Here is a 72,089-nt window from a genome sequence, read left to right as displayed (position 1 = left end):
TGACAATGCTGGTACATTCGTGCTGCTGTTGGAGTGCATGTCAAGTTACAGTGCTACGGTATATCATAGCTTCACCTCCACATGGTGAAGTGCGAGGAGTCTTCGATGGTACTTGGTTCGTTTGAGGAAGCTTTAGCATGTTGTTCCTTGCTTTCATGTTGGAAGTATTGACATGCTCACTTGTTCGCGAAGGTGCATGTTCGTCGCATTCGTTTGCTTCACATGCTTCGTTTGTTCGTCCGTTGGTGAACCTGTCCATCTAAATGTGCTCCCTTCGTTCATCATGTTCATCATCTTGACATGTATGTTGGTGTACCTATACCAGCAATCACTCATGACGAAACAACATCAAATCCAAAACCTCCTAGTCTACCATGACACATGATCATTCGAATGCAGGTGACCGGGAGAGGTAGCAGGGCTGTGATGCAGGATGATGGCTCCGGGCAACCGCTGATGAAAACTACGCAAATGTCACTGAGAGATGGAGACAGAAAATCTGAGTCGAAAATGATTGTTTGTAAGGTCTGGCTCGACTGGGAGGAAAAATTGGGCAAATTTTGGGAGGTACAGTCTGGGCTACAGGAGGGCAAGGTAGGCATGCTCTGTGCACGTTCTGGAATGAATAGTTAGTGGAGGCTGGACAGCCAGATTTGCGCAATTGTCCAGAGGAACGGGTCGGGCTGCATGGAGGGTCAGCAGGCAGGGATTGTGTAGTTTTTCTGGGGAACTGCCCGAGAGACTGGCAGCCAGAACTACGCAATTCCCAAAGGGAACTGCCAGTTGGCTGTTAGGTCATTGGCAGCCAAAACTATGCAATTCCCAAAGGGAACTACCAGTTGGCTCCTAGGGTCAATGGCAGCCAAAACTGTGCAATTCCCAGAGGGAACTAGCAGTTGGCTACTCAGTAACTGGTAGAAGAAACTGCACTATTCCTGGAGGGAACATGCATTCTGCTGCTAGGAGCTGCTAGTTGGGAGGCCGACCTGCTGATCATCTCTGCGCAATTTCGGAGCTGAGCTGACTGATGGGTAGCGGAAGGCCTACTCATGAGCACTACGCAATTTCTGAGATGAACGGTTGGTCGACTGTCCGAATGACTGACTGGGAACATTGCACAATTTTCTGAAGGAGGCAAGGATGGGCACTTGGTGTCTGTCTGGCCTGTCTGCACAATTTCCTCAATCAGTTGAGAAGGTGAGGTTCGTGGCCTTTACACAAATTTTTAGGGGAGTCAGTCCAGGGGTGACTGTTAGGTCCGACTATCCGAGTGACCGACATGAGAGTTGATTGGATTTATTGCGGGCAGCCCAACTTGAAAGGACCAGCTTGCTGCTTCTGCGTTGTTCTGGTTGACAGTCGATCAATTCGAAAGCAGGGTGATGGTCTGGTTGTCAGTGAGGAGTCTGGTCATCACAACTTCAACAAAATCACTAAATGTGTGAACAGTCGAAAGGTGCATAGGTGATCATACGAACACACACTCACATGACTGGACAATGAAATGACCAAACCATCCAGACACACATGTTCAACATGACTGACTGACGGTGCAAGCGACAAGCGCAACACTCGTGATTGATCGTTCATTAATCGAGACAATGCTTGCGCAACAACGAATATGACTCCATGTGTGAGTGCGACAGATGATATCATGGCGAACATAACAAACACATACGAAGCAAAGACTTCGAGCATAACTACAACATGGTCACAAGCATGACTTGGACATCAGCATGCAGAGACTTGAATGCAATGAACAAGCAAGGTGGATGTAAAGACTCACACGAGCTCACAGAGTGAACCTGAGTGTGTGCAGTCATCAAATGAACTCTTCAAGGGAGGCTCTGAAATTGGTGCAGGCCAAAATTTTGGAGGGTGGTTGTAGCTACTACAACACTTGGCGACACACTGGTAGAACTCCAGTTTCTCTGTTTCAGTTCATTGCCAGCACAAGGCCTTGGTCTTTCGGGGAGTATTGAATCGCTTTGCAGATGACTTCAATTTCCCCACTTACCCCATGGACATACATGGTCCACCCTTTTCCAACTCAGTCAAACACAATCAAAAGTTCAGCTTAGATCTCAGTGTTTTGAATCCGAAAAGGGTAGTTTAGCTCACGAGTTGAAGATTTTCAGAGTATAATTTTTCATCTCTGGTGTTTCTCCGCTGCTAGCAGGCCTAGACAGTACCCCAGCAGAGTCACGTAGGAACACACACATTTCTCCACTGCCAGCGAGCCTGGTTAGTACCCCGATGGAGTTGCATGCTTCACCTCTCTGTGTAGGAAGCCTTTCTCTTCTTTCGCCTTTGTATTTTTCAAGAGAACTGTGCATAGGCACTCATTTATTTATTTTGGGGTGGAAGAGGGATCCCAACTTATTGAGAGCAAAAGAGGTTTTTCCTTCAGAAAATCATGTGAGACCTCTGACATAGGTTTGCTCATTTAGATTTTTCCCCTTCTCTATTTCTACTAGTTGGATGTGTAGAAATTTTGAATAATATGACACATATTCACAGAGATTATCCTGATTATACACTTATAAGCGGAACATGCATAATACATAACCTCCTCTACGTTGATCATCAATTTACAGAAGCAGAAACATTCACAGGTGCACATAGAAGCATCAATCACACATATCAACACAGTATTTTCCCGAGGAAAATACTGTGTTGATATGTGTGATTGATGCTTCTATGTGCACCTGTGAATGTTTCTGCTTCTGTAAATTGATGATCAACGTAGAGGAGGTTATGTATTATGCATGTTCCGCTTATAAGTGTATAATCAGGATAATCTCTGTGAATACGTGTCATATTATTCAAAATTTCTACATGGTATCGGAGCTAGATGATTTGTAGAAAAAATTTCTACATGGTATAAGAGCCCTTTGATTTGTAGGAAAATTTCTACAGGATATCAAAGCGAGGATTGATCATCAGATCTACTATTCAGAAAGTGTTTACAATTTATTTCTTCAGGCAGAGTCTGTAATCGGTCCAGGTAGCCTCTAGATTCATCCTTCTTTTGGAAGGTGAGATATCCGGTGAGTGCCCATACATTCGATCTCTGTACAGGAAATACTTTGTTCTCACGAATTCTAGATCAGAAGCGGTTGAGTTTTTGAGCTAGTGGAATTCAAATTTAATTCCAAAGCAAGAGATAAAACTCAGAAACATTAAGTGTGAGAATGGAGACAGTATGCCCCAGTATCTCACTAAGTTCACCCAATGCCGGGATGAGCTGGGAAGTGTGGGGGTGACTGTCGGATGAGGATGGTGAGTCTAGCACTCCTTAACCTTCCTAAGAGTTGGCATAGCTACCAGGACTCAGTGAATGGAAGGGAGAAACTGCCGAATTGGGAACGACTATGGTCGGATTTGATGCAAGAGGAGATTAGATGGAGCACCAGAGACAGTTCTTCATCCATGCAAGATGAGGAGAACTATGCCTTAGCAAGTGAGGCGAAGAAGGGGAAGGGGAAGGTTTCTCTTTCCGAATCCAGTTCTTCCAGTGATGGGAAGAAGGTTGACAAGTCGAAGGTGCGATGCTTTCGTTTTCATGAGGAGGGTTCACGAGTCAAGAACCTGTATGCTCTTGAGGTTCAAGATGCGTGCAAAGCCTTGAGTAGTGAGGAAATTGGTGGAGACTTGGTGGTTGAGAGGGAAGGTATATTACCTTTCAACATGCAGAGCCAGAAGAAGTCTCAGGCGATTGTGGAGGAGCCATGATTGGTGCAGTAGCTTCAGGAGGTTGTGGAGTAGCCACAACAAGGGAAGCTGAGAGGAGATCGAGTAGAGGCATCTACTCATCCAAAGACCTCCAGTAGGGGGAAACTTCGAGCTAGGTGGGCTGAGGGATCTCATGCAGCCATACCTCCAGGTAGGAGGTGGGGTGATGTGGATTGATCGTCCCAAGGAGGAGGGGAAGGATCCTTGAGGTACCCAACCTCTTGGATGAGACCTTGCTACGGGAGCCCCAAATTTGTAGTAGCAGGAACTGACTGATTGGGTAGAGACAGATGCGGATGGAGCGGCAGAGAGAGTGACAGTGCAGGGAATCCGAGGACAGCGCATAGCTAGCAAGTTGCAGCAATGCGAGAGGCACAAGTGTTTTGCATAGTGCTAGGTGGCACAGAGAGGTGTGCAATGGTGCAAGATGCATGGAGATGTTGCAGTAGCGCAGATGTCAGAGAGGGAGCACATGTCAGCAGCAGGTAGAGCTTCAACATCAGAGGGTGTTTCTAGCCCAACAGGGAGGTCAGTTGGGAGGTGCAGTGCGGATGCAATGCTAGGAGATAGAACTAGCAGCAGCATAGATGTAGTCAGAGATCAAAGTGACAGAGGCTAGAGCAGTCAGATACTGAAGAGCACAAAGATGTAGAGTTTTCAGTCGACCGAGGCAGACTTTGATGACAGAGCAAGTGGACCGGCTAGATGTGTTGCATGGAGAACATTCTAGAGTTACAGGATCGGGTTTGAGAGGAAGCCTTTCTTGTTGAGAGGGAGTGTTGAAAAGTGTGCAAAAAGAAATGCTTGTTGAGAATGCAACAAGATGATGGAGCTTAGTGAAAAGAGTCGCCTTCACTAAGTGGGCCCGCAGGCAAATTATGGCGCAGGTTCTATTTTTTATCCCAGCAGGGGTGATCACAGTATGGGTGATCATAGTATGGGTGATCACAGTATGGGTGATCATAGTATGGGTGATCACATTATGAGTGATCACAGTATGAGTGATCAAAGTCTATTTTTAGACTGGCTGTCAAAAATAGAAAAGTCAAATATTATTGTCTCATAATAATATTTAGACTATAAACTTTGTCTTATTCTCTTGGAGCACTTCAGGATGAGCTACGGATGTGGTACATGCAGATCCCAGAAGGAAATACGTGGTTACCTATGGGATGACTAATATTTGCATGCAGGACTTCAATTAGAACTCAAGTGAGTTGAGTTTAGTGGACTGGAGGTGCAGTTGATGGAGTTGTGTTCAGTTTAGCTTTGTTAAACTGGTTGTATTTAGTCTAACTGATAGTAGACTAGAGATGAGTTGGGTGAATTAATTATTAATTAATTCACAAGTTATTAACTCATAATGCAACTATATAATACATCAGTTAACTCAGTTGCATGTCAGTGCATGTTCAGTTCAGCAGGGACAGGTGTTAGAGGATCAGATTGCTATCAGTTGTGACTATAGTTGTGCATGATGATTTGTACAATCAGAGGGATTGAGTATGCCAATGAATTGGCCAATACCAAGAATTGTAGCCTGTACTCACGTCCAACACAGTGTGAGTGATTCTTTGTAGGTGAAATACAATTTTGGTAAACCATTCTCATCAAATTCTTGAGTAGGTATTGAGCTGTGGAGGCAGGCAAGCAGCGAGGGAGATTTGGAGATCAGATCTGAGCTGTATTGTGTGTAGCATGTGGAGATAGTACTTAGTACTTGTGAGGAGTATTGTACTATGTATTGTTACATGATTCAATCACTATAATATACAGATAGTTGGGGTTTTTAGCGAGATGCTTTCCCCAGGAAAATACTGTGTTGATATGTGTGATTGATGCTTCTATGTGCACCTATGAATGTTTCTGCTTCTGTAAGTTGATGATCAACGTAGAGGAGGTTATGTATTATGCATGTTCCACTTATAAGTGTATAATCAAGATAATCTCTGTGAATATGTGTCATATTATTCAAAATTTCTACAGGATGAGATTAAACACATAGAGCAGAAGGCTGAGTACAAGCATGGAGCCTCCCAATGTGGACATAGGTTCATGGTTGTACCAAAGCTTCCCTTACAGACAGTTCATATTTTCTGCCAGGACTTCATCGGTCGAAGGTTGTAACCAAGCACAAAGAAAATAGACACAAGACTGGCCAAGTGTTGCAGTGTCACGAGTCTCTTCAAATTTCAGCCACATACTCTATTCAAAACCAAAATCTAGTAGTTGGTAGCACTTATTTCTGGAAACAAAAATAGTAACATATCAAACAAACAAAATGAACGTGAACTAAAATAGTAAGTAGAGTCAAACAAAGTGAAAGAAAAGATAATAAGAAAAACAAACCAAATGAAAAAACAAGTAGAAAGTAGACTATGTACATGGCACGGGCGCGACCCGACCTACTGAAACTAATGTTTGAGGACTTGGCCATTGACAGGAAGATTATCAATCTTCCCATCAAGTGACTGCAAATGATACGTGTGTGAGCCAAGTTTCTGGTGGACCTGTGCCGGTCCACCAGGCTCCACTACCGGAACTTGGTGGCATTCCAGAAAACCTTCAAGTGAAGACAACACCATTGTTTCAGGTACTGTGTGTAACATGGGCTTGGATGATGACACGGGGTAGTTTTTTTTATTCTGGGAAGGATTCAAGTTTCTGAAGTCCATGCATAAGCGAATTTTCCCATATTTCTTACATGCAGGATTTACATTAGAAAATCAAGTATGATGAAGAACTTTGCAAGTAATCCAAACACTTAAACTGTTAGTCAATCTTTTCGGTGAAAGGAGTGCAAACAACATATATGTGTTACCTATTCCTTGATGCAATATCTTGTCTCCTCCTTTACCTGGAATCTCATGTTGGATTGCTCACGTGTAGTGATCATCTACTCATGCAGACCCATCCTGGTATTGTTCGATCAAGAGGTCGATGATTTGTTGTTGCTATAGTGTGTAGCTTGTACCGAGATTGGCCATCTTCGAATCGTGGTGGGTTCCCAGGTTGCTTTGTTCATTCATGGTGTTGGTCCTTTGTGTATTCAATATGAGTGCTTCATACTCAGCATCATTTTTTGTGCCTTCGAACTTCAGAAAGCTCGATATCATGCATTGTCCATTATTTTGGATGATTGAGATACACTTGATCTTTGGGCCATCGTGTGTCCCCGACTTGTCAAGGCTCATAGCCCACAACTCATTTGTACATGGACCGTTTGGCATACTAGAATTGTTGCTACTACTGTTGTTGCTACTACCACTACTATCGGAAAAACAAATTGTACAAGTTTCATTTCATTAGTTGGGCGAGGAAGGAGTCCCAACTACTTTTCTGAGGAGGTTGGAGCTGGCCATTCAAGATAACACTCCAATGTCTTTTCCAGGAGGCAGTTGCAAAACATGAGTTCTGCGAAGGCCAACGGTTCGTTCTCACCATTAAGGGGAGTGACATTGTGTTTCATATACCTCTCGGATAACACTCAGATTTGGTTGCATCTGACCTTGTATGGAAGCCACATGTGAGACCAGTCTGTAGCAAAATATCCATCTAACTTTCTTGACCGGTCTCTCCTGAGTAGCAAGCCATATGCTTCTGGTATATCCATAACAACTATATTGATGCATTGGTGAAATCGACTGTCATGAGATAATCAAATGATCACATCTCAAAGTTCACCAATGGTTGGTACTGATGTTATGTCAAATTGGATGATTCTCGCGGATGTTTCGCTCCATCGTGCATTGATCTTCTTAGCAATGGAGAGCGACATGACGTTGGCTACCGCGCCAGAATCAACCAAGCAGTTGTGAACATTGTAGTTGAAAGATTCGAATGAAAGTGGGAATGGGGGGCAATCTGAGTTTTCTTCCATACGGAGTGTATTGAGCACAGTAGATAGTGATTTGGGAGGTGTGCTTTCTCCCTTGCTGGTGGAGGTCGCGTCGTCTATTGTTGTTTCTCCTAATGTGCGTAGCAGGATATCTCGCTAACTATGGACTTTGGCTAACTCGAACAAGCTAATGTTCGCTCGAGTTTTCTTCATGTCATAAACTATGTTGTAATCCAAAGGTGGTAGACTTATCGAGGTGTCAAGGGTGGAACGGATGTTCGTGTTGTTCGACGGAGTGTTCTGCAACTTTCTACTCATGGATGTATTCTTGTCCACCTTTGTCTTCTCGGACTTGCTTTGTATTTGTTGCTTGGAGGTAGCTGGTGGATCAAACTTCTTTATCAGTTGTCTCACTTTCTCTTACATTTCCCAAAGTGTAGGGGGAGCCCCTTTACTTCTAATATTGTAACGATCATTTTGTTTTTGGGGCTACTTCTCGATGTTCATCTTCGAGATTACTTGCGAGCACTGATATGTGTTCACCACGTGCCTAGAACTTGGTGCTTCATCAGGTGAAACCTCTTCGTTATCATTAGTGTCTTTCGGCTGCTCCTGTATGTCGCCATCCACATCAAGTGTATGACTGTAGACAGAGGTAACAACTTGCTTCCAATCTGAGCAAGACTTCCTAGGATGAAACTCTTCGTGGAAGGAATAGAAATTAGGATCAATTCACTGATCAAGTTGGAACACAAGATTCTACGCAAATTTGGAACTAAAATGGTTGTTGCTTGATAATCTGATTGATGAGCTGCTTGCCTATCTCTTTCTGGGCAGATGAATGCTCACGAATGTGTCCGTCTTCCTTTGCTTGAGTTCGGACATTTCGGTAGTCAAGTTCTTGACAGGGAAAGTGAGGGTCTCAATATCAATCGTTTCCTTGTCTCTACCCTTGCTCGTTGTTGCTTAGGGCTTTCTGCTCGCATCCTTGGAGTCTTTTGTCATTTCTTCATCCTTGATGACTCCAATGGAGCACAAGTCTTTCTCAATAGCAATAGCCTCTTCGTATCATTCTAAAAGTGTTGGCTTCGCAGCTCGCTTGAAAAACTACGCAATGGTGGTTGGCAGTGCAGACGTGTAATAATCGACAGTGATGGAGTCATGAGGTTGGTGTCTGCTGCAAACTTGTTCAAAATACACATAAACCTCTGATTGAAGTCTTCCACTTTCTCTTTTCCCTCCATATTGAGGCTTCCAATTCTTTGAGTAGCATGGCTGGGGTCTTGTCATCAACAAACTTTTCAAGGAACATACGTTTGAAAGAACCCTAGTTCTATATGGAATTGGGTGGAAGGATGTGATATCAAGCAGTTGCGCGGCCGTCCAAGGTATATGGAAACAATCTACATGCTATGTCATCAAAACGTACCTCAAGGGTCTGTAGTTGTAGGTAGAAGTTGTCTAAGTGGTCTTGTGCCTTCACCATGTTGTCAGGGTTAAACTTGATGTTCATTCTCTCTACTCACGTCAACATATTGTATAAAATAGCCGGGAGAGCCAATGGTCCCTAAGTCATCCATTCAAGATTTGGGTCAGCCATCTCTTCGTCTTCTTCCTCTCCTTCGAAATTTGATGGTTCCGGATTTGAGTTTGTTGGTTCGTCTCTACCTCCACCTCCTATAACAAAGTTTGATCCCAAGACCACAAGAGTGCCTTGTTCGTCTTCAAAGAAGATTGGAGGTTCCTCTCCGTCTTCAATAGCTTCTTCCAAACCTTCAAGAGTAGCAAGGACTCCTTCTTCCACCTATGATAGAACAACTCCTATGGGAGTGGCTTTTGGCTTCTTAGATCTGTGTGAAAGATAATGTATGACTGGGATCAATCCGACTGCTTTCGTGAATTGGCAAATGATGGGACGGACGAAGCAAAGGTGTTAATATGAAATATCGTGTTCAATTCTGGGAGGTGAGGAGTAACCAACTACAGAGTCGTGAGAGAGGGGTTACAAGTTACTGCCTTGAAAAGATGGTTGATGAGTGAGTGTGAGGGAATTTCAGCCATGTACAACTGGTTGCCCTCCTTCTAGCACCAGAAATGTCGATAGTGCTAGACCCACCAACATTCAAGGGATCACCCCAGTATGAAGTCCCAACTAGACCTCACATCATTTGATGTGGGAGTCCCATCTGGTATGATGGCTCGGTTGCCATTGGGATTTGCCTCAACTCTTGCTTGTCAACACAAGAGAGTGGTTTTCTTTGTCTTCGAGAAGTGAGGTTCGCGTGCCTAGTGAGTGCAAGTGTACTTGTGCCAATGTTTCTTTCACTATGACGGGAAGAAGGTGAAGGTGAGTTCCAGGTTGAAAGGGAGTAGTCCAAACTCGGCTAGGAACACACAACACAAAAGGACATACACAGCTTCTGGCGGAGCAGTCCACTCAAATGTTGCAGTCACAACATACAAGGTAAGATAACACATACAACACTCATGGAACAGTCCAAACGAGTGCAACGGTTGTTACACCAAGGTTCAGGTGAAAGGTCTCTCTAATGTCAAGTAGAGCAGTCGACATGGATGGGGCAACATTAACAACATATACAACACATTTCCATTACTAGATTATGCATTACAACAAATGAATCAGTTCAAATGTAGAACATAGGTTAAAGAAACATGCATTACAAGTGTTAAAGATAAGTCTTACAACAAATACAATACATGTGTGAAAACATGTTGCCTTGTTAACATGATTCTGAATTAAGCGAAAGTTCCAAGACACATCATTACACCATAAATCACTAACCCTGTAAGCGGGGCATTGGAGTCACTACTTGTTGGCATTATGATGCATGTGTTGTACTTGATGGCAACCCACTTGTAGCAGAACAACTCACCAATATATAACTAGATGAATCTACAGAAGAAATATCAAATGTGACAGAATACATGACAGCTCAAAGAAAGCAGTTCAGATGTAATGTACAATGACAACTCATTAAGAAGACAATTCTCAGTATGGCAAGATAACTTTGCCATCAAGTCCAAAGGGGGAGATTGTTGGCATTATGATACAGGTGTTGTCCTTGATGGCAACTTACTAAGATGACAGATCATAGTTCAAGCTCACAGAAGAAGAAAAAGAGATATACGCAGGTTACCCTTGATAAAGCCACGTATACATGCGGGTTATCAGACCAAATGGTGCGTATATGTATACACGCACTTTCATGCAAGGGAAAGCACGCACATTGGGTTTTGGTCCACGGTATTTAGTACATGGTATTTGGACCTATGGTTTTGGACCATGGTATCTCGTCCGATGTGTTGAACCCAGGTATTGGGTCCATGGTATTGATTCTCTATTGTTTTGGACCATGGTATTAAGTAAGGCCTAAGACTATAAAAGGAGGAGAAGATCATTAGGCAAAGGCACTTAGAAAGTCTTGAATATCTGATGAGGTATGAGATCCAGTATGCAGGTTATGGTTTCATGATGCTTTGCTTGATCTGAACTAAGGAGGAATCTCAACAGTTGATGAAGAACAAGATCTAAGGATAGATTGGGATCAAATGGTTTGGAATGAATCATCTCTATATGGTTTGATCATGCTTGTTCTAGATCTGTATATTGACGCATGTAATGTTCTGATCTGGGTATAACTTAAGTTTGAAATAGCTGCAAATCATGAATGAATATTTACAGATGTATACGCTTGTTGACTTTGATAAAAGTGCGTACATACACAGGTTAGATACATCTAAGTAGTGTATACAATATGAACTATGATGTTTGAAGTCACAGGTGGTTCTGGTTGTTGATGCAAAGTCTGAGTTCTGGTGACTGTTTACTGGTGTCAGTATTCTGCATATTCAGATTGGTTGATTATGTTTAGCTTCAGTTTTGATGGATGAGATCTATAATGGATCAAGATCATAATGGCTTATCTTTATGTGATTTGATGGACTATATCTGGTTGCTAACATACATATTATCCTTGTATATGTAATTGTCTGGGTATGTCTGAAGTCAGGAAGTGTAGCAAAGTTATAAGTAAGTAATTGTTGACATGTACGCTGGTTTAGTTTGGTGAAGTTGCGTATACATGCTGGTTCGGCTCTTCCAAGTAGCGTATTCATGATTTCTGATGATACAGTTGTTTCTAAATATTGTTGCAGAGTTCTATGTTCTACTTTGTGTTCTAGTGATTGTAGTTTGTTGATAGGGTTTCAGTGATTCAGTATTGGGTGGTTCAGAGATTGATGATGCTAGTGTTGATTGATTGTGTGTTTCAATGATATTGATGGGTCCAGTATGAAAATTGGATGAAACGTGGCCTTCAGATTATGATGTTGTGTTCCATGAGTATCTAGTCTAAAAATTTATGAAACGTGGTACTTGGATAAAGAAAGAGAAGGTTGTAGCCTTCTGTAGGTCAGCACCTACGTACTAGTGCATCAGCTAGTACAAGAGCTAAGGGGGTGGTATCTCCCTTCCAGCAGCAGCTGGAAAATGAGTGAAGGATGGAGCATTCAGTAGGTCGGCACCTACATACTAGTAAAAGGATTGGCTAGTACAAGAGCTAAGGGGGTTGCAGCTCCCTTCCAGGAGAATCTAGAGAACGAGAGAAGGTTGTAGCCTTCTGTAGGTAGAAGCCTATGTACTGGTATAAGACTGCACTAGTACAAAAATATTGTAAAAAGAAGTTTCTTGTTAAAAGAAGATAGAGACGACTTGTAGCAGGTGGTTTTCACCCACATTGGGTTTCCACCTTACATCATGGTGTTCATGTGTGCTTCTTGTATGTGATGATTTGTTCTGTTTACTGCACCTGTTTACTGTTCATATGGTTAATAAAAGTTTTGATACACTAAATAAAGATCAATATTTAATGGATTAACTGAATCATAAGTTTACTGGATATACGCTAGTTGCATTAGACACAGTTGCGTGTACACGCAGGTTCCCTTCACTGAAGTAGCGTATATGAATCTGAGTATGGAAATGAAAAAGTGTTTGATTTGATAATATTGATTCACACCCCCCCAGTATTATTTCCAACAATTGGTATCAGAGCACAGGTCCTTTGGTAGAAGCTTGATTGCTTGAAGGAAAACCGTAGAACAATGGGAAAGAAGCTTAAGAAGAAAGCTCCTAAGAAGAAGAAGACATCTCAGAAGAACTATGATAGTGGGAGAATCGATTGGGGAATATGTGGAAGAAGCACTTCAGATTCAGAACCACTTCAGAATGAAGATGAACAAGCAAAAGAACTATCAGGTATGAATTTGTTATCCTCTGGTGATACATTTATCCATCAATTTGAAGATGATGAAAGTGATAGTGAAACAACTGAATTTTCTCTTATGTGTGAGAAAGAAAGATATCAAATAGAGGCATAATTTAAAAGGCTTATAGACAAAATTAGAGATCAACAAGATCTATTGCACAAAAGGGAATGTATCTCCAAATAAGAAGTTACCAAACTAAAAGCTCAACTAGAGAAGGAAACAAGGTAAGGAAGTTATTCAAGGAAAAGGAAGATCAATGTCAAAAGTTGTAGGATGAAGTGACATCATTAAGGAATGAAGTAAATGAAAGGAGCACAACAATCAAGAAACTCAGAGAAAGATCCAGTTACTATGAAAGTCTTGAAGCTATGATCCTCTCGCTAAAAGAAGATCTTGAAGAATCAAATAAGCAGAATAAAGAACTACTCCAAGATCTTGAAAAACAAGAAACCGAAGTTCTTGAATTAAGACATCAATTGAAAGAAGGAAGAAAAGTTGAAGAAAACATGAAGAAGCGGTGTCATGAAAAGGAAGAGCAACATCAGTTTGAGGTAAATATTCTAAAAGACAACTTAGAAGAAAAGGATAAGCTCTTACAATTTTAAGATAGTACTAAGATCTTGGATGATATTCTTAGTAGTCAAAGGTCTCCTGCTATCAAAACTAGTCTTGGTTTTCATGAATCTGTTGAAGGTGAATCTAGTTCACAAAATAATACAAGAAACTCTAATGCACAATCTGAAATACTCAACAAGGAGATGAGAGGTCAATACCATCAACAACCATGATCCGGATTTAAACAGGAACGCAACAAATTACAAAGATAACCATATACACAAAGATGCAGCGGAAATAATACTTCATTTCATTAATGGAAAATACTGAAATATGCTTACAACCAGAAATGGAAATAAACCAGCTAGGGCGATGGTAGCTTATCTCTGAGAAGAGATGTGATGGCTACATGCCTCTGAAATGTGTTACAATGAGGCTTGAAGGCCTATTTATTGTTGAGAAACAATGGAAAAACCCTTAACATTCCAAAACCTAACCCTAGGAGATGAAATGCCAAACTGTGGGCCCCGTTTGGGGTAAATTGGTACATCAACTTCCCAGGGTCGTAACTTTGGCATATGATCTCCGTTTGACGCATACAATAGCTCGTTAGAAAGATCTATCCGAGTACTACCATTGTTGGAACGAGCAACATTGGTCCATTCCATGATTCCCCCGGATTCCCCAAAAAACGTCGTTTAGGGCCTCAAAACGGCTCCGGAAGTTCAGGACCCGAAAAACTGCTAAAAATAGTAAGTTGTGCTACAATTAAGGAAACTGAAAATGCTGAGAAGGACAATGGTGGGGATCCAGGTGGACTTGGCAGGTGGCCACCAATATCCACCTGGATCATTCCTCCCCCCTTAGGAAGCAATGGTCCCCATTGCGTTGAGCTCCTCCATGAGATGAGGAAACTTTTGCTGAACTTGTTCCCTGGTGAGCCACTTGCCCTACTGAAGGAGTTGGCCTGCTTTGACAACTCGATACAGTTGGATATTCTGTTGGCGAGTGTTCTTGATCTGTGTGTCCATGATCCGATCAGTTGCAGCTTGTTCCATGCAATCTGGATTTAATTCTGTGGGTTTGAGCTGTTCTGCAATGTCGGATGTGTCTAACAATGGTGGAAAGTATGGCCGAAGGCGGTCCACATTGAACACTGGGTGCAGGCCAAGGAATGGGGGAATGCTGAGCTCAAATTCATTGTCTCCCATAGCCTTACTAATGGTGTAAGTACCATATCGGAGTGGTCTCAATTTCCGATGGGCTCTAGTAAGGCGTTCCTTTTGCAAATGCAACCAGACTTTGTCGCCCACCTGAAACTTGTGTGGCACCCGATGTTGATCATGTCGCTGCTTGTACTTGGCATTTGATTTCTCAAGAATGTCATGGACCTGCTGGCGAATATGTTGGATGCGCTCAATGAAGCTGGTGGCCTTATCTGTTTCGGACTGGACATGAGCTAAATTCATGTGAGTAGCTGCAAGTGGCATGGCCACATCAATGGGGCATAGTGGCTGGAATCCCAAACCCACCTGAAAAGGGCTATGGCCAGTGGAGCTGTGAAGAGCTCAGTTGTAGCTGTGCTGAACATAGGGGAGGCTCTCATCCCATGTGCGTGGATGCTTTGAGTTATACATGCGCAGAATGTGCACAATCATCCTATTGACAACCTCTGTCTGGCCATCAGTTTGAGGATGGAAGGCTGTGGACTTCGTGAGTTTGGTGTCCAGCATTGACCAGAGACTGGACCAAAATGTGCTGAGAAACCGACTGTCCCGATCTGAGATGATAGACTGTGGGATCCCAAAGTGCACCCACACTCGTTCAAAGAAGAGTTTAGCAGTGGCTTCTGCTGTGATATTCTTCTTGCAGGCCACCATAATGGCCATCTTCGAGAACCTGTCGACGACCACAAAAACACAGTCATTTCCATGCTTAGTGGAAGGAAGGCCTGACATGTAATCCATGGAGATGGATTCCCAAGGTCAACTAGGGGTAGGCAACGGGGTATAGAGGCCGTGCTTCTTAATGGTCGGTTTGGCAATGGCACAGGCAGTACATGATCTGATGTACTTCCCAACATCCTGTCGAAGATTTGGCCAATAGAAATAATTTTGCAGTACTGCCACTGTTTTCTCGACCCCGAAATGCCCAGCAGCCCGACTGTAGTGTGCTTCCCAAATCATCTTGGAATGCTCGCTTGAAGGAACACAAAGGTGACCGAGGTGGCATAATAGGGCATCCTGGAGGTGAAAATCTGCAACATGCCAACCATCCAAGAGTGTCTGGTATGTGTGGCCGAATTCTGGGTCGCTTTTGTAGAGAAGTGGCCAATCAGAAGTCTCGTGCCCACAAGAGTTGAGCACGGTGGTTAACGCCATGATCGGTGGTCGACTGAGGCAATCTGCAACATTATTGGTGCTGCCCTTCTTATACTTGATATTCAAGTGGAACTGTTGCAGGTATGTAGACCACTTCTGATGGCGATCATTCTGCAATTTCCCTTGGGTCTGTATGAACTGCAAGGGTCGGTGGTCTATGTGGATGACTGTTTCCTTCCCCAAAATGTAATGCTTCCATTGTCGGCAGGCCTGTACAATGGAATACATCTCTTTATCATAAGTGGGGTACTTCCGGACTGTGTCTGAAAGTGTTTCACTGTGATATGCCACTGGATGTCCATGTTGAGTAAGGACTGCCCCAATAGCATAGTCAGAGGCATCTGTCTCGACCTCAAATGGTTGTTGTAAATCTGGTAACGCGAGCACTGGTGCCATGTAGAGGCGATCCTTCAACTCCATGAATGCCTTCTGTTGAGATTTAGACCAAAAGAATTTTGCTTTCGCCCCTCCCTTGGTGACTTGACTCAAGGGCCAAGAAATATGAGAAAACCCCAACATAAACCTGCGGTAGAAGTTGGCAAGACCTAGAAAGCTGCGGAGCTCTGTTAGAGTGGTTGGAGAGGGCCAATCCTGAATGACTTGGATCTTGGCTGGATCGACATGCACCCCCTGTTCATCAATGATGTATCCCAGATACTGAACCTGGGTCATGCCAAAAGTGCATTTCTCCAAATTGGCACATAGCTTGTGTTGCCGCAGTGTTTGGAGAACCTGTCGGATGTGGTGGAGGTGCTCTTCCCAACTCTGGCTGAAGATCAGAATGTCATCCAAGTATACTACTACAAAGGAGTTGGTGAATGGCCTCAAGATGTCATCCATTAGCCTCATAAAGGTTGCAGGAGCATTCGTCAATCCGAAAGGCATGACCAACCATTCGAAGAGGCCCTCCTTGGATTTGAAGGTAGTCTTCCACACATCAGAGGGTTCGATTGGTACCTGGTGATATCCTGACTTCAGATCGATCTTGCTGAAATATTTCGTCCCCTTTAGTTGGTCTAGGAGGTCATCAATCCGCGGGATCGGGTACCTATTATGGACAGTGATCTTGTTCAGCGCCCGATAGTCAATACAGAGTCTCCACGTCCCATCCTTCTTCTGTACCAACACGATCGGGCTCCCACAGGGCGATGAACTCGGACGGATGTGACCTTTCTGCAGGAGCTCCTGAATCTGCCTCTTGATTTCATTGTTCTCTAGAACGGAGCGCCGATAAATTGGTCCATTGGGTAGCGGCGCACCTGGGGTCAGATCGATGGAGTGCTTGACTTGACAGTGCAGAGGAACCCCTGCCGGGGAGGTGAAGATGTCCTCGTACTCCTCCACAATCTTTTCCATCTGTAGTTGTCGTGCAGAGGGACCCCGTCTGGAGGCCGCGGCCACTGTCTTCTTCTTTCCTTGAGGGCGTATCATCAGGAAAACAAATTTCCTGGTTTTGGAAATGATCTTACTGCATTGTTTTGCAGTAATCAAAGAGATGGCGGCAGGTGGTGCTACCTCTGGTATCCTGAACAACTTATTTCCCAATGTAATAATAACAGCACGGGGCCTTGATTCATACACAGCATGTCGCTTCCACAAGTATGGTTGTCCTAGTAATACATCACAAACTTCAAGGGGAGCAATGTCACACAATACCTCATCCGTGAAGGGCTTGATGTTGTATGGAAGGCGACACTGCTAGCTCACGCGAAGATCTCGTCCTTGGTGAAGCCACCCAATGGTGTATGGTTGTGGATGTGCTGTGGTCGGTAAGCCCAACCGCTTCACGACCTCTACCGAAATGAGGTTCTTTTGACTCCCGCTATCAACAATGAAATGTATCGGGGAGCCCTTTACCCACATCTGGGAGTGGAAGAGACGCTCCTCCTCCTCTGGATCTTCGGGTTCATTTTTCTGGATCTTTGCGGTAGCAACAGTGGCGCTGGGATCCGCATCAATGATCTGCTTCCCTTTTTCATACCCCTTATCGGGTTCTGACTCAGAGTCGGAACATGCATCTGATTCTGAAACCTTTAGCTCAGCCACCAGTGACTGCTTGGCCCGACACTCACTAGTGTTGTGAGTGGAGCTCTTATGGAACTCGCACCATTTTCCAGTGTCCTTTCTCGGCTTCGCGGCGCTGTTCTTTGCTTGCAGCTTCGGCTGGTTGTCTTGGGTTGTCCCGCCTTGGCTTTGTCCTTTGTTCTGTGGTTTAGGGGCACCTTTCCCCTGCTTTGGATTCGCAGATCCAAAGTCTCGCTTCTTTTGTTTAAACTTCTGCTCGACCTTGACGGCATATCGGTATGCTGCGCCGAGCGAGGGGATGTTTAGGAATTGTATTTCTTCCTGGATGTACTTGTGCAGACAGCCACGGTATTTGAGTATCAAATGTTGCTCTGAATCCTTGATACCCAACTTTGTGCGAAGGGTATGGAAAAGATTGGTGAACTCCGGCACGTCTTGGTCCCTTCCCTGCCGCAGCGTGGTCCACTTTATGTATTCATCCTCGTAGCTTCCAACAGGGTAGTACTGCTCCTTGATGGCATCCCGGAACGAATCCCAGGTGGGTGCGGCTGAAAATAGTGAGCCAGTACTTTCATCCTTTTGCTCGCAGTAGGTTTCCCACCAGTCCTTGACGTGGGGGGCTGCTTTGAGAAGAGCAAAAACAATCTTTTCCCGACTCGAAAATTCATGAACAGAAAAATAACCCTCTAGCAGATTTAACCATTTATCTACGGCATCTGCGTCTATCTGACCCTCGAATATGGGGATTTCAAAATTAACTTGTACCTTAAAGGGTGTGGCGTTTCCAGAGTAGCTGCTGGAAGCCGATGCGTCGCTTCTGGGTAGCCGCTGAAGGATCTGGGCAAAGCTGTCCATCATCGCGTTCCGTTGTCGCTCGAGGGCTTCTTCGAGCAAGATTTTGATGGGATCTCCTACCCCCTCGTCTTTCTTCTCGTCTGCCATGGGAGGCCGTCGGGATTTGCGAGGCTGGTCTTGCAAAGGTTCAACCAGTTCAAGCCCTAACTCCTTATATCCCGACCTTGTTGGGGACATGCAAAGAAAAACAAAGAAAAAGCAGACCGCTCTGATACCACTGATCCGGATTTAAACAGGAATGCAACAAATTACAGAGATAACCATATACACAAAGATGCAGCGGAAATAATACTTCATTTCATTAATGGAAAATACTGAAATATGCTTACAACCAGAAATGGAAATAAACCAGCTAGGGCGATGGTAGCTTTTCTCTGAGAAGAGATGTGATGGCTACATGCCTCTGAACTGTGTTATAATGAGGCTTGAAGGCCTATTTATTGTTGAGAAACAATGGAAAAACCCTTAACGTTCCAAAACCTAACCCTAGGAGATGAAATGCCAAACTGTGGGCCCCGTTTGGGGTAAATTGGTACATCAACTTCCCGGGGTCGTAACTTTGGCATATGATCTCCGTTTGACGCATACAATAGCTCGTTAGAAAGATCTATCCGAGTAATACCATTGTTGGAACGGGCAACATCGGTCCATTCTATGGACCCATGTTGCCCCCGGATTCCCCAAAAAACGTCGTTTAGGGCCTCAAAACGGCTCCGGAAGTTCAGGACCCGAAAAACTGCTAAAAATAGTAAGTTGTGCTACAATTAAGGAAACTGAAAATGCTGAGAAGGACAATGGTGGGGGTCCAGGTGGACTTGGCAGGTGGCCACCAATATCCACCTGGATCAAACCAAGGAAAAAAATTCTTCAAAGAAAATATTTTACTCCTCCGATGAAGAATGTTGAATGTTATGTATGTCATAATCTTGGACATGTTGCGGCCAGATGCAGAAGTAGAATGGTTCAAGACCATCACACAGAAATATCATCACATTCCAGGTACTTTAAGGGATATTGTTTTTCTTGCAATATGTTTGGTCACAAAGCTATTGATTGCTACAAAAGGAATATGAAACATGTAATATGTTATGCATGTAACAAGCTGGGACATATAGCAAAGGAATGCAGGAACAAAGTATGGGCACCATACCAAAAGGAGAAAACATCATCACACTTGAAGATATGGAAGAAGAAGGAAGTATAGTCAGAAAGATGTGGCACAGCACAATGTACAGACATAACAGACTCAGAGGAAGCTGAAAGTGTAAAACTTCAGTGTTCTCAATCTCATACGCAAGTTTCATAAAGAGAAGTCGCGTATATACGTGAGTTAGACAGTGCACAGTCGCGTATATGTCAGTTTGAGAAAAGCAGTGGGACAGGCTTAGGAAAAGGGTCTGATATGATTCAGTCCATTATTTGCTTTGTTTGATAATGGTTACAATCTGCTGATGATGTGTGGAAATTTCTTGATACTTGTAAGATGTTTAGAAGTGTTTTGATTCTAACTTGATGATGATGATGCCTTGATACTTTTTACTGATATATGCATGATCAGATCTAACAGTAAACAAGATGGTACAGGTTCAGGGGGAGCATATAGTTTTAATAATGCATTGTTGGCATTATGGTTAGTAGTCCTTGGTGATGATGCTTATATGGCTTGCTATGATATGGTTATGAGTTGTCCATGATAAAATCTGATATGATCCTTGGGGTTACATAGTTGGTGTTCAGATCGGATTTGTGGTTGATTCTCTGATGATGCATATATGGTGCTTACATGGTGATCTTCATAAGGATAAGGAGAAGTACAAAGCTTGAATACACAATTTCATTAATTGATGCTGAGTCACTCATATGCTGCTATCGACATATAATACAGTTAAGATGCAGGATTCCTATAGTTCTTGGTGCTCACATGGATGAGGATTGTGGTTGTTGATGATATCAATAAGTCTTGACAAAAGATCTTGAGCTCAAGATACATAGTACTATATATAGTATGCTGGATACATGGATGATTACTCAAAGTTGCATTGTTGGAGACATGATGATGATGAGTTGTTACCTATATTATGATAGGTTGATACTTACATATGTTTATTGATGCAGATGTTCCCAAGTGATGATACATGGATGATATATAAGATCATGCAAATTTTGATGTTGATGAGATGGCTATGGTGTTTTTCACATATGAAATAATGTGAATGATTTTGTATTTCATATGCAGAATTCATTCATGGAAGGCTATGACAATATTCAAAAGGATGAGTTGATATCTATATGCAAACATACCTTGTTACAAGTTGATAACTTCTACACTAATGGACATATACAGGTTGTTGGTCTGGATGATGTTGATGGAGCAGATCATACAGTGTGTATGATAGTTGTTGATGTCTATCATGGTCTTGTTTGGATATTTGGTCTCTATTATAAATTTCATCTATATCATTCAATGTAAAGGTCATAACAAGACTCATGATGTAATAGTTTGTCTCTATCTATTGTAGTCATTTAACGAATCCCTTTTGGTCATATGATGTAATTTGTACCCCCACTATGCATGGGAAGGATGATGTAATATTTCAGTCATGTATAAACTATTGGTATCTGGTGTATCCCCACTTGGTTGGGTGGATGAGTCAATATTGGTAGATCCCCACTTGCTTGGGAGATGGATGTATGTATGAGTCTTTGGTGATAGGAAGGTCACTTATGATGTATAGAGTCATGTTCTTCTTGTAGAACATATTTTTGCAGACCTTGCTTACAGTCAGGGGGGCATGAACATCACACTTTAGCAGAGCAGAGATTTCAGCATGTACTCATAGGAAGCATGGACAGATTGGTACACCTTGGCATATACAAAGGGGGAGCTCAATCAAAGATTTCAGTAGGTACTCAGGGGGAGTATGGACAGCGGAATGTATATCAAGGAAGAGAATATCTTGGTCCACCCTTTGCCCTTGATGTCAAAGGGGGAGAGTGACTTGGTATGGTTGTTTCCATCAAGTCCAAAGGGGGAGATTGTTGGCATTATGATGCATGTGTTGTACTTTATGGCAACCCACTTGTAGTAGAACAACTCACTTATATATAACTAGATGAATCTACAGAAGAAATATCAGATGTGACAGAATACATGACAGCTCAAAGAAAGCAGTTCAGATGTAATGTACAATGACAACTCATTAAGAATATAGTGCTCAATATGGCAAGATAACTTTGCCATCAGTCCAAAGGGGGAGATTGTTGGCATTATGATACAGGTGTTGTCCTTGATGGCAACTTACTAAGATGACAGATCACAGTTCAGGCTCATAGTGTTACACTAAAAAATGTCACCATGACTATTTACAGTTAGTATGGCTCAATCAACAGTCATGCTATCCTCTTAGGCAAGTCTTATGCCTCTGCTCTCCATGTCAAACTCCAAAAAGAGAGAAAGTCTTTTATAAATGTATTTATCTCTGGGGACGCAGGTTCTCTCAACCTTACCTGCGGGGACGCACCCAATGTTCACAAAAGCTGCGTCTTTGGACGCTCTGTATGTAAAGGGGCAGGTGCATCCCCCTGTAAAGGTTAAAATGCGCAAGTTTCATCTTTAAAAAGTCACTTGTGGTCATTTCTAGAGCATTCTAGAAGGTTGTTCGACGTGTATTGAGCGCCTCCAGATGGTTCATGCACTCCTACCAAAGAGGAACTTATCCCATCAATGAGGGAGCTATCCCATCCAAAGAGGGGATTATCCCATTGATGGTGGACCTGATTAACTTCCTCTTGAGCACTATAAATACAGGCATTGGGCCAGAAGGAGGGGAGGTTGGAAGCTATACATTTCTAAGGGTAAATGCTGCAGGAATTAGGACTCCCATTTAGAAGCTTGTGAGGAGAGATTGCCATCTTTGCTTGTTCTATTTGGAAGTGGGTGAGCTTTGTCAAAGTAAAGGAGAACTCTTGATGGACCCTGGGAGGGACTTGCACAACACCAAGGCTCAGGTTGTATTTGTTCCTTTTGTTACCTATTAATGCAAATGAGTCCATTCTTCTCAATAACTTGTTATTTATGAGTTGTTTCATGTACTCCTTGGTCTATGTGTTAAATATGTTTTATTCTATGAGATTATCAAGTGCTATTTAATCGTTTGATTGTTAGTGTATGCAGGTTTCAAAGTGAAGGAGGAGCTCATCCGGATTAGCGGAGCTGGACTGCTACAACAGCGTTGGATTATAGGTAGGATCTAAACACTTGATTTCTTATATAGTAAATGCATGTTTAGAGAAGGATTGCTCTTGTTTGTCTTGTTTGTCACTAGAGAGTCTTAGGCTCCTAGGGAGGTTGGTTGTGTCCGCACAATCGACTCTTTCCGCCTGACAAATTGGCGACTCCACTGGGGACTCCATTAATGTGAAAGTCTTTTCCTTTGTATGAACTTTGCTCTGAGAAAATTGGTTTATTTTTCTGGTTTTTGGCTCTGTGACTTTGTTTTTGGGTGGGTTAGCTTAGAGTTAGATTCCTTTTAGTTTTTCTTGAATTTTCCAGTAGGACGCACCCTCTGAGCATTGCACAGTGCGTCCCTGGACGCACTGTCACTGTGTACACAGAGCGGGCCCGCACCTGTTCTAACGGGTTGCCTGCGTCCCCTGCTAAAATTTGAGAAACTTCCATTTTTTGCATTTTTTCTCTTAGATTTTGCTTTTTCTTAGTTTTTACTGCCCAGATTCATTAGTCTCTTGTCAAAGATCTTCACCTGAACTGGTTTCGATAGCATTGAGTGTTTTAGTGGATTTCATAGAAGTTTAAGCCCTAGGGTTTGATTTTTGAGTAGGTCTTGTAGTGACTTTGGCGGTAGAAGTTGTCAAGCCTTAGATCTCTCTGGTTTTGTCAACATTCTTAGAAGTCAGACCTGTCATAAAGTCTACCTGTGTGAGCAAATTACCATTGAGTTGTCTCTTTGGCAAATTTTGAAGTGCTTGTTGATTAAGTCTTGAATTCCATTTTACAAAAAGAACAAAAAGATTTGAGTTTTGTTTTGACTAGTCTTTTGATTCTGCATTAGTTGGTCCTTGATTTGATTTTGGTCAAGTAAAACAACCTAGAATCATCTTTGTGAGCTTTTGCCTTGTTAGGTTTGCTTAGAGTAATTTCCTTTTTGATTTGCTTGTGAGTCAAGTTTTCATAGTTTTTATAGCTTTTAAGATTGATTTTCGTTACAATAGATTTATATGCTTTATTAAAAAGAGAAAATACAAAAACATCTCCTTTGAAAAGTTTTGTTTCAAGTAGCTTTGAAAAGTTTTGAAAGAAAAAGAGTTTTTCGTGCACGTAAAGAGTGGTCATGTTTGTATGCTTGAAAAGATAAAGAGAATTGTTTCTTTGATTGTCTTTATTAAGAAAGTTGTTTTCTCTAAAATTTGCATTCTCTCAACTCTCTTAGTTAAGAATTTCATTGAAAAAAGGAAAAGTAGCGTAAATCATCTTAGGTGCATCTTTGTAGTGGTTTGAGTCGAGTCTACACACCATTGGTTTCACTTCCGCTACCTTTTGTCTTTAAGAAAAACCATAAAATTAACGCTTAAAGTAAAATCGACGTAGTAATTTTTATTTACTAGGGCTCTGAAACACCAATTTAGATGAGGCTAGTGTCTTGGAGTAGGTGAGTAATTAACCCTCCAAGACAACAAAACCAAACAAGTAGCTTATCGTGTGATAGAATAAATCCAATTGTCTCATTTGTACTCTGGGAAAGCTCCTCTTAAAGGAGAAGCACGAGCTCGTGTCCGAACCAGTGAGGGGATCAATCCCCCCTCGTTGGGAACGACGCCAGACACGCACGTATTACAAACGGTAAACCTCGGATTAACCATTGTCGAGGAGCCAGGGGTCACTTGTCGGTAAACCTTGGATTATTGTCAAGGAGCCGGCAAGGGGATTGAGCTTGATACTCTGCCCTTGCGTGCTGTCGGAGTTTAGACTGTTCCCCCAGGTGCATTTGTTACGGTTGGTAACCTTAGTGACCATTATCTTTAGGATTCTACCGAGGTGACGGTGGAGGGAAGATCCCACTGTACCTGGAGCAGACGTCGGCTAGACTCACTTGGATTTTCTGGGGGGTTCACTTCACTCGAGACGGTTAAAGTGGAGGAACTTGGTCCAGTCTATTCATTAAGCAGGTTGCCGGGGTAACTGTTCCACCCGCCACTTCTGTACTGAATCTGGCGATGTTGGGTTTCATCACCAACTAGCGCTTTCGGTCTGGAAGGCTACTGTTTGTGCTTGGTTTGACGCCCTAGATTCTTTAGGCGTGTGATTCAAATTTGTTTGGTTCTTTAGAGACTTTAGGTGGTTTGATTTGAAATTTTATTTTGTTTTCGTGTGTAGTAGTTAAAAGTTTTTAGCTGTGGCGGAATTACCGAGACAGTCCCGTAGACTTCGGGGCAAGTCTCCTGAGATTGTTACCGGAACAGATTTGTTAAGAAAACTCTATAGATCGCGGGGTGGATCTCCTGAAGACATTCCGGGTCAGTACGAAGGGTTGAAGGTCCTTGTAACTCCTCCTAGTGGCAGTAGAGTAGGTTCACCTGAAGAAGGAGAATCTTCCTTGGTAGTCCATCCAGATTACCAAAGTTTAGAGACAGGTTATAATCCCGAAGCTGTTACAGTTTCTGAGCTTGTTGGTAGTTTTTCGTCTACTAGTGATACAGGCGAAGAACCTGAAATATCTGAACCTGTTACTCCGACTTCTAGTGTTCCAGATTCACCGAGAATAGAAAGAATTATCACCGAAAATCTTCCTACTGGTTTGATTGCTATAGAAGAACTTGCTCCAGAGGAAGAAATAGGTGTCTCTAACCTTGAAGGTCAACTTACTATTGATCTAAGGGAGCGTGAATCCATCTTTTACAGTCCTCCTAGAAGTACTACTTGGTACCTTTCGTTAACCAATTATTTAGACAACTCAGGGGTAGGTTTTTCTACACCTCGTACTCCTTTTCCACCTGGAGGTATTTATACTCCTGCAAATATGTCTGATCAGTCGTCCGTGTTTACTCAAAGTCCTGAATCTTTCTTACACGGCGGTCCTTCTGTTCCCACCGGGTATCAATCACTTTCTGGTACCTTTGCGGGGGCATCTCCTCAACCCGTTGATCATGGGTTATTAGCTGGAAACAGTGGTAATATACCATTGGGTGTAGGAGACATTTACATGATGTCAGGTTCAGTTCTCGTTTCCCAACCTCAAGGTGGCCAATTACCGCCTGGGGGGCAGCCTCAGTTAACGCCTGGGGGGCAACCTCAAGGTACACAAATCGTGTCTGGGGGGCAACCTCAAGGTCAATATGCACCTATGGTGCAATACATGCCTCAAGGTCAACCCCAGCCTCAATATGTACCCCAGGGTCAACCTCAGTATCAATATCAACCTCAAGGATGGCAACCTCAAGGGTATCAACCCCAAGGGTATCAACCTCAAGGGTATCAACCCCAAGGGTATCAACCTCAAGGGTACCAACCTCAAGGTCAAGGTCAACCCCAGTATCAGTATTTACCTCAAGGTCAATACTCGAGTCAAGGTTATCAACCGCCTCAAGGTCAGTCATATGTTCCAAGTATAGGAACTGCACCTTACAATTATCAATCCTATCCTCAATCCGGTTATGGATCTCAGTATCCTCAACCTGTTACGGGTCAATACCCTGGAATGTTAGTGTGGGATCCATCACAGGGTCAACAGGTGTTGCAGCCAAGTATACAGTCGGTACCTCAAGCTGGACAACCCGTAGTTTCTGGTCCACCCCAGCAACCGCAACCTGTCCAGTCAAATGTTCAAACTTCTGTAACTTCGGTAGTTACTCAGCCGCCAATCGCACTTAGTACTCCATCTCAAACGGCTGCTGCAACTACCGCCACATCTACCATACTTACTTCTGGAGTATCGACGGCTCCAGTTTCTACTGTCCCTGTGACCACTCCTCAGACATCTTTACCGTTGTCTGGATCTACGATTCAAACCACGGTCCAGATGCCTGTAGGTCAGCCTGGTATAAGTACGGTTGTCACTACTCAACCTCAATTTGTTCAACCTCCATACCAGGGACAGTACCAACATGGGCAAGCTGTCCAACAGCCGGTTTACCAGTATCAACCGTATCCTGGGTACACTTATCAACAACCTCAACAACCCCAGTACGGTCCGGTTAATCCTGGTTTTCCAGGAGGATATAATATCCCAAATGCGACTCCTGTTCCTAGTTATCCTGGATATCCTCCTCCTGGGGCTGGTATTGTGACCCAGAGTTTTAGAGATCCTAACCGGCAGTTACCGTTTATTGCAACTTTGGATTTACCAGACTTGACGCGCCTAACGAACGATCCAATTCAATATCTTCAGTTTTGGCCGCCAATGCCAAATAAGTTGCCCAGTGATATACCCAAGTTCGAAGGTAAGTCTGGAGAGGATCCGTCCAATCACGTGATTACTTACCACCTCTGGTGTGCTTCAAATTCTATCTCGGATGATTCGATCCGCTTACGTCTTTTCCAGCGTACACTCATTGGTCTCGCGGCCAAGTGGTACATTGAGTTACCACGGGCCTCTTTTTACAATTTTAGCCAGTTAGCTACCTCGTTCTTAACTCACTTTCAGTTGCCGGTCAGATACGATAACGGCACGGAGTTATTAACTTCACTAAAACAATCGACGTCCACGTATATTTCTGATCACATTCATGAGTGGAGACGTCGAAGAAGGCTAGTGAAAGTTTTTATCCCGGACCAAATCTTAGCTGAATGGTTTGTTAAATCATTATTACCGAAGATTACTGAAGATGTAGCTAAGGCTGGAGTAGTTACTGAGGAGCAAGTCATTGCTCAGGCACAATACCTTGACTTAGTTTATACTCAGTCGGGTACGTTACACGAGAAGATTCCGGATCTTCCAAAATCGAATCAAATTGTTGCTGCTCCTTCGGGATCTCATGCCGCTGATGGTATGATTGGTATCGTGAATACAAAGAGCAAGAAGAAGTCTTCCAAGGCTTCAACTACTCCTATTATCACTTTGCCTGATTCCCCGACAGGAGAGTCTTCTCCTGAACTTACCGCCGATATTCACGCTGTAGAGACATCTACGGCCAAATCAAAAAACGGTGGAAAGAAGAAAGGAAAGAAGAAGGCTAAAGCAGACAAGGCTCCGAAGGAGAAAACGGAAAAGTCGGAAACCAATGACGAAAAACGCAAACCTCGATATCCTTGTCTTATTTGTGAAGAGGATCATTTTACGAGAGATTTCCCTCATCGGGCCGAGGTTGTGAAAATAGTCAAAGGTTCTCCCACTCCTGCTGTGTTAAAAAATCCATTTCCAGAGCAGGAGAATAAGATGATAGGTTCTTCCTCGAATGCCAGTGAAGAACCCATTTTGATGATGTCTCATGTGAGGATTGCGACTCGATCGCAAGATTATGGTAGTAAGGCTCCTGTTGATGGTAAGGAAGCAGAATCTTCTCACTCTAACCCATCAACCTCAGCTCCTGGTTCCGATCCACTACAGATCGAAAAACCTAACCCGGACTTAGTAATTAAACCGCCCGCCAAGGGTGTACTTCGAAGGTCTGCTTTCAATCCACATGCGAGAGCAGCCCAGAATTACAACATTGTTGAGGACTTAGCTGTTTCACCCTCAGCAATGTCGGCGTTAGAAGTGCTGCAATCATGCCCAGCACAACGAAAATTACTTTTGTCGGCTATCGGAGCTGTTGATGTTCAAGACCCGAACCTGATAATCTTCGATCTAGAAAATAGTACACCACGTCTCCCCCATCAAATGGCTTTCCAAATTCCAGTGATAGTCAAAAACAGGCCTATTCATCGGACTGTGATTGATGAGGGAGCCTCTATGTGTATTATGTCGATTCAATGTTGGAGATCTCTTGGTTCTCCTTCGTTGAACCAATCCCCCACCATCCTTAAGGCCTTTGATGGCCGTGGGTTCCGTCCGTTTGGTATTCTACAGGATTTGCCTATAGGGGTAGAAGGTAAAACCGTTAGTCTGGATGTGGAGGTGGTTGATGCCCCTCTAGACTACAACCTTCTTTTGGGTCGAAGTTGGTCATATGCTATGACAGCGGTCGTTTCATCGGTCTTCAGAGTAATTAAGTTTCCACATAACGGTAAGATCGTGACTATTGATCAGCTGACATACTTTTCATCCGACCCAGCCTTTTCAGAGAGTATCCAGCATGTCGGTAAGACGACAATCCCTTATAGGGACGTTGGCGTAGGTTTAGTTAAAGATTCCGGTTTACTGGGAACTTTTCCTCTCCCTCCACTCAGCGTAGATCCTTCATTTGCAACAATTCATATGATTACATCAGAAAACATTATTTATGATGATCCTTGGATTGTCCCATCTGAATCTGAGATAGACTCATTCGGTGATGCTATGCCTTTGAGTCCATATGAAATTGCTTATGAAGCTGTCATGTCTTTTACCGACTCGTGTTCAACCGAAATCGACCAAATGAATGTGGTCAGTGAAGAATCACTTTTCACCTCAACCTTAGAACGGATAGCGTTTCCCGAAGTCGTGTCATCTGACAAGCAACTTCGCGAAATCCTAAGTGTAGACGATCTACCATGGGAAGATCTCCATCACAGATATTCGTTTTTACCTAAGGATGATGCTTTTGAAAATGATTTTTCATCTATCTTTACCGCTGAATATGTCAAAGACGCTCAGGATCCAACGAAACATTCTGATTCAGAGTTGAATTTAGGGAATATTTCTCGTACTATTCCCATTGATATTTCAGTGAAGCCCGGAATTGAGGAAAACATTCATATAGGTGCCACATGTACAGAAGATGAAATCCAAACTTACAAGGCCCTATTCCAAGAATTCCGCGATGTGTTTGCCTGGTCTTACGAGGAAATGCCAGGAATCGATCCTGCCATTGTTGTTCATGAAATAAAGACCTACCCGGATGCTAAACCCGTCCGGCAACGGTTGCGTCAGATTCACCCTCGAAAAGCGGCTGCGATTAAAGCAGAAGTCGAAAAGCTGTTGAAAGCAGGTTTCATATATCCGATCCCGTTAACGGATTGGGTATCGAATATTGTTCCGGTCAACAAGAAACAAGGAACAATAAGAATCTGTATCGACTATAGGGATATAAATCGAGCTTGTCCAAAAGACAACTATCCTACGCCTTATATCGATCAAATTATTGATGATTGTGCCGGAAGTGAAATGTTTTCCTTTATGGATGGTTTTTCGGGCTATAATCAAATCAATATTCTACCTGCCGACCAACCAAAAACGGCATTCATTTGTCCATGGGGGACATTTGCTTATTGCAAATTACCTTTTGGGCTTAAGAATGCCGGGGCCACTTTTCAACGGGCGATGTCTTACGCATTTCATGACATCAAGCACATTGTGCAACCGTACCTTGATGATTTGCCTGCTCATTCTTTACATCGAGCTGATCACCTTGTCCACCTACGAGCAATCTTTATGAGGTGTAGGCATTATCGAATTCGGTTGAATCCCCACAAGTGTGTTTTCTGTATAGAAATAGGTCGATTGCTGGGATTTGTTGTTTCAAGAGCCGGCATTCCCGTCGATCCCTCGAAGGTCGAAGCTATCATCAAATTGCCTCCTCCTTCGAGTTTGCGCCAACTCCAAAGTTTGCAAGGGAAAGCGAAATTTTTACGCCGATTCATCCCAAACTACGCCGAGGTCACTAAAGGTTTTACACGGTTGTTGAAACAGAACGCACAATTCTTTTGGGACGAGATTTCCCAACAATCTTTTGATGCACTAAAACACGCGTTGACCCATGCACCGTTGTTGCATCCTCCCAACTACAACCAGGACTACTTCTTATACCTCGCAGCTTCGCATTCCACCATTGGAATGGTGTTAGTTCAAGAAGATGAATTCGGAGCGGAACATGTGATATATTATCTTAGTAGGACCTTAAATCCCACTGAGTTAAAATATTCGCATGTGGAGAAATTGGCCCTGGCAGCCGTTCAAGCTGTCCAGCGTTTTCGTCACTACATTCTTCTCCGTAAAACTACAGTTATTTCGGATTGCAACCCTATGATTTATATTTTGACAAAACAACTGCTAGGGGGCAAGTACTCTAAATGGATCGTTATCCTGCAAGAGTTCGACTTGGAGTTCGAGAAGTCCAAGTCTAAGAAATCCTTAGTTTTTGCGGAATTGATGTGTGATTTCCCGTGTGCTGACACAGAGACTGTGGCAGAGGAGTCCATTGCGGACGAATCTTTGTTTCTTATCAGTACTGTAGATCCGTGGTACGGAGATATAATCATCTATCTCCAAACCCAAACCTTTCGGCCTGAAGCTTCCAAAGCGGAACGTCGAAAAATTCGGTTTCAATCCCAGCAATACAAAATTATTGGAGATACACTTTATCGCCGGGGGGCAGACTTAGTTTTTCGACGTTGTTTAACTCATGAAGAGGCTGACAAGGTTTTGAATGATTGTCACTCTGGAGCATGTGGCGGTCATATGTCTGGGTATGCCACAGCTCAGAAGGTGTTGCGCGCTGGCTATTTCTGGCCGTCTATGTTTAAAGATTGTATCATTGCAGTCCGGAAGTGCCACAACTGTCAAATGTTTGATCGCAAGATGCACGCACCACCTGCTCCTCTCCACCCTATAATTGTCGTTGGTCCATTCGCCAAATGGGGTATCGACTTTATTACTTGTAACCCTCACTCGGCCGGGGGGCATGCGTATATCATCCTCGCGGTTGATTATTTTACTAAATGGGCCGAGGCGATGCCTACATTCGACGCAAGCGGCAAAACGGCTGCAATTTTCGTATTCAATCATATTATAACTAGGTTTGGTGTCCCACAAGCAATCATTACTGACCATGGGAGCCATTTTCGAAACATCATGATGACTGAGCTTACAAGCCAGCTTGGTTTGCGCCACGATAGCTCTACTCCTTATTATCCGCAAGCCAACGGTTTGGTTGAGTCTATCAACAAAGTTCTGGTTATCATGATCCGACGAACCATTGGTGTTCATCGGTCGAATTGGCACAACATGTTATTTTCAGTGCTATGGGCATACCGAACCTCAGTGAAAAATTCAACAGGGTTCACTCCTTTCCAGCTAGTTTATGGCTTGGAAGCTGTGTTACCCATTGAATGCGAAATCCCATCACTTCAAATGGCTGTCGAATTACTTCCAGCTACTTCCGAAGAGGAGAAACGTTTATTGTACTTAGCTAAATTAGATGAGACTCGACGTGACGCTACATTGGCAATCGAGACTCACGCGAAGCGAATGAAAGCTCAGTATGATAGAAATGTGACCCCTCGAAGTTTTTCGGAGGGAGACCTAGTGCTATTATATGATCAAGCTAACGATAAGCTAGGTGCTGGAAAATTCGTTCCTATGTGGCATGGACCCTACATTGTAAAGCGAAAGCTAGCAAAAGGGGCTTATGAGCTGGTTGATTTTGATGGGGACTCTTTGGGTAAACCCAGAAATGGACTTTACCTAAAGAGGTATTATGCTTAAATGGTGGGTATGGAGAATTTTTAGTTAGATTAGGTTTTCTTTCTAGCTAGTATGTTTGTTAGTTAGTCAGTGTGCTTAGCTTAGAGAGTGTGTTTTTCGTCGTTATTCTGGCTTATCTTGGTTTTACTCTTGATATTGCAGATGTCGACGCCTCTCCAAACATACATTGGATTTGCTGATGGTGCTTGTCGTAGTACACGGAATATCTCTTCCGCAGCTTGGGTTATCTATTCGCCCTCTGACGAGTTAGTTTCTATGCATGGGGTAAGCCTCGGTCAAACAACGAACAACATTGCAGAATACAGTGCAGTGGTTGAATTATTATCCGAATCTATTTCATTTGGAATTCGACGTTTGATAGTGAGGTTAGATTCTGAACTTGTTGTATTACAGCTTAATAGAGTATATGCCATTAGAAATCCTGTGTTATTAAGGTTGTTTTTGAGAGTGCGTCTCTTGGAACATGAATTTGATTACATTGAATATCAGCATATTCCAAGGTCTTTAAATACAGTAGCAGATGCAATTGCTTCTCGAATGTTGGACAGACATTTACGATAATCATGCAAGTAAATTTAAAAACATTTCATCACAAGATAAGCCGGTAATAGTGATATATATAGATAGGAGTGTGTCAAAAAATATACATCGTCTTCGATCATAGGTTGAAAAACACCTTATGATTGGCAAAATGATAAGTACAAAAAGCCAAAAATGTCATATGTGTCTACAAAAGTGACTAGTCAATCACTGGTGGTGCTCCCTATACGACACCACTGCACGGGCTACCTTACACAAAAACCTCCTAAACAGTCCAGGGACTGCGACTACATAGCGCTGAAGTCTGATAGGAATATCATCTATGGTAGTCTCAGGCATATCCGCCGTCAGACGCTCTAGATCCTGCTCCAACTCAGCTAGTGACTCTGCAGCCGCGTCCTGTGGGGCCAGTATCGGTGCAACTGGATGTCTCCTCTCAAAAGGCCGGAGGTTGGCTGGGCGCTGTGGACCAACATCTGCATTTTAAAAATCTTTTACTGTCAGTTTTGAGACGATATATATAAAAAACAAAAAAAAATACATAATTTGAAAACTTGTGAAAAATAAAGTACCTCTGTCATCCCATTGTTCTCCCTGTGGAAGAACCATGTCCGGATCATGTCGAAAATCTACTCCGGCATACGGAAAGTCCTGGATCGAAAAAACCTGGTCCTCTAACTAGTGAAAATAACTATCAGAGAATCGAACAACCGCTGCGCCCTCGTCAGGATGCCGGGCCATCACCGTAACCCATCGTATCAGCTTTGGCTCCCGAGGACCCAAGATATCAACAGTGAGTTGCTGAGGGATCAGAATCGGAACTCTCTCTAAGGCAAAGCTCACGACTAGAGGCCCATATCCAAAGGTCTTCAGTCGTCCGTTCTTTGCCCTAGTCAGTTGGCTCTTCATATTAGCCGACACAGCATCACACCAGTTGAAAATGGTGCCTTGGTAACAGTCAATCGCCATCCGCATTTGGGACCCGGAAGCAATATGTAAAGCGGCTGCGCCACAAATTCTGGTAACCGTGAAAGCTATAACTTTGAGTTCACGCAGAGAGATGTGTTTGATTTCCACGCCTTTCGCATGGTGTGCATTGGGTGTGCACCAATCTGCCCGGAGACTAGCAAGGGATTGGCCACCCGGCCTAGTCCCGGCTAGATTGAGTTGCTCACCTCTATTCGGCAAGCCAGTGAGAAAGTATATATCAGAGGGCTCTATCTCGAGCTGGTGCCCTCCGATGTAAAAGCATTGTTCTTGAACATTCCATCTCTCAACCAGCCATTCTAAGAATCTTACTTGAGCCCTCATGCCAGGTATGGCCCAGTATTTATATAACCCGCATGATTTTAGGGCATCAATGGAAGGTTGATGTTCAATTGCGGCTAAATCAACGTCCTCGTGCTCTCTTTCTCTCCAATCCAACATGGTGAGTGCCCTACACACCAACATTAGAATTAATTTGGAAATTTTTAATGGTTGATTTTGGAGTTTGGGGTTTCAAATTCCGCGTTTTGCGGAGGACGCACCCCGCGTTTAGAACACAGGGCGTCGGGACGCAGCTGGCCTGAAGGTGGGCTGCGTCACCCGTACAGGTCACGCAGGTCACCCGAAGGGCACCTGCGTCCACCGCAGAGCGCGCTTTGAAACCCAAAACCCCCCAAAAATCAAAACTAAAACCTAAAATACAATTTTAATCGGATGAAATTGAAGAGTAGGATGTTGTAAAATACCTGGAAGAGACGGCGTTCGATTCTGACGGTCGGATTTTCCGCAGCGACCACGGGAAGTTTCTTGCCAAAAGCCCTTTTTTCAACCTCAACAGTAAAATGGTAAAAATGACATGGTAAAAAGTCTTTTTATAGGTTTTTTGGATGAATTTGTTCATTTTTCACCATGGAAGGATGTTTTTCGATGTATTTTTACCTATCTTAAACAGGTATGAGTAATGTGTCGTTTTTGTGCAGGACAAAGGGATTTAGAGGGAAAATTGTCGTTTTTCACAAACCAAAATATCAGAGTCATCTTTTAAGCCCTTTTCTGACTCCTAAAAAATGAAAAGATTGCCGAGCGTTTCTTTTACACTCGTTAAAACGAAATTAAAAGACGGTCCCCTTATAGCTCTTTTCTGACCGTAAAATCAGGAAAAGATTGCCGGGTTTTTGTCGTTTCAAACTCGATACGGAAATAAAATGACGTGTCCTTGATCGCTTTTTACTTTTCAGGTCAGTGGCACTAATTATGAAAGTACTCCTTGGTCGCAAGATCAAGCGGTTCCCCCAGGTATTATTTTATACTTTTTCGGGCTTGAGGGACACAAATCTACGAAAAAGTTCAACTTGGAGTCTTCTTAAGTTTTTCAGACTCTCTAAAATTGAAAAACGCCGAGTTTCTCCTATACTGGACTCGTTAAACATTTCACAGTAAAGGACCTGTTCAATTACAAACGGGAACGAACCACTCCTTCCTAGGGTTCGAATCAAAACTAGGTTGGACTCATCCGAAGGATGAGCTTATAATCAAGCATATGTTATCCTCCTCAAGCTTGTTAAAAATAAAGAGGTACTTGCCAGAAATGGTGGGGGAAAAGAGAGAAGAATGAACCTGTTTGTTATCTTTTGTCTCAGAAGAAACTTTATTACCACTCTTGAACACGACACTTTTCATTCACCTGGGTTGGGAAATCCTTTACCTCACAGTTGATCAAACCACTTTGAAAGTCTTTAACCGGGTTTCGGGGATTAACTTTGAGTTATTCATCACCAAGCCATCTTCGTGTCGTTATGTGTTCAAGAGGTTTGCAAGCAAAACTTTCATCTGCAAAATACTTGTCATCCGTTTGACCATCCCTGAGTCAGTCCTTACAACAACATTTCTTCAACTTGAACAATGATTTCGTGTTGCGGGCTTGCCTGCAACGGGTCGCTTTCTATCGACATCAGCACATTATCTAGAGAGATGACTTAGAAATCGTCAGTACCTTGAAGTCTGCATGCATCAATGGCAGGTTTCTCGCCTTTGACGTCAGTTTACATCATTGACTTTCGATCGAAGGATTCCGTGAAATGTTCGACATCAACTCATGCATTCACATCTCATGGATTGTACTGGGTACTTTGAGAACCATTGACATTACTGGTGGTCTCTCTCACGCTTGTTAACAGTTTACATCATCTACTGGTAATCAAGTGGTTTCTACCATGTTCGACATCAACTCATTTATTCGCATGGCTAGAATCGTACCAATTCGGGAAGTAGAAATGAAGACCCTGGATCTAGTTTCCACCATCCAGGCTGCGAGGAATTTTGTATTCATTATCTAAGTAGACTCATCATAAACAGATGGCTGCGCCCATACTGTGTCTACAAAAGTCTATGATTATGATGTACTGCAAAATCATTCCTGTATCAGAGTAGTTAGTCTGTTAGTTAAAGTTTTAATCTGAGTATGGGAATGCCTACCTCAGTAATGATATAATCTTATACATGTATTTTGTGTTGAAAATTGCAGGTTCTGACCAGGCTCTCCACAAGATAATCCTTGAAATGATAAAGCGCTTCACCCTTCCTAGATAATACAAAACCCTAATCTATTACAGACTTCGCACTTTAGGGGGCAATCTGTTACACTAAAAAATGTCACCATGACTATTTACAGTTAGTATGGCTCAATCAACAGTCATGCTATCCTCTTAGGCAAGTCTTATGCCTCTGCTCTCCATGTCAAACTCCAAAAAGAGAGAAAGTCTTTTATAAATGTATTTATCTCTGGGGACGCAGGTTCTCTCAACCTTACCTGCGGGGACGCACCCAATGTTCACAAAAGCTGCGTCTTTGGACGCTCTGTATGTAAAGGGGCAGGTGCGTCCCCCTGTAAAGGTTAAAATGCGCAAGTTTCATATTTAAAAAGTCACTTGTGGTCATTTCTAGAGCATTCTAGAAGGTTGTTCGACGTGTATTGAGCGCCTCCAGATGGTTCATGCACTCCTACCAAAGAGGAACTTATCCCATCAATGAGGGAGCTATCCCATCCAAAGAGGGGATTATCCCATTGATGGTGGACCTGATTAACTTCCTCTTGAGCACTATAAATATAGGCATTGGGCCAGAAGGAGGGGAGGTTGGAAGCTATACATTTCTAAGGGTAAATGCTGCAGGAATTAGGACTCCCATTTAGAAGCTTGTGAGGAGAGATTGCCATCTTTGCTTGTTCTATTTGGAAGTGGGTGAGCTTTGTCAAAGTAAAGGAGAACTCTTGATGGACCCTGGGAGGGACTTGCACAACACCAAGGCTCAGGTTGTATTTGTTCCTTTTGTTACCTATTAATGCAAATGAGTCCATTCTTCTCAATAACTTGTTATTTATGAGTTGTTTCATGTACTCCTTGGTCTATGTGTTAAATATGTTTTATTCTATGAGATTATCAAGTGCTATTTAATCGTTTGATTGTTAGTGTATGCAGGTTTCAAAGTGAAGGAGGAGCTCATCCGGATCAGCGGAGCTGGACTGCTACAACAGCGTTGGATTATAGGTAGGATCTAAACACTTGATTTCTTATATAGTAAATGCATGTTTAGAGAAGGATTTCTCTTGTTTGTCTTGTTTGTCACTAGAGAGTCTTAGGCTCCTAGGGAGGTTGGTTGTGTCCGCACAATCGACTCTTTCCGCCTGACACATAGAAGAAGAAAAAGAGATATACGCAGGTTACCCTTGATAAAGCCACGTATACACGTGGGTTATCCGACCAAACGGTGCGTATACGTATACATGCACTTTCATGCAAGGGAAGGCGTGTACATTGGGTTTTGGTCCACGGTATTTAGTCCTTGGTATTTGGACCTATGGTTTTGGACCATGGTATCTCATCTAATGTGTTGAACCCAGGTATTGGGTCCATGGTATTGGTTCTCTATGGTTTTGGACCATGGTATTAAGTAAGGCCTAAGACTATAAAAGGAGGAGAAGATCATTAGGCAAAGGCACTTAGAAAGTCTTGAATATCTGATGAAGTATGAGATCCAGTATGCAGGTTATGGCTTCATGATGCTTTGCTTGATCTGAGCTAAGGAGGAATCTCAGCAGTTGATGAAGAACAAGATCTAAGGATAGATCGGGATCAAATGGTTTGGAATGAATCATCTCTATATGGTTTGATCATGCTTGTTCTAGATCTGTATACTAACACATGTAATGTTCTGATCTGGGTATAACGTAAGTTTGAAATAGTTGCAAATCATGAAGGAATATTTACAGATGCATACGCTTGTTGACTTTGATAAAAGCGCATACATACGCCGGTTAGATACATCTAAGTAGTGTATACAATATGAACTATGATGTTTGAAGTCACAGGTGGTGCTGGTTATTGATGCAAAGTCTAAGTTCTGGTGACTGTTTACTGGTGTCAGTATTCTTCATATTCAGATTGGTTGATTATGTTTAGCTTCAGTTTTGATGGATGAGACCTATAATGGATCAGGATCATAATGACTTATCTTTATGTGATCTGATGGACTAGATTTGGTTGCTAACATACATATTATCCTTGTATATGTAATGATCTGGGTATGTTTGACGTCAGGAAGTGCAACGAAGTTATAAGTAAGTAATTGTTGACATATACGCTGGTTCACTTTGGTGAAGTTGCGTATACACACTGGTTTGGCTCTTCCAAGTAGCGTATTCATGATTTCTGATGATACAGTTGGTTCTAAATATTGTTGCAGAGTTCTATGTTATGCTCTGTGTTCTGTTGATTGCAGTTTGTTGACAGGGTTTCAGTGATTCAGTATTGGGTGATTCAGAGATTGATGATGCTAGTGTTGATTGATGATATTGATGGGTCCAGTATGAAAATTGGATGAAACGTGGCCTTTAGATTATGATGTTGTGTTCCATGAGTATCCAGTCTGAAAATTTATGAAATGTGGTACCTAGAGGAAGAAAGAGAAGGTTGTAGCCTTCTGTAGGTCAGCACCTACGTACTAGTGCATCAGCTAGTACAAGAGCTAAGGGGGTGGTAGCTCCCTTCCATTAGCAGCTGGAAAACGAGTGAAGGATGGAGAATTTAGTAGGCCAGCACCTACGTACTAGTAAAAGGATCGGCTAGTACAAGAGCTAAGGGGGTTGCAGCCCCCTTAGCTAGAGAACGAGAGAAGGTTGTAGCCTTCTGCAGGTAGAAGCCTGTGTACTGGTATAAGACTGCACCAGTACAGAAATATTGTAAAAAGAAGTTTCTTGTTAAAAGAAGATAGAGATGACTTGCAGAAGGTGGTTTTCACCCACATTGGGTTTCCACCTTACATCATGGTGTTCATGTGTGCTTCTTGTATGTGATGATATGTTCTGTTTTACTGCACCTGTTTACTGTTCATATGGTTAATAAAAGTTCTGATACACTAACTAAAGATCAATATTTAATGGATTAACTGAATCATAAGTTTACTGGATATACGCTAGTTGCATTAGACACAGTTGTGTGTACATGCAGGTTCCCTTCACTGAAGTAGCATATATGAATCTGAGTATGGAAATGAAAAAATGTTTGATTTGATAATACTGATTCACCCCCCTTCTCAGTATTATTTCCAACACTACTTACTCCTCAAAGAAAAGATTATAGACTCTCTTGGCTATTTGGGAGGAGCTGAGATGAAAAGTCATTACATGTACAAATGAGGGGGGTATTTATAGCCAAGGGTGAATTTGACCCTTGTGGTTGTTCGACTACCCTCATGACCATTCGAATTCCATGACTTTCCAACTTACATGACTCTATGTTCAACAAGTGGGTCTCTTGGACTTCCATGTTACATCACATTGATTGACAACAAGCCCATAGTGGAGATGTGGGCAACATGACTCATGACTTGACATGACAATGCTGGTACATTCGTGTTGCTGTTGGAGTGCATGCCAAGCTATAGTGTTGCTGAGTGATGGATGCCTTCATGGTGTATCATAGCTTCACCTCTGCATGGCGAAGTGCATGGAATCTTCAATGGTCCTTGGTTCACATGATGAAGCTTTAGCATGTTGTTCCTTGCTTTCATACTTGAAGGCTTGACAGGCTCACTTGTTCGCGAAGGTGCATGTTCGTCGCGTTCGTCCACTTCACATGCTTTGTTCGTTCATCCATTGGTGAACCTGTCCATCTGCATGTGCTCCCTTCATTCATCCCGTTATTCGTCTTAACATGTTTGTTGGTGTACCTTACCTGCAGTCACTCATGAAGAGACGACATCAAATCCAAAACCTCTTAGTCTACCATGACACATGATCATTTGGATGCAGGTGACTAGGAGAGGCAACAGGGCTGTGATGTGCGATGATGGCTCCGAGCAACTACTGATAAAAACTGTGCAAAAGTCACTGAGAGATGGAGACAGACAATTTGAGTTGACAGTGACTGTCTGCAAGGCCTGGCTTGGCTGGGAGGCAAAATTGCGCAAATTTTTGGAGGTACAGTTCAGGCTACAGGAGGGCAAGGCAGGTATGCTCTGTGCACTTTCTGGAACGAACAGTCAGCGGAGGCTGGACAACCAAATTTGTGCAATTTTCCAGAGGAACGGGTCAGGCTACATGAAGGGTCAGCAAGCAGGGATTGCGCAGTTTTTCTGAAGAACTGCCCGGGATACTAGAAGCCAGAACTGCACAATTCCCAGAGGGAACTGCCTATTGGCTGCTGGGTCACTAGTAGCCAGAAATACGCAATTCATAGAAGGAACTGCCAGTTGGCTGTTGGGGTCACTGGCAGCCAAAACTATGCAATTCTTAGAGGGAACTGGTAGTTGGTTGCTCAATCACTGGCAACAGAAACTGTGTAATTCCTGGAGGGAACAGGCAGTCTGTTGCTAGGAGCTACTGGCTGGGAAAACTGCACTGAGTCCAGAAGGCTAGCCTATTGATCATCTCTGCCCAATTTCTAAGCTGAGCTGACTGATGGGAAATGGAACGCCTGCTCATGAGCACTACACAATTTCTGAGATGAACAATCGATCGACTGTCCGGATGACTGACTAGGAACACTGCGCAATTTTCTGAAGGAGACAGTGGCGGGCACTTTGTGTTTATCCAGCCTATCTGCGCAATTTCCTCAGTTAGTTGAGTAGGTGAGGTTCGTGGCCTCTGCAAAAATTTTGAGGGGAGTCAGTCCCGGGGTGACTGTCGAGTCCGACTGTCTGGGTGACCAACATCAGAGTTGATCAGATTTCTTGCAGGTAGCGCATCTTGGAAGGACTAGCTTGGTGCTTCTGCCCTATTCTGGTTGACAGTTGATCGAGTTGAAAATAGGTGATGGTTCGGCTGTCAATGAGGATTCTAATCGTCAGAAATTCAACAAAAATGACTAAGTTTGTGAACAGGTGAAAGGTGCATAGGTGATCATACGAAAACACTCGCATGACTTGACGATGAAATGACAAACCATCCATACACAAATGTTCAACATGACTGACTGACGGTGCAAGCGACAAGCACGACTCTCATGATCAATCATTCATTGATTGAGACAACGCTTGCGCAACAACGAATGTGACTCTGTGTGTGAGTGCGACAGATGCTTTCATGGCGAACACAACAAACACATATGAAGCGAAGACTTTGAGCATAATGAGAACATGGTCACAAGCATGACTTGGACATTAGCATGTAGAGACTTGAATGCAATGAACAAGCAAGGCGGATGTAAAGCCTCACACGAGCTCACATAGTGAACCCGAGTGTGTGCAGTGATCAAGTGACCTCTTCAAGGGAGGCTCCGAAATTGGTGCAGGCCAAAATTTTGGAGGGTAGTTGTAGCTGCTACAAGAGGTCCCTATAGTCCTTGCACATCATTGTTTAATGCTCGCATGTTTCATTTCAAATTTGTTGAGATAAACATGAATATTAAATTGCAACCAAAACACTGCTAGGTTACCACTACCTTCACTTTTACACTTAGTTTGTAATGAACAAAGTTCGTATACTACAATAAGCTTCAATATAATTCAAAGACGAATACATACATTGTAGGACAAGCAATTATATATATAAGAATATTTCAGTACAAGTGAGATGATTATTACAATGAAGGTGAGGGCCTCCTTATATACCTAGGAAAATACCTCTTCACCAACAATCATGTCCTTAGGGACATGCGTCTTCATTAACTAATTACTAGATTATTTATTATTCTTATTGTTTACATTATTTGTATTATCTTATATATCTCTTATTCATAACATTTCCTCCTCTTCAAAAAGTTGTCCTCAAAGCTTATTGTTGACAAGGTGTGTCATATGTTTCTTTGTCTTGTAAACTATTTGCATCTTTCAGTATTCTTCGAGTTGTCATTCTCATTGACACAAGATGATAAGATCCTTAGAGTGATGAATAAAATTGCCAAACTGAGAGGGGATCTGACCATCCTAAGTTAATATTCTATGGAATCTTGCAGTGACTGTAAACTCATGATGAATTGTTATCACATGAGTTGATTCTACAAACTTCAGTATTCCTTGGAGCATAAGTTTGTTGTTTATGTTTTTTTTTTTCACAATATCAGTTGTTGTTTTGTATTCAAAAAAGGAAACAAGGAGGGAGACGGATCTCCATTTTTACAGAGTGTGGTTGGAAGGTGATGATCCAATAGCAGATACAAATATTTATTGAGTCAGCATTACATCTTGTTTCCGATGCTGTGTACAATCGTAATGCTGTGTAGATTCGGACAAACTGTAGTTTTCCGCCCACTGAAGTTGTTATCTGCTCACAGGCCACCACGTTATGGATCATCCATATCTGTAGCAGCAAAGCGGAAGCACCTTGTGAATCGAACGCGGCCCTTGCTGAATCTGAAGCCTTGTGAAAGCCGCAGTGCCTTGTGAATCGAACACGGCCCTTGTCGCACCAGCCTTCAACTGTTGAATCCGAAGCTCGCAAGCAAACATTGCAGATATCTTTGATTTCCCAAGGTTTGTGATGGTAATCGGTTGAAAAGGTTGTGCCAATTGTGCAGACAAATTGGAGTAGTCGGGGACACATCTGAAATTTCTGTGGATCGGATTCGCAGAAATAAAAGATTGCCTGAGGTAGCTGCAAAACTGTTTTCAAAAAACCCTGCCCGTTCTGCGCCTGGGGCCGATAGACAGAGGAGAGGAAAATTTTGGCAGGATAAGTTAAGTAGTTGGCTAATCGAGGGGTGGTGGAGCCGCTGAGATCGTAGAGAATTGAGTAATTTGTAAGGGCGGAGCTGAGGAAGTTCAAGTTTGGATTTGAGAGGATCGCATCTGTAGAGGCCATTGCCATATGGTAGAAGGATGATTGATGGAAATTCACAGAGAGGCATGGCAGAGAGCTTAGTGATCTGCGAACAGAGACCTGATGAGGATTGAGTCTACTGAAGGGAAGGATCCTGATCATGGTATGAAAGTGTATTGATCAGTGCCATTGCACCGAAGGATGCCAAGAGGGTGTAAACATGCTTTGTTAGCCAATTTATCTGCTTTTTTATTAAGAGATCTAAGGACGTGATAGTAGAGATTGCCTTTCATTTGTTGGTCCAAAATGCGGCATCGCTCCATGATCTAATGCAAACTTAGTTTTGAGCTTTCCTATTGCTTATCATCAATCTAATGATGATGGCGGAGTCTCCGATAATAGTAGCCTTGGGTATACCAAACTTCTGAAGCTGGAGCAGACCTTGGAGGAGGGCGAAGGCTTCAGCCCTGTTGTTTGAAGCATGGCCCAGTCCCCATTCAAATTCAGTTAAAACATCTCCATTACCATTGCATATAAGACCTCCAGCCCCAGCCATTCCTGGGTTGGATTTTGAGGCTCCATCGAAAAACAGATAATGAGTATTGTTGTTCTTGAGCCACCGGGCAAATTCTTCATCTTTCATCCTAATCTTCCAGTTGCTTATTGGCTTGTCTCTGCTATTGGGGTCATGTCTTTTTTGTTCTATGCTGCTTCTGTCTAGAATCTGCCCTATGTAATTCCTTTCTTCATCTGTCAAATCCATCACCTTCAGATTCCCATGACATTTTATGGATAGTGTTTCCAGGTTGAGATTCCAAGATTTTTTATAGGTTTTTCTGACATTAGTTGATGTGCCTTTGAAGATCCTTCTGTTTCTTGCTAACCAGATGTTCCAAATAAGGGTACAGGTCAAGGCGTTCCAGACCTTGCGGGCTGCATTGTTTGCTTTTCTTCCCCACGGGTAGCTCTTTTTCCAAGTATGCAGCACTTCATATATGCTTGTGCCAGACACCCAGGGGGGATTGTGGCTTCGAAAGGCTTCTTTCCAGCAGGCTGAGGCAAAGGAGCAGTCTATAAACAGATGCTGGATTGTCTCTTCTTCGTTTTGGCAATTTGGATAGCGTGATGGCCCATGTATTCCTCGCTTTCTGAGGTTCTCAGCAGTGAGGACTTTCCCTCTTAAAAGGATCCATAAGAAGAATTTGATTTTTGGAAGGGTTTCAGCCTTCCAAACAAGTCTCCAATGCGCCCAGATTGCCATGGGATACTCGCTGGTGCAAATCTGATGGTATGCTGCCTTAATAGTGTAGACAGTGCCTGAGGGGTCCCATCGGAATTCATCAGCAAGGCAGCGTTTGGTGGGCGCTATACCATGAAGATGAGTTTTCAGGTTGTTAAGGCTAATTTCTATATCTGCTGATACCTGAGGGAAACTCCATCCTTTCCAGAATTGGGAGAGGGTTTCCCATTGAGAGATCTGAGCCAGAGTTTGAATACCTACGCTGCTGAAGTGAGCTAGAATTTGCTGTGTTCCAGGCCGTTGGCTTATGGGCTGATGCCCCATAATTTTGTCTTCCCCTATTCTTATGTGGCTGCCTCCTTTTGGCACTTTGGAAGTGTTTTGATCAAGAAAAGGGATAGCTTTTTTACACATCCTCCAAATTTTTGAACAAGCTCTGTTGGGAAGCTCATGATCCAAGAGCTGGTACCTTGGGCGGCTGAGATACTTTTTTTCGAGAACAGATTTCCACCAAGCATTCCTTCCAGTTATAAGTCTCCAAACCAGCTTGCCAGCAAAGGCGAGGTTTAGAAATTTGGATGTTTTGATTCCCAGCCCTCCATTCTCACAAGGCTGAGTGACCTGCTTCCAGCTAACTTTTTTTTTCATTTCTTCCTCCTTGCCAAAGAAAGTGATGAAGGAGAGCATCCATTTTAAGATGGAAGCTAGCAGGGGCTTGAATAAGAGTAAAGCAATATAAGGGCAGGGATGATAGGCTTGCTTTCAAGAGAGTGATACGCCGTGCTGGGTTAAGCCAAGAGGTGCCCCAATGCTGAATCTTCCGTTTCATTTTGTCAATAATAATTTCCCAGGTTGTAGCTTTCAAGTTGCCAGCACATACAGGCATGCCCAAATAGGTAAATTGCTCCCAGTTCAGCTTATAAGGAACCCCAAGAGTACGAGCAATCCTATGGAGGACATGTGCCGATGTGTTCCACCCATATATACAGCTCTTATGATAATTTATCAGACCTCCAAAATAACTCATGTATTTGTCTAGAAGGGTTTTAAAGCGACGGGCTATAATGTTTGAAGCTCCCGCCATTAAAAGAGTATCATCGGCAAACTGAGAGTGATTAATGTTTTTGACACCATTGTCAAATTTGATTCCGGTGATGAGGCCCATGCGACGGTTGTAATCCAGAACTCTGCTAAAAGATTCAGCCATTAATATAAAGAGATAGGGTGAGAGAGGGCAGCCTTGTCTAAGGCCCCGAGAGGATTGGAAGGGAGGTCCAGGTCTGCCATTTAGAAGAGGAGATATCCAAGGTCCTGTAATGCATGCTTTGATAAGGCTAATAAAGGATGTGGCAAAACCCATTTTTTCGAGCACAGCAAACAGGAATGAGTGTCTGACACGGTCAAAGGCATTGGCTAAGTCTAACTTTAGTATGAAGCCTTTCTCATTTCGGATTTGACTGGAGTGTATGGCCTCTTGGACGAGAAGGATGGAGTCTGAAATTTGCCTATTAGCCAAAAAACCTCCTTGATTTTCAGATATTAGAGAGGGGAGGATTGGCTTTAGTCAGGTAGCCAAGATTTTTGTCAAAATTTTATATGATGAGTTGCACAAGGATATTGGGCGGAAGCGAGAGAAAGTCAGAGGTCGATTTTCTTTAGGGATAAGGGCCAGGTGGGTGGCATTAGTGAATCCTCCAACTTTGCATTTACGTTGGACCCATCTTAGCATTTTGACCAGGTCTTTTTTAATTACTCCCCAGTATGATCTATAGAAACAGATAGGAAAGCCATCTGGGCCTGGGGCTTTATCTGGCTGGAGAGCCCAGATGGCATCATGTATTTCTTCTTCATTGATCTCCTTAATTAGGTCTGCATTAACATCCTCGCTGACTCCTTTGGGCATATGCTATAAGAAGTCTGAATAATCTTCTGTTTCCTTTATCTCAGTTAGAAGAGTGTTGTAATAGGCTGAGGAAGTTTGCTTGATGGCTTCTTGGGTTCTTTGAGGGCGGCCTTCCTCATCATTAATCATGGTGACATTATTTCTGACTTTCCAGACAGTTGCTTGTTTATGGAAGAAAGCTGTATTTTTGTCTCCTTCATGAAGCCAAAGCTGTCTTGATTTAATTCTCCACTTCTGCTCTTCGTCCCTATTAACCCGGTACAGCTGATAGTATATATCACTTTCTAAATCTTTATTCTCTTGGGTCAGCCCATTTTCCTCAATTTTTCTGTGGTTGTCTTTTAATTTATTTTTCAGCTCTTCTTTGACATTTTCTGGTTCTTTGTAGTGCTGTTTCACCCATTCCTTCAGGGCACACTTTGTATTCTTCAGCTTGCATTCCCAAATGAAAACCGGAGATCCTTCTATATGGTGGTGCCAGGCTGTTTGGACAATCTGATCCACAATAGGATTGTTACGCCAAAGAGGATTATATTTGAAAGGCAACGGCCCCAATGGGCAGTGTGCTTCCAAGACAATGCTGATGGGATAGTGATCAGATGCTGAATAAGGCAGAATGTCAGCATGAGCAATGGAAAAATCAGAGAGGAAAGAAGTATTTACCAAGATTCTATCAAGGCGCTCCAGAATGTTATCTCTACCCAGCCTACGGTTGTTCCAAGTGAACCTCCGATTTTTTGGGATGATGTCTACTAAATCGCACTCTTGCATGATGTTTTCTAGCTTTGCTCTGTAAGGATCATGAGTAAAAATGCCTCCTCTTTTTTCATTTGAATGTAATATAAGGTTTAGATCTCCCCCTAAGATGATATTCCTATTTTCTTCAGCTTGGATGTCTTCCTCAAGTGTGGCCCAACACTGATCTTTATCTCTGAAATGGTTCGGAGCATAAATGTTGTAGAGGACTATTTGCTTATCCTCTGCTTGTTTTTCAAGTGTGACTTTGATCCAGTATGGAGTGATAGTTTTGGATGTGCATTTCCAAGTATTTTTATTCCACATTGTGGTGATGCCGCCTGAAGCTCCTCTTGCTTCACATATTTGTCCCTGATAATGCCTGAGCTGTTCTATAATTCTTGTCATCTCTTGCAGTCTTTGTTTTGTTTCCTGAATCATTACAATTCCTGGCTTCTCCTGAGCTGTGAGATCTTTCAGGGCAGCAATTTTTGAGGGGTGCCCTAGTCCCCTACAGTTCCATGATATGACTTTGATCATTGAGTATTTGGGTTTCGGAGGGATGCTCGTCCCCCTTGCTCCTTATGTGTTGCTTCATTGTTGTTTTGCCCCAATATGTAAGTTTCTATGGGGTTTTGAGTTCCCATAGTGATGTCTTTTTGAGCACTTTCATTCCTTTGTTGTTTACTTGATTTCCTACCAGGCCCTTTTTTTTGAGTTTCTAGATTGATTCCATGCTCTTTCGAGGAGCTTCTAGTAGATCGGGGTGGGGGTGGGGCGAGGGAGTGGGAGGGGGAGGATTGAGTAAGAGAAAGGGGGATTGGGGGGTCATTTTCGAGGGGGATCAAGGGTTCATTATCAGGGAGAGAGAGGGCACCAAAGGGATTTGATGAGATCAGGGGAGAATCAGAGGATGGCCCCGAAGAGGGGAAAATGGGTGGACCAAGAGGAGAGGAGGGGGAAGGGACAGCTGAGGGGGAGGCTTTGGGCGGAGCTGAAGGGGGATTAGGCTTGAGAGGGGCAGTTTTGGGAGGTTCTTCAGAGTTTGCTTTCATTCCAGAGGCAGTCTTCTTTTTCTTTACAATTTCCCATTGTTCTTCTAATTGATCAAATTCAACATTAACAATTTTTGGACAGCGATTGGCGAAGTGGCCGTATTCGTGGCATACCTTGCATTTGAAGGGGATTTGCTCGTAGTCCAGCTGCTGGATATGTGTCCAGTCGTCCACTTTTAGTTTGATTGCTTCTGGAAGACCTTTGTCGAGATCGACTTCAACGCATATCCGCGCACATGCCTGCATATTGTCCTTGGGCTCACATCGATCTATGTATTTTCCAACAACATTGCCGATGGCTCAGACCGAGTCATCTCCCCAACAGTGGAGCGGGAGGTGCGAAAGATGAACCTAGACCAGAACAGCATTAGGGACATCCAGCTCAAGATTGAAGTTTGGAGTCCATTTGTTCAAGTACAGACCGCGAGAATCCATGAAATATGGCCCATTTCTGAAGATTAGGTCCTTATCAGCTCTAGATTCAAAGTGGAAAGTATAGTATCCTTTTCCACAGAAGCGAATAGCGATTTTGCCATTGACTTTGTCGGCCCAGTTTCTTTCGATCCATCGCTGAACAGTTTTCGGGGAGGGCCATAGGCCAGTGAACTGTCCGATGAGCCCCCGCTCTGCTAATGAGAGAGCAACCATTCGTGGAATCGAAGGAGGAAGGACAACCTCTTGCAACCCATCCAGTTTCTTGACAAACTTGGACAGCGCAGGGCGAGTTCTCTGTGGCTGTAGAGATTTAACTAAGGCAGAGAACGCATCAGCATCTGAAGGGAGGTTCGCATCTGCCTCGGGTTGAATGGGGCCCTCCGTGACAGGGGTTGAGGAGGCCATGGAAGGCCAGAGGCCAGTGGCCTCGCGCTGCAGAAAGAGGACCAACAGTCGGCTGCTAGGTCAGGGAACGCGCAGTGGGCGCGCGCAGTCCGCAGCAGAGTCGACTATTCCTTCAAAAATAAAGCATGTTACAAGTTTGTTGTTTATGTTATGAGTGATAATGGTGCATAGATTGATTGAAAATTAGGCTCTTGTGCTTCGGGTGTCGATAAGGAGTTCTTCTGTTTTGACTTTCCCTTATCATGCATGTGGAAATTTCTTGATTTAATTCAGGTATTGATGTTGCTGAAGTGGCTACAAAATCTTCACTTGGAATTTCCATCGTCTGAACTACAAGATGTGAATACATTTTTCTTCAACTGGTTTGTCATTTTCTTGAGTTGTGATATTGATTGGATCGGTGTTCGTATATTTCCTTTCAACATGGAATGAAGACTTCGACACTTCTTTCATGATAAATTCTTCTAATCTGTTGTTCAATGATTTCTTATCATTTTTAAGTTTCTTAATTTGAGTGAGTAGACTCTTATTATGATTTTTGAGATGTAAGGGTTCTTCATTTTTTCAGTCAACTTTACTTTGACATTCAAACTTCTCATCTTTTAAACACTTAATTTTCTCTAATATTTTTTTATTAAGGTTCTCTAAATGCAATTTTTCCTCTTATTTCTCTGATAGACTTTTGTCTAAACTTTCGTTTTCTTGTTCTAACTTGTGCTTCTTAGTTTTACACTTTTGAGTTGTGCAAGTAGTTTCTAGATATGATATTTTAAAGAAAATTTTCTTCATTTTTATTGGATACAACCTCCTCGAACACATTTTTACTTCTTCGATATTGTGTTTTGATTATTTTGAGGTATCAATTTCGTAACATCTTTAAAGTCTTTTGATGAGGATATTATCAATTTTGAATTCATTGCCATGTCTCAAAATGTGATCATTTTTCCCTTATAAGAAAGCATAAAAATAAATAAAAAATAATAATAATCTCTATGTTTAACATGAACATGAACCAAGTTCGACGAAGAATTATGTCAACCTCTATGTCATACGCTTTTTTAACACAAAATTGAGATATGTACTCATAATTATCTATTGTTATTTGTGAATCACTAATTTCATATTTTTTCAAAAAAAAAATGTTATTTCGCCTATATTGGCATATGAAATTAATATTTGATTCGTCAGATTAATATTTATGTAATTTTTATCATTGCTTGTACTAATAGCGATATCAACTTTTTTCTCTTGGACAGTCCCTTTTAATGTAATTAACTCGTGACTTGTGATTAAAATACCCTTAAACAAAAATTGTTCTTCCTTCATTTTTGAATTAGATTCCAACTCCATCTTTGGTATACTACTTAAGGTATTATTTTATTATAATACTTTTTTTAAATAATACTCATCTCTTCTTCTTTTATTTTCTTTTTTTAACCCTGGGAATTTTTAAAAAGTATCCCTTTTATACCTTTTCAAACTTTAATGGTATTAATGTCTTTTTTCTTTAATTATTATATATATTTTTTCTTTATTTTTTTAATTTAATTTAATTTTTCTTTTTTTAATATATATGTGTAGGTTTTCATTTTTTTCTCTCTCATACACTTTTTTAAATTCGATTGTTTTATTAATGGATGGAACAAAATTTATTAATTTGACGACAACGTTTATAATCATCAATTTAGTTCACCTTAATTTACTTATTTAATTTTGCTTTTTTCCAGGGTTGTGACTCCTCAATGGTTGGGCAATTGACAATTTTACCTCTTGGCTTAGATTAATCAATGAAACATAGAGATTGTTGTATTGTAGTGAGTCAATGAAGTGGATGAAGGTGCGGGTGTATCAACGGTTGTTGCTGGTGAAAACGAGTGGAATAAGGGAGCGGTTTGTGAAAATGTTGATGGAAATGGAGGAGAGAATGACAATAGTTGCATATCAAATAACACGATGGTTTTCAATGGAGGTGCATATAATTCTGGAGAAAGAGCAATGTTGGTGTGGTTTTTTGACGACTAGAGTCTCGACAACAAGCTTATAGCGTTGTATGGTTTCCCGTCGACTACAGTCTCATGGTGGTTGCAATGTTGGTACGGTTGGCGAAACATGGTTGATGGAGGAGCAGGAGAAACGTAGGGACTATGTGTCCCTGGATGATAAAGAAGTTTATAGAACGAAGCTGAATTTTTCAGTGATAGACGTGTGGAGAAGGCATCTAGGCGGAATGGGTGGAAGTCTTGATGGGAGAGTAGAAGCTATGTGGTGGCCGTCAAAGTTGTCCTGTGTGGGAACTCAGGTTGTTGAAGGTCGTGGGTGGTTGCGTGTTGTAGTCATGTCAGAATTAATTTTGTTTTGTTTATATATATATATTATTAAAAAAAATTACTTTAAAAAAAAAATCAAATTATTTTTATTTTATTTTCTTTTTTTTTATATACATTTTTTTTGTTTTTTGTTTTTTTTTAATGGCTAAAGGCTGGATGATAATATGGAGAATCTCCAGAAATTGTGTAGCAAAATTCTTGAATCATACGACAACAAGTTTGACAGAAGTTTGATGGCCAAAGATCAGATCAAATTGGCTTTTGTGCAATGGTTGAATGTCCAAAGGATTGAACAACTTTGATACCAATGTAATGAACAAAGTTTGTATACTTCAGTGGTATGCTATGATACCAATGTAACGAACAAAGTTCATATACTAAAATAATCTTCAGAATACTTCAAAGACAAAATTTACATCCATTGTAGGACAAGTAATTTTATATATAAGAATATTTGAATAAAAGTGAGATGATGATTACAATGATGGTGAGGGCCTGCTTATATACCTAGGCAGATACCCCTTCACCAACAATCATGTCCTCAGTGAAATACCTCTTCATTAACTAATTACTAGATTATTTATTATTATTATTGTTTACATTATTTGTATTATTTTTTATATTTTTTATTCATAACACAGTAGATAAAATAATTTCACACAAGCATACACACAATTTGAGACACTTATTTTTGGTCAATCTCAGACCCTAAAATAATCCACAAGAGGAAAACCAGTTTGAAGGATTTTTTATTGCGTTTCACAGAGAAATAATTACATCTTTAAATTACATATCAAAGGACTTAGCTCTCCCTTGAAACTTGTGCCAATCCTCTAGAAATTTGAGTCACAATTTGAAACTTATCTAACAGTTAGCAATCTATGCCCCTCGAACTATGTGCCTCTATCATAATTATTCCCTCGAATTTTGTGCCACTAAATCAACAATAAATTCCTTGAATTTCTGGCCACCTTCTACAAACTCAACCCTCGATTTCATTTCAAATATTGCCCAAGAAACAAAGTTGTCATTACCTTGATTTCAACACTCATATTCATAGATCTTTTAGCCTATCAAACCATAGTTAATGCCCTTGTTTTTTGTGTTAAAGGTCCTACAATTACTGTGCTAGAGCTTCTTTGAAAATCATACTAATAATCTCTCTGAGCCCCTCAAATTGTGTGCTAGAGCCTTCACCTCATTATCGCAGTTTACATGCCAATAATATCTGCTAGAAACTCGGGCCTATTAATTTCTCCTTGCTATATATTTTTCTCTCCTTAAGCAATGTTATCTCGACCTCCTTGTTTTTCTCCTCTTGATGTAGATTCACTCCTCCAGTAAAATTTATCTTAGCCTCTCTCCTTCTTCTCCTCTTGAAGTAGATTCTTTCCTCCAACAAAAGTTATCTAATACCCACCCTCTAGAAGTTATCTCAGCCTCCTTTACAAGTTATATCAACCTCCTCTTCTCCTCCTCTTCTCTAACTTTGCACTTAAGGAATGAGTGAGCTCTCTTTGCATTTCTCCCTTTTTAGCCTTCATAATGAAATGAAGCCCTAACCATATGATCAATTGTTGAGATTAGATCTCATCTCTCCTTGACCAAGGGTGGAGATTTAATCTCCCATTAACCCTCTTTTCACATCTCCCCCTTCATTAATGAGCCTCCCTAATCACTTTATAACTTGTTTTTGTAACTTGTACCTTTTTATCATGAAGTCGCTTTAGAAATATAAGGTCCCTTTAATTTTATAAAGTAACTTTTAATATAATAAAGTACTAAGTACTTTTTAAACTTTATAAAGTGACTAAAAGTCACATGACTTTAATAACTCATAAAGTCACCCACTAAAAAGGTGTCTTGCGTGTTTTCCTAGGCCAAAGGAAAAAAGTTCTAGGAAACACCTCCTTGGTACCCTTTACTCAACACTTTTGTCTTATTGAGGAAGGTGTTTCTCACCAATCCCTCTCACTGAGGAAGGTGTTTCTGATAAATCCAGAAATTTATAATCCTCCCAATCCCTATGCACCTCTTGAAGATCCTAAAACCTAAGGTGTGCTCTCGTGATCAAGAGCATGTTGCTCTATAACACTAGTTGCTAGACTCACCACTAAATCAAACTTTGTATCAAACTTGGCGGAAAACTCATCCACCTCGATTGATGTTGCAATGCCCTTCTTATTCTCCTTTTTGTTAGGACACAAAAAGGCATAATGACCCATCTTATTATGATAAAATCATCTCAATTTTCTCATGGCCTTCTTGAACCCCTATTGTCCCTTTTGTTGCTTGGCCCCACTAGAAGACCCATTCTTGGCCTTCTTATTTACCTTGGTTTCAAAGGCTACATTATCTTCCTTGATCCCCACCACCACACAGACTACCAGTATTAGCATTCCTCTTAGTATCCTCTTAGATTAAATCATCCCACTTCCTACTCCATTCAGGAAAATGCTCTCTGGCAATAACATCATTTATGAATCTATCCCCCTGCTTTGGAAAACCATCCAATGTCATCCTGACCAACTGGTCCTCAGGGATAATCTCGCCCACTTCATCCAACTCATCTCTCACCTGTGTGATCTTGGTAAGGTATGAGGTCACTATGTCAGTCTTGGTCATATTGGTTTTCTTCAGTTTCCCATGCAACACCATGTTCTTGTTCTTATTATTTCTATAGTAAATCTTTATCAAGGAGTCCCACATCTCATAGGCGTATTTATTCCCTGATACATGAGGTATGATGTGGTCTTTGATAACATCTAGATTCAAATTCTTCTCGTTGAGGTCTATTGACTGAACTAGATTAGTGGGTGGTTGTACTGCACTCTCTACAATATCCCACACCTCAACTTCCTCAAGCAGTAAGAATATCCTCTCCTTCCATGGGCCAAAATTTTCAGCCCCACTTAGCCTATCCTCCACCCTCAAACAAGTATCCATCCGAGCCTCTCAACCAACACTACTTCTCAATCATTGAGAAGGAAAAAACAACCTCCCTCTCAACCACAAATCTCTGGTATATAGGGTTGTTTCTACTTGTTGGTCACCGTTATTAGTTTTGGGTTCTCACTGCTTTGATACCATGTAGAAAATTTGTAGGTCCTTATAGCCCCATCAGTTTTAGTTTCTTATACACATCATTTTTTAATGCACATAACCCACATGTTCCATTTCACATTTGTTGAGATAGACGAGAATATTAAATTGCAACCCAAACACTGATAGGCTACCACTGATTTCACTTTTACACTTTCAGTTGATAAAATAAATTCACACAAGCATGCACACAATTTGAAACACTTATTTTTGGTCAATCTCAAACCCTATAAAAGCACACAAGAGGAAAACCAATTTGAAGGATTTTTTATTGTTTATCTCAGAATATATGTACAACATTAATTACACATCAAAGGATTTATCTCTTCCCTTGAATATTATGCTAGATTCCTTGAAATTCGAGCTACAATATGGAAAATTGAGCCTCTCTCTAGCAATAACTATTGGAAACCATGCCATCTTCTGAACTTTATAGGTCTCAAATATGTGCCACATTTTAGCCCACACATGTAACACCCTCTTCCCACATTTACCCAAGTTACTGATCTGCCAGGGTAAACATGTGACGAAGAGTTACTATGATGTGATTCAACCTCCTAGATCACCTTAAGGAAGTGGAACCGACAGACCAACACTTTAAAGACCTCCCTCGGGAACTACATAACCTTAAGGAGCCAACCAAACCCTCCAGGTGTCCAACTCCTGAGAGAACTTGTTTCTTGGTTGAACTAGACCCCCAATCACTCCCATGACAAGCCTTCCATGCTACTGAGACCCTTCAGTCACTCCCATAGAAAGGAATCCGTGCAACTATGGCCTTTTTCAGGCAGTTCTAAGCCACCTTTTTAGGGCTAGGACTCAAGCCTCTGCCTAGAACTTCATGAAAATTCTAGAAATGATAAATAGCATTGATACAAGGCTACTAATACAAAAAAATAAACAAGGACTTGACCTAACCCCTAACAACCATGACAGGTATTTCGTCAAACACATCATGAACATGTAATCTACAGGTCATAACAACATATTTGAACATAGGGACCTCATACTTATCTGAGATTCGTCAAGAAGGTATGCTACTCTCTCACAATAGTTGCATTATCATCTATTAGGTTATACAATCATTAACAGTCCATTTACTAATCAAAACATGATGAGAGCCATAACCAAAGTCTATCATAAACCATGCTTATAACCAACATATAACCACTAGAATAACAATTATAGAACAACCATTAAAACGACATATTAACAAGAACATTTACACATGGAACACAAGAGGAAAATAACTTTTTTAACATATGCAATGGCCAACCAAGTCATGAACTTCCACATACCGCCCAACCATAGATTGGGTTGAGCCAAATATTTCTTTCAGCCAATCACCCTAGTGCCATATTCCAAGCATGAATGTGGGATTCACAACAAAACCGACCAGGTCTTCCTTAGAGTTTACAGTATATCCTACCAATATCGGTCAAGGATTCTTATGCCTGAAACCCTCATCTATACAACCAAACTTTACTGCAATTATTCCAAGCAATTCTTAGGCCCAAACAAGAAACATATACTATCAGGATTTACCACAATCCCACCATATATTGCTCTAGGGATCACTAGGCCTATACAAGCATGGATGCCTCCAGATATCTCCACCTAATACGTGCAGAATTTGTTTATCTCTACCCTCTAGGCCTTACCATATATCCCGTCATTCACTGATCGAGGAATCCTAAGCCCAACGAGGGTATACAAAATTAGGCTTTACTGTAATCCCATCTTCACCGGGCCAGGGATTCTTAGGCCTTATGTTTCTCCTTGAGACCACCCCACTCATTTTCGAAACAATCTGGCAATCCATCTCAACCAAATAAGAGAAACCTCATCACAACATGGCTATCCATAAATGGCAAGACAAGGCTTAAAATCATTATTACACCTGGAAAAACCCATGCCAATGACATCAAGATAACCAAATACACACATGCATGCCAAAACTAGCAAGGAAATCATACATGCAACTCGATATATGCAAGTAATCTCGTTGTAGTAGATTGATCCAACTCTTCCTTTTTTGATCTTTACTTTCATTTTCCTTCTTTGTCCTTCCTTTTCTTTCCTTGGTCCAATGCTAAAGTGCTCATAGAATAATCTAAGTGTGCAAGAGTATGTGAGAGTAGAGAGAATAGAGAGAGAGCTCCAAAACTAAACTGACAAAGGGTTACACTGACAAAACCCATGAATTGATCCTCATAATCCTTTTTATTAATGAGGCCTCTATTTTCTTCATTTTTTCTTCAATTTCCATCTCATGCAAACCTGTGATGTTTCACCTTCCTTTTCTCCTCATTTTCTTTATTTTCATCAATAAAATGCCAATTAATGTCTCTTTGCCTTTGCCAATTTCCTTAGCCATTAATAAACCGAAGTAACACCCCACTATGATGATTTTCCAAACATTCATCTTGGAATACATGTCCCATGACCTTGGTCTTATTTATTTTTTTACATGGAAAATCAACCAAGGCTATTACAAAACCCTCCCCCTTGGAGGAACATTGTCCTCAGTGTTCAATGACACCTATAAACCAGAAAACCAATGGAAACAAAACATATTACCTATGGAGATTTACAACATAACTCGTTGTAGTATTTATAATGACCATTGTTGAAAACATGAAAAATATACCGTTTACTGGAGCTTTATAACACAGGTCATTATGATATTTATAATAACAACCACATATATACTCATATACATTTTTCTTCTACTAGAAAATAATCATACTGTCTGTGGAGCTTTATAAATATACCTCGATACAATAATTACAATAATATACACATATACATATGCACATTTACTCAACCAGCAAATAAAAGGATACGATGCCAGTATCAGCAACACAAGAATCCAGAGGCTCACGCCTCCACCCTCAAAGTAATACCAAGATTCACCTCCTTTCCAGGAAGTCCATAATCCACTGTTAAAGTCAAAGTTGTATCCAATGTACAACGCTACAATCCTGTGCCACTTGTCCTCTCAGTGAATAGTTATCGACTCATTTTTTTGGGCACACTCTCAATGTAAATCTGATTCCATCATCTAATGCTACTGACCAAAACAAATCAATCTCCATCCTTCCCTTCTCTACTACAATTCCCTCGGGAAATCCGATCACCCCCTTCCATGCAGCCACACACCTTCCAAGTTCTGCGGGCATCCCCTTCTCTGATACATAGTCCCTCGAGCGATCCCTCCCTTAGAAAGGTTTCCTCACATTAGAAGGCCCAAAAACCAAGGAATATCACTGCCTCAAAACCATTATACCAGTTATTGCATGCTCATGGTAATCAATGGACACTATTGGGTACTAGTGCCCCACAATGGCCCTACTCCTGAAGTGTTTTACCGATATATCGTTTCCTGTTCTAATTCCTTTTTCCACTGCTACTAATTCTTGCAGTTAGTTTCAACCACCTAGTCTAGGCATTTCCATGTTTTCCTATACCAAGCACATAATTCCCATTAGATTCAAAATGACTTGAAATAAATCCAAATCATACCTCAATGGTGACATGTCAATAAGGTACACTTGCACTTATGTTCACTTCCTTTCACAACAAGCCAAATCAGATCTTGACCAAATCATCATGTATATACATATCAAATTCGGTTAGCTCAGACAACAACCATCATAAATCGAAATCATGAATCACATGCAATCATCATAAACTAGAATCATGAATCACATGCAATCATCATAAACTAGAATCATAAATCACATGTAACCATCATAAATCAGAATCATAGATCATGTGCATAATAAAACTGAAATAAAATATTGATACTTATCCTTTAATCGATCCTTTGCTTTTGCCTTTATCCTTGTCCTTTCTGTACACACACCAGATTGGTTGTGAAACCCGGAAAGCAATCAATACCTTCTCTTCTCTTCAATCATGTACACATACATACAATGTACATCACAACAAATACATTTACACCCAATGTACAGTGCAACACAATACATACACCTACACCCGGCGTACAACACAATACATATATGTACATAGAGTACAACACAACAAATACACATGTCATGATACATTTGCTACACAATCCCCGTAACACAATAACATAGCACCACACATGCAAAACATAACATATACGACGTGTACATAATTCCACATGTACATAGTGACACCTGCACAACGTGTAACCAACACCACATGTACACAACACCATATGCACGATGTGTACTCAACACCATATGCAAGGCATGTATACAACACCACTTGCACACAACACCCCATATACAACATGTACACAACACCACATGCACACAACACTACATGTACATAGCACCACATATAAAACATGCATGCAACACCTTTTGTACACAACATCACATATCCAACATGCACACAACACCATCTGTACACATCACTGCATAAATGACATGTACACAACACCATATATACCCAACACCACATGTATAAAACATCACAGGTACAACATGTACAATATGTACAACATATACACAATAGTAGTATTGCACATCCAGAGAGTACACTGTCTCTACCAAGCAACCTTGCTTCTAGTGTCTACCATCATTGTCCATGCTTGCCCTAAAATGCCACAGATCACATTGCTTTCATTCCGTTGATGTACCCATCAGCATTACCTACCATAACATAGCATAATATAATCACATAATATCAATTCATATCCACATGATATTGACTTCATAGTTTTGTCAGAGCTACTCTTCCCACTTGTTTCCTCATAATACCAAGAACCTATTCATGCCATTCACTTGCACAAGCAATCATTCCTCCATAAGCATGATCCCTGATGACCCTGTTCCCAACTTAGCCAAGGCATTTGATGCCTCAAATCCATTTACTTTACCTTTCTTGATTACCTTTCTCATGACTATCCTACCACTGTCCATTTACCTCAATGTACCCAACCAATCCAACTAGTTATCATACTATTGCCTTCAACTACCCTTATACATTCACTGAGCTTCATCCAAGTCTTACATTACCTGTCGGGTTTCATTCAACTCTCCCCAAGATGCATTAACTTCCTCCTTCCCAACCAATTCCCAAGACCCTCAAAACACAAAAGGAAAGAATAAGAAACAAACAGGAATAAAACCATGAAAAACCAATAACAATACAACACCACAAACAAAGAGGTACATCTATACAATAGACATAAGAAAAAATGCAAGACAAACACAAATAATTCACAAAGCACTAAAAGCACAAAATAGCAACAAACACCATGACCCAACCCCACGATTCCCAATTCTTCCCAAGGAAAGCTCAACAAAAGCCTTCTTAAAGATTTCATAGCAATCTCTTTTGCCATGCAATCCCTACATCATACTGCCATATACATATAATTGTCAGTGTATAAATGAATATAAAGATATACCAGATACCTAACCTTGCTGTATCCAACACACTGGCTTATAACTGAACACGTACATATATCATCTCTCAAGGTACTCCAATTCCTTGACGAATCCAGCCATAACTCGAAACCATTTGTTATACCTATCAAATACATGTTCATAAATATAGCACATATCCACATAATGTCAGACAAAATCAAGGTTAATAAGGCTTCTTGTATTCATGCAAAGCAAACATTCATTTAGAATTGTGGTTTCCAAACATAACCAAAGGAATTCTCACCCAATTTATTTCTTTTAACCTTGCCTTGATGCAATTGAATCATATTATGTACTATCACATCAACTAGTTGTTAGTTATATAAATAAATCAACTGTTACCTTGTCATACTATTACTAAGCATGTTTCCCTATAGTTGTTCACACATGTCAATCATATGTTACAAATATCAAGACATCATGTCTATTAATTATCTTTTACAAAGGCTAAGAACCATGCCAAATCAACTCACAGGTATTAATCATAATACTAGAACTAGCACTCACTTATACTCAAGTACATATCAGTTGTCTCAACACATAATGTTTTAGTGCAACCATATTAAAACAATATCATTCCTTCATGCAATCTTATAGACACATACTCATATCATGCAATTAATCAAACATTCAAACAAACTATAAACATACCATGTTAGATAAATCAACTAGATGACATAATCAAACACTCAAACACCAAATAGACAACATAATCAAACTCATACCTCACTGTATCTCAGGGGATGATATCATATCTGGACAAGTCAATCCATATTAGTGCGATACAATATCACAATTATATCAACTCATACCTCAGTGTCATAACCAAAATCATCTACATAGACCAATCCAAGATCTTAAGTACAATGACCATAACCGTCATGCATATGACCACAATGCATATAACAAGAAGTTACTATCCTTCGTGACTAACTGACGTATGTACATATGGTCACATTGATTAACTAACATCTATCATGCATGTAAACACAATAGGAATAGAATGACAGGCATGTATATAACCATAATGCATATAATAACCAATAACTAACAGACATGCATACCCATCATACAAACTTATATGAAGATCTTCTCTTACCCCGAGGTCTAATGCTGTAACATCGCTTTGATGATCTCCATCTCCTGCTCTATCTCAGCGAACACATTAGCATCATAACAACCAAAATCATCATGATAACACAAACTACATACAATGACCTCACAAAGCATGTCTGACCTACTATACATGCATAACTATAACCATGACAACGCATGCATAACAACATATAGACACTGACATGCATAACAAATTCATATGAACCCAACATGCATTCATGACAAATGCATCCCAACAAAAACATCATCAACTTCTACATGTCAACACAACTGCAACAATGACCATTACCATGCATACACATCAAGCACATATACAACATATATGCATACATGAAAAACACATTTTTCCCATCGAGTCCAAGAGTTGAACCATGCTCTGATACCACTCTACAATACCCTCCTCCCACATTTACCCAAGTTATTGGCTTGGTAGGGTAAACATGTGACAAAGAGTTACTATGATATGATTCAACCTCGTAGATCACCTTAAGGAAGTGGAACTGACAGACCAACACTTTAAAGACCTCCCTCGGGAGCTACAGAACCTTTAGGAGCCAACCAACCCCTGCAGGTGTCCAACCCCTGCAGGTGTCCAACCCCTGAGAGAACTTGCTTCTTGACTAAGATAGACCCACAATCTCTCCCATGAAAATCCTTCCATGCGATTGAGACCCTCCAGTCACTCCCATAACAAAGCATCCATGTGACTGCAACCTTTTCAAAGTTCTATGTCAGCAACCATGAATTTTGAGCCACTTTTTCAGGGCTAGGACTCAGGCCTCTACCCAAAACTTCATGAAACTTCTACAAATAATAAATAACATTGAGACAAGGCTACTAATACAAAAATTTTAACAAGGACTTGACTTGACCCCTAACAACCATGACAGAATTCTATCAAAACATCATGAACATGTAATCTATAGGTCATAACAACACATATGAGCATAGGGACCTCACTCATACTTATCTAAGATTCGTCAAGAAAGTCTGATTCCCTCTCACAATAGATGCATTATCATCTATTAGGTCATACAGTGATTAACAGTTCATTTACTAATCAAAACATGATGAGATCCATAACCAAATGTTGTCATAAACCATGCTTATAACCAACATAATAACAATGATACAACAATCATTAGAACCACATATTAACAAGTACATTTACACATGGAACATAAGATAAAAAGAGCTCTTATTAACATATGCAAAGGCCAACCAAGTTAGGGACTTCCACGTACCACCCGGCCATAGATTGGGCTTAACAAAATCTTTCTTTCAGCCAATCACCCTCGTGTCGTATTCCAAGCATGAATGCGGGACTCACAACAAAGCTGACCAAGGCTTCCTCAGGTTTTATCATATATCCTGCCAATACCGGTCAAGGATTCCTAGGCCTAAAACCCTCATATATACAACCAAAATTTACCGCAATCTTGCTAAGGGATTCCTAGGCCCAAACAAGAAGCATACACTATTGGGATTTACCGCAATCCCACCATATACTGGTCCAGGGATCACTAGGCCTATACATGCATGGATACCTCCGTATCTCTCCACATAAACAGTGAGGAATTTTTCTGTCTCCGCCCTCTAAGATTTACTGTATATCCTGCTAATCACCAGTCGAGGATTCCTAGGCCCAATGAGGGTATACATAATCAGGCTTTACTGTAATCCCACTTTCACCGGTCCAAGGATTCTAGGCCTTGTGTTTCTCCCTAAGACCACCCCACTTAGTTTTGAAACAATCTGGCAATCCAGCTCAACCAAATAATAGAAACCAATCACACCATGGCTAACCAGAAATGGCGAGCAAAGGTTGAAAACCAATGTCACACATAGAAAAACCCATACCAATTACAGAAAGGGAACCAAATATACACATGCATGTACCATGTATGCCAAAAATAGCAAGGAAATCATACATGCAACTTGATACCTGCAAGTAATCCCACTGTAGTAGCTTGATCCAACTCTTCCTCACTTGATTATTGTTTCCCTTTGCCTTATTTGTCCTTCCATTCCTTTCCTTCCTCCAATGCTAGAGTGCTCCAAGAATACTCTAAGTGTGCAAGGGTATGTGAGAGTAGAGAGAATAGAGAGAGCTCCAAAACTGAAATGACAAAGGTTACACTAACAAAAGGCATGAACTTATCTTCAGAAGCATTTTTAGTGATGAGGCCTCTATTTTCTTCATTTTTCCTTCAATTTCCCTCTCATGCAATCCTGTGACCTTTCACCTTCCTTTTCTCCTATTTTCCTTTATTTCCATAAATAAAATGTCAATTAATGCCTCTTTGCCTTTGTCATTCCCTTTTCCAATTTCCTTAGCCATTAATTAACCAAAGTGACACCCCACTAGGATTTTTTTCCCAACATTCAACTTAGGATACATGTCCCATGACTTTGGTCTAATTTGTTTTTTTACACAGAAAATCAACCAGGGTTGTTACTACACAAACCTTAGAATATTTTCCTATTAGTCAACAAAACCCTCATCGGATTTCGTCCCTAAGACTGATAATTTCATATCTTGAAATCTACTCTACCATTATGCACTTCTGCCTCAAAATTCACGTCCTTTGACCAAACTTTCCTCTTCGATTTTCATGCCTTACACCAGCAAAATTCTCCCTTGAAATATGCATTTTCAAACCCAAAAAATTCTCCTTGAATTCTGAGTTGTCTGTCTCCTAAAAATGCGAGCATGTGTCTCCTAAAAACTAGCCCCGAAATTATTGCTAAGACTCTACCTTCAACACATGGAAATTCACGTTGAGGCTCTCTCTCATCCCCTTGAACTATGTGTTGGAACCTCTACCTTAGTATCTTGGTCTATGTGCCAATCTACACTGTTCGAAACTTAGGCTTGTTAGTTTCTCCTTGCTATAGCTTTTTCTCTCCTTAAGAAATGTTATCTCAGCCTCCTTGTTCTTCTCCTCTTGTTGTACATTCTCACCTCCAATAGAATCTATCTCAACCTCTCTCCTTCTTCTCCTCTTGTTGTAGATTCTCTCATCCTCTAAAATTTATCTTAGCCTCCTCTACAAGCTACATTAACCTACTCTTGAATTTATCTCAACCTCCTTTTCTCATCCTATTCTCCAACCTTTCACTTGAAGAATGAGTGGGCTCTCTTCACCTTTTCTCCCTTTTTAGTCTCCACGATGAAGTGCAGCCCCAACCTTATGATCAATGCATAAGATTAGATCTCATCTCTCCTTGATCAAGCATGGAGATCTAATCTCCCATTGACCTCCTTTTCATGTCCCACACTTCATTAATGAGCTTCCTTAGTCACTTTATAACTTGTTTTTTACCTTGTACTTTTTTCTCGTAAAGAAACTTTAAAAACATAAATTCACTTTAATGTTATAAAGTAACTTTAATATAATAAAGTGTTGGAAAAGTAACTAGTTTCGGTCTTCATAATTTTTATCGTACTTATTTCAATATGTATCTTATGTAACAAACAAAATAAGAAAAGAAAAAGCTATTATTTTAAAAGCATGGGTTTCATGCTCATTATTGATGGTATTCTAGGTAAAAGCATGGTCTTCATGCTTCTATGGTTTGTTAGGTCATAATATTTATCATCACGAGTCAAGAGAGTCAACATCATGTTAATATGACCCTTGCGGGGAAAATGTAATTGGAAAAATAATTTATTTTGAGTCGAGAAGGCCCTGGAAACTTCCAAAAGTACAAGTCGGCCCTGGCATCTTCAAGTCAACCTAAAGAAGGGAATTTCACCCCTTGGAAAGGCTATAAATATAGGCAACCTCAACATGATTTGGGACTTTTTATCCATCATTTTGTGGGTGATATCCCTAGGAGAAATGTTTTTCTCGAAGATGGTCCTCAACCGGCAACCAACAGTCCCTTACAACCACCAGCTAGCTCATTGTGCCATCTTCTCCGCCACCTGAGCCAGCCATGTGGTCCCTCGCCCATCTGCGATAATTGTATGTTTGAAGGTGTCCCTCCCAAATCTAAAGTTATGCCTTGTCATTTGGAAATTGAGTATTGTAGTTTTCTTATCATGGACACTTCTGGGCACAGATTCATGGGGGGATTCAGCGGAAATAATTGGCTAGGTTTGTGCTTTTGTCCCCTAGACCCCTTTTAAGAATTAACCTTGGATTCTAGTCTCATGGGATCTCTTTTACTGACCATTTGGTTCTAGGGATGGTATTTCACGGGAAACCCCGATTTTGGTTGTGTGGTCCTGCTCCCTTATCTGCTTATATTCCCTTATTTCCATTCATTATTACCCCATCCATCATTTTTCCCGTCTCGGTCCACATTCCTCTATTGGGTCCACATAGGTTTTGCTTGCCCCTTCCCCTTGCCCACACCTTGGGTCATGGCTAGGAATGGAGCCCGAAGGTTGATGCAGCTGAAAAGGAATTTAAAACTGTATATGGCCACATTCAACAGGAAAATGTATCACAATATGCAAAAGATGGCCGAGATAAATACATTTAGCACATGATAAAAATCCAACACATGAGCTCTACCCCATCATCATGGCCATCACCCTGGTTCCTACCGGTTCTATGAGCCTTCTTCATCATATAGGAACCCATGATTGTCCCAACCTCTAGTGGGAAATGAACCACCCCACCTTAAAAGGGGAAATTCACTGCTATATCTTATACATCATGCTCTAACCCTTTAAGCCCCAATCAGTTAATCAAATAAAATCATAAAAGGGAAAAAAGACATAAAAGAAGGTTGGAAAAATCGAGGCTGAGGCACCTCATGTACCACAATTTTTCCCTCCTATACATTATAAACCCAAGTGTGGGCTTCCCTCTTATTAACTACCCTTGTATCCCATCATGTGTGATCCAAGTTGATATTGGTGGCCACCCACCAATTCCACTTGGACCCCCACCATTATTTCTTTCAGTTTTTCAGTTTCTTTAATTGTAGCACAGTTTACTATTTTTAGTAGTTTTTCGGGTCCTAAACTTCCGGAGCCATTCTAAGGCCATAAACAACGTTTTTTTTGGCAATCTATTGCCAGCAGTTTATTATTAAAATTGCATTTTCTGTCATAGTCCTCGGAGAGATATTTCCAACGGGCTATCATGCACGTCAAACTGAGATAATATGACCAAGTCACGACCTTGGGAAGTTGGTTGTCCAACTAACCCCAACAGGGCCCATAAACCCTTGGTGTTACATCTCCTCGGGTTAGAGTTTTGATTGTTTAGGGTTTGCTCTTATTGTTCAATAACAAAAAGGCCCTTGAGCCTCATTGTAACATAGTTCAGAGGCATGTAGCCACCACATCTCTTCTTAGGGATAAGATACCATCGTCGAGATAGTCTCATTTCCATACTATTTGTAAGCATATTTCATTATTTGATATTAATCAAAGGAAGTGCTATTTCTATTGCATCTTTGTATTTATGGTTATATCTGTAATTTGTTGTGTTCCTGTTTAAATTCATATCAATGTGACCTAGAGTTGCCCCCTCTCATCCCCTACTTCATTCACCATATATGTCACAGGCCACCACCTTTTGAAGGATATATCTTGAATATTATCCCCTTTAGAAGTAGAAACTACCTAATAGGGTACTTGGTTAACCCCATTTGGAGTTTAGGAGACATTGGCACGTCCCGAAGACCATTATGGAAGGAAAAGCCATTATGAAGTCCCCACCTATGGTCCATGATTAGGTAATATCATTTACTCAATTTCTCTAATGACTTGTATTGGAAGGCTAGTGGACACAATCGATATTATGCAGGATTGTAGATGGTTTCCATTTGGGGTTCAGTCTCCCTATATGGGGTCCTAATCCTCCAGAGGGCTACATTGGCACATGTAGAGTGAGCATTGAGAGCCATGGACCTCCACAGCAGCATATTGCAATCCATGTACCCCCACATCCATTTAGAGATTGCTCGTGGTTCACTTATTAGACGAGGAGGATGCACCTGAGCCATCATGCCCAACTCGCCCCATGTCTACACCATACACTTGGAAGATGATCCATGACTTTCACGATGACGAGGCATCACCTAAACTATCATCTTAGCCCTTGTAGGTGATCTAAAGGAATCTTCAATTTGTTTGGAGACCCACGAGGACGCTTGTGTGCCCCCACATGTCATTTAGAGCACCACAAGTTATTACAAGGGGCCAACCCCTTGTCCACTGCTTTTGAGGGTCCTATTCTTCATTATGGCACCCATGGACCTCATTAGGACTCTTAGAAGGCCCTACAACATGCGTAGATTATTATTTGACCTCTTGAGAGGCTTACTTTTTCATTTATGAGCTAGTTTGGTGGGCTTGTCACCAAAAGTTGTATTATTATAACATTATTTTATTTTTGGAGCTTATGTAGGCCAAAGAGTTTAATTCAAACTCCTAATTTGTGTATAAATACAAGTGATATGATTTCATTCTCTCATCATCACTTTGGTTTGGATCTCTTATCTCTCTTGAGATTTTCGCACTTTTTCTAGAGGATGAATTGGAGCTTTATGGATGAGTTTTGATGTGTGGATATTGGTCTATCTTCTCTTGGAGATTCTCTAGTGTCAATTGTGAATGGTTGGATATACTATGTTACATGTAAGTACATTATTTTTGGTGTTATTCTTGTTTACTTTTCTCATATACATTTGACTGGGATTTTTCACTTTTCTAGGGCTAATTGTTGCATGCATTTACTGCTTGAAATTGTGGAATTTGTGCTAATGATAACATCTCTCAATGTATGGGCCATGTAATATGAAAGAAATATCCTAGGGGTAATTATATAAAAGAATTTTACCTTGATAAGCCATTCCTTTTTCACATCAAAATATAAAAGTTGCAAGGTTGCTTCTTCTTGGCCTAAAAGGCAAGCGAAGTGATCTTGAGGCCTCCTTGACTGGGAACCAAGAAATCCTACTCATACTCATCATAGACTCCATTCTCCCAAATATTACGGCACTGATCTACTAAGGGTGGTCACTAAAAATCATATTCTTTCTCTTAAGGTCCCCAACGTTTACCTTTCCTCTAGCTCTCCTCCACTTTTGAAGCCATTCTGACAGTGAAGTTGGGAGAAAATCCAAGCCCTAGCTCCGAGATCAAAACTTTCCTTGCCATCCCCAAGGCTAGTACCTCCTAGGGTCAAAACAACATCTTCAAGTCAAAATACTTTCTTCGATCCTTTACCCACCTTGTCTAGGGTAAGAATATAATTGGTTGCTACATTCTTTCCTCATACCCTAGACTGGTTCCACTTAGCCCCATGTGGTCTCGCTCTTTTGAAAGATCATTCTTCAAGAACCATTCGGGATACCAATTCTAACAAGGATTTTAGGGATTGGGGAACTCCTTTACAAGTCTTATCCCATAAACCTAACCCTCAAATCCTCTCTTCCTTTCCCTAGAATACATATTACCTTGCTTAGAAAGCAAGTTCCATCTTCAAACTCTTCTGGAAAATGGTTTATTTCGGTCACTCATATCCTTTGAATTATCCTTCATTGGTGACTCCATACATACCAAGTCTCTTCCCATAGGTTGAATTTTTTAAATAAAAGGGAGCCTTAACTGAGGTGACATTGGGCTAAGTCTCCATTTGTTGCCCTTGGTCTAGCATTTGCCCTTTAGGGATCCCCCCTTAGATCCCCTGCTAGTTTGAGTGGTAACATTTTGGTGTCATTGCTGTGGAGGAATCAGGTCTACCTCGCTAGTGAATGATTGAGGAATTGATTCATTCATGACATTTATAAATATTCCTCTAGCGACTCCACTCATTGTCTAATCTCCTAGTTTACTTGAAGGTGACAACATTCCTCCTTTAACTAGGGTTGCTGCAAAAAGGGGAAGTGAACTCCATCACCTATTGGAACCTCCCTTTTCCTTGAATTCGAGAAGATCAGTGATACATCTCCAAAGATGGAATCTACTTCAAGCATTGACTCTAAAAGGTATCAACCCAAGATGACCAAGAGTGAAACACACTTGGTTAGTGTCTTTGCCCCTTTGAAATTGAGCACTGATTCCAAGCGTTTACCTGAAAAACTTAACCGACGGTTGTCCAAATTCAAAGGGAATGCTACTTAGACTACCCATGGTTTTATTGAAGAATTCCACTGACAAATGTCCCCTAGAATGATATTTGATGAAGATAGGATCATGATGTTTTTTGCCTTATCACTTGAGAGACAAGCGAGAGATTGGTATCTTAGCCTTCCCCTGGATGCATAAAGGACTTTGATGAATTTGAGGAGCTATTCATTAAAGTTGGTCATGCAATGCCCAAGGGACCTTCAACACTGAAAAGTTCTACCAAATAACCAAGGGAAGGGAATATGTGGGAGAGTTCATTCAAAATTTGATAGGGTAGTCAAAGATATACCTGAAGCCAACATCCTTGAAAAATTCATAAAAGTCATGGGTGGCCACCTCACCTATGTGTTGAGGGATAAGAAACCATCCACTTTGGCTAAGGCTAAATAAATGGCAACAAAAGTTGAAGAAAACCTATGATTTTCAAAGGTTGATATCAATGATCACCCTAGGGCCAAATTTGAAACCAAGAAGGAGAAGTCCAAAGATCAACACGAAGAAACTCTCCTTATCATTCTAAAAAGGATGGAAAGGTTCACCGAAGAAGCCAATACACGTGACAAGGTTATCATGAACAAAATCACCACCTTAGAAAAGGCCCAAAAATCAAGTTACATCCCTAAAGGAAGGCATTTTCCCAAAAAGCAAAGTGAAGAAGATTGGTCGAGCTCTTCTCAAATCCAAAACACATTGGCTCCAAATAATGTTGTTGAGCCTGATTTTTCATCTGAGGATGAGGGAAGTGAAGGGGATGAAAGTGAGGATGAAGAAACTGATGAGCAAGCCAATCTTGTAGAATCTTACATCTTCAACATTTTTCTAGGAGGATCATACATGCACCCTCTCATTAGTGAGGTCACTCTTAAGGAATAAAAGGAAGAATCCATTCTTAATTCCGATTGTCCAGGAAGATTAAATGGGTCCAATATTCCTGAAAGGAAAAGGAAAAAGACCGCTCACCTCCTAAGGAATCACCCAAGGAAGATCCATCACCTAAGCAAGCCCCTCCTAAATAATCCATCCCTAAAGTTCCTCCCAAGAATGATCCCCCAACAAGGTCAATCCAAAAAGGGATCCTCCTAGGAAAGAATATAGGAAGAAGGAAAAGGGGAAGGAAATTAAACATGACATCAACATAGGGGTTGTTGTAGGAAAGATGACTACACATGTTCCCCTGAAGGATATTGCTAAGCTTCCTGAGCAACAACAACAAATTAAGAAGTCCCTGGGGATTCAAGATGAAGGATTACTTGAGAAATTGCAAAACATTCATATTCCTGACCAAAACCTTGGGTACAAACCATTCTTGCTTACTTTGGCTCTCAATGACCTCTTCTTACATAATTATATACTAGAATCAAGTGCTTCCGCAATATCATGCCTTTCACTGTTATGAAGCAATTGGATCTCAACATCACTCAACCATATAAAAGGGTGTGTGGTTTTAATTCCAAACCTATGGAAGTTGAAGACATCATCAAAGACCTTAAGGCCTGTTTAGCTAGGAATCTCAACATATTACCCCTCATGGATGTTATTGTTATCGATATTCCTAACGTGTGGGGGATGTTGTTATCCTAGAAATGGGGAGCTACCGTTGGGGGACATGTTCAAATGGACCTATCATATGCAACCTCCCGCAATCCGATTTCACCCATTTTATTCTTTATAGGGAACCTTCATATTTACCGCATGTGATTAAGTCTAGACCATACTATGAGACATGCGAGGTTGAGAAACCTTCCCATATCCTCCCTACCCAGGAAGTCTGAATTCTCAAGCGGCCAATCTCTCAAACAAGCAAGAAATGGAAGCCTAAGAAAGAATATAAGGTTGGTGACTTAGTGTTGGTAGATAAAGATCTCGTACCTGTAAGGATCCATGGAATGTTTGGGGATGACTATTACTACATTTCTAAACTTAACAATGAACTTTGGTTTGAGTTGGTCAAATTAAGTCGTATCACCTCCTTCCTTGAGACTTGAAATTGTATCATATGCATGGTAGAGTAGGATGCATTGCATGTTTATTTATGCATTAGAAATAACATCATATGATTTTCTCATGGTAGATAGATTCATATTTGCATATTTTATTTTCTCTTGAATTTATGGCCTAACATATTAGCATGTGCGATCATGAGATGTCGCGAAAGCATGTTTCCCTATGTTTTTCCATCTATTGTATGTGCAGGTGATAGGTATACGATAACGAAGAGATTGCTAGACTTCTCGTGACCTCCCGTTCGAGTAGCTTTTCCAACTTCTTCGAAATATCACGTCTGAGTTGGAGCCAAATGTTAGCCACCATTTTGTGGGTAATATCCCTATGATTTCTTTTTTCTCCAAGATGGTCCTTAGCCGGCAGCTAGAAGCCCCTTGCAGCCACCAGCTAGCTCATTGCGCCATCTTCTCTACCACCTGAGACAACCATGTGGTCCCTCGCCCATCTGCCATGATCGTATGTTTGAAGGTTGACCTCCATAATCTAAAGGTATGCCTTGTCATTTGGAAATTGAGTATTGTAGTTTACTTATCACAGACACTTCTAGGCATGGATTAATGGGGGGAATTCAGTGGAAAGAATGGGCTAGGTATGTTCTTCTATCCCCTAGACCCCTTTTAGGAATTAACCTTAGATTCCAGTCCTATGGGATCTTTTTTACTGAACATTTGGTTCTAAGGATGGTATTTCACGGGAAACCCTGATTTTGGTTGCGTGGTACCACTCCCTTATCCGCTTATATTACCCTCTTTCCATTCATTATTACCCCATCCATCATGTTTCCCACCTCAGTCCACATTCCTCCATTGGGTCCACATAGGGTTGGATTGCCCCTTCCCCTTGCCCACACCTTGGGTCATGGCCTGGAATGAAGCCCGGAGGTTGATCCAGCTGAAAATAAAGTTAAAAGCATATATGGCCACATTCAACAGGAAAATGTATCACAATATGCAAAAGATGGTCGAGATAAATACATTTAGCACATGATAAAAATCCAACACATGAGCTCTACCCCATCATCATGGCCATCACCCTGGTTCTTACCGGTTCTATGAGCCTTCTTCATCATATAGGAGCCCATGATTGTCCTAACCCCTAGTTGGAAATGAACTGCCCCACCTTAAAAGGGGAAATTCAATGTTATATCTTATACATCATGCTCTGACCCCTTGAGCCCTGAGCAGTTAATGAAACAAAATCATAAAAAT

At 41.4% G+C, this 72,089-nt stretch overlaps 2 protein-coding genes across 2 annotated transcripts; both read right to left on the bottom strand.

Moving 5' to 3' along the window:
* Nucleotides 1-44,906: 44,906 nt before the first annotated feature.
* LOC149146951 (uncharacterized) lies at nucleotides 44,907-45,482 on the bottom strand. The gene has a single exon (XM_089441672.1). The coding sequence runs from the start codon at nucleotides 45,480-45,482 to the stop codon at nucleotides 44,907-44,909; it is 576 nt and encodes a 191-aa protein (XP_089297798.1).
* Nucleotides 45,483-46,181: 699 nt separating this feature from the next.
* LOC149146950 (uncharacterized) lies at nucleotides 46,182-47,453 on the bottom strand. The gene has a single exon (XM_089441671.1). The coding sequence runs from the start codon at nucleotides 47,451-47,453 to the stop codon at nucleotides 46,182-46,184; it is 1,272 nt and encodes a 423-aa protein (XP_089297797.1).
* Nucleotides 47,454-72,089: the final 24,636 nt, after the last annotated feature.

The sequence above is a fragment of the Pinus tabuliformis genome, chromosome 9 (genome assembly GCF_031772625.1).
Source record: "Pinus tabuliformis cultivar Carrire ecotype Pingquan chromosome 9, CPIR1, whole genome shotgun sequence".
Classification (NCBI taxonomy): domain Eukaryota; kingdom Viridiplantae; phylum Streptophyta; class Pinopsida; order Pinales; family Pinaceae; genus Pinus; species Pinus tabuliformis.
This window is presented reverse-complemented; position numbering and strand designations above follow the sequence as displayed.

Bases quoted from the DNA above. Each gene is read 5' to 3' on its own strand.
- LOC149146951 (XM_089441672.1), bottom strand. From the start codon at position 45,482: ATGGCTGAATCTTTTAGCAGAGTTCTGGATTACAACCGTCGCATGGGC.
- LOC149146950 (XM_089441671.1), bottom strand. From the start codon at position 47,453: ATGATCAAAGTCATATCATGGAACTGTAGGGGACTAGGGCACCCCTCA.